General features: G+C 46.9%; 1 protein-coding gene and 1 pseudogene across 2 annotated transcripts; one reads left to right on the top strand and one right to left on the bottom strand.

Moving 5' to 3' along the window:
- Nucleotides 1-13,095: 13,095 nt before the first annotated feature.
- On the top strand, nt 13,096-51,202 carry LOC145341159 (interleukin-1 receptor accessory protein-like). 2 transcript variants are annotated; one of them, XM_080186069.1, is made up of 11 exons: nt 13,096-13,394; nt 24,901-24,977; nt 25,944-26,229; nt 28,780-29,005; nt 30,790-30,958; nt 31,052-31,123; nt 32,202-32,328; nt 37,803-37,951; nt 42,942-43,085; nt 44,437-44,580; nt 48,219-51,202. In XM_080186069.1, exons 2-11 carry the CDS (start codon nt 24,902-24,904, stop codon nt 48,719-48,721), a joined length of 1,896 nt encoding a protein of 631 aa, XP_080042195.1. In that variant the 5' UTR covers nt 13,096-13,394; nt 24,901; the 3' UTR covers nt 48,722-51,202. The 2 variants fall into 2 exon arrangements, with proteins under 2 accessions (XP_080042195.1, XP_080042196.1); XM_080186070.1 differs by lacking the exon at nt 13,096-13,394 and adding an exon at nt 13,656-13,684.
- Nucleotides 51,203-69,214: 18,012 nt separating this feature from the next.
- On the bottom strand, nt 69,215-69,314 carry LOC145341633 (U6 spliceosomal RNA; annotated as a pseudogene).
- Nucleotides 69,315-71,735: the final 2,421 nt, after the last annotated feature.

Here is a 71,735-nt window from a genome sequence, read left to right as displayed (position 1 = left end):
AAGTTCCTCCTCAACTCCGTTCTGAACCGCCCCCCCTTTATCTTGAGGCTGTGCCCCCTAGTCCTACTGTCTTTTTTGAGCGGGAAGAGTCTTTCCACCTCTATCCTATCCATCCCATTCATCATCTTATACGTCTCAATGAGATCTCCCCTCATTCTTCTAAACTCTAACGAGTACAAGCCTAGTTTATTCAGCCTCTCCTCATAGCTCAACCCCCTCAACTCTGGTATCAGCCTAGTAAACCTCCTCTGCACTCCCTCCAGGGCCAAAATATCCTTGCGCAGGTGCGGCGCCCAAAACTGCACACAGTACTACGCTGGGTGAGTGTCCATTTTGTTTAACGGCACGGGATGTTTCATTATTTTAAAGATAATTTAGAAATAGCAGTTGTTGTTTCAGCCTAGCACTGTTTGATCACAAATAACATCACTATCATTGCACTTAATATCTTACTGGCTGCAGAGAAACATCAGGACAACATTAAGGACATTGAGAACGTTATGTGGGTGGAGTTCAGAGTTCGGTCCATGATCTATCTCAGTGGTAGAATAAGTCTGAGGGGCTGAAGGGTCTTTCCCACTTGTTCCTATGGATCTACATAAAGTGGGAATTTTCATTGCTTTAAGGCACATCTATGGATTTTTCCTGGTATCTTCCTCCCTCTGCTGGAAATGAACTGAATTGCATGTGGATTGAACAATTGGAACAGTGAGAGCCATTTGGCCCCTCCAGTCTGTTGCACCATTTCGTACCAGTATGGTTGCGCTGCTGCACCAGTTCCACCCCCCTGCACTATCCCCCTATCCTATTTAATTCCCACAGTGTCCAGAAATTCAACACATGCCCTCTGAATCTCCTCCCTTCTCACCGTCCCAGGCCTCAACCCTTTACTCCGGATGAAGCAGCAATTCATGGTGCCAGGGACTCGGGTTCAATTCCAGCCTGGGGTCACCGTCTGTGTGGAGTTTGCACGTCCGTCCCGGGTCCGCGTGGGTTTCCTCCGGGTGCTCCAGTTCCCTCCTGCAGTCCAAAGATATGCAGGTTAAGTTGATCATCCGTGTTAAATTGTCCCCAGTGCCTCAAAGATGTGTAGTTTGGGGGGGGGGGGGGGATTAGTAGGGTAAATATCTGGGGTTACGGGGATAGGATCTACGGAAGATGTTCTCTCGGAGCCGGTGCTAGGCTCAATGGGCCGAATGGCCTCCTTCTTCACTGTAGGGATTCTATGAAATATGCGGGGTTGATGGATCCTCCTCAGAAGCTACAGTTCAAAGATGCACAATGGGAATGGGCAACTGCATAGCAAGCAGCAGGGGAGTAGCACTGATGAGCAGCCAGTAGCCAGGGTCGGCACAACATTCTCCTACCGTGCTGTTTCATTTGAGACGGTGTGCTGGGAAATGTGAGGGAAAATGTGGGGTGGCACAGTGGTTAGCACCGCTTTCTCACAGCGTCAGGGACCCGGGTTTGATTCTGCTCTCGGGTCACTGTGTGTGCAGAGTTTGCACACTCTCCCCGTGTCTGCGTGGGCTTCCTCCGGGTGCCTCCCACCGTCCAAAGACGTGCAGGTTAGGTTGATTGGCCGTGCTAAATTGTCTCTCGGTGTCCCTTGTCTCTTAGGTTAGGGGAATTAATGGGGTAAACATGTGGGGTTACGGGGGGGTAAGGTGCGCTGTCGGAGAGACGGCGCAGACAAGATGGGTTGAGTGGCCTCGTTCCGCACGGTGGGGATTCTCTGATCCGAATCCTTCCAGGGTGGAGTTAGTGTGTGTGAACACTAGGGGGAGGTGTGTCTTCAGTTAATGGTGGAGTGAGTTTGGGATCTCTGCATGGCGATCTTTGCCAATTAATGCAATCTGATCTCATAGAAAATGTAAATGACTTGGCATCCTTGCAATGAGAATTAGAGTCCACAGGAGATTGAGCTTTATTACCTCCTGCTGTCTCTGTAATCTCTTACAGCCTCACCATTGGACAATTGCTAATCCTTGATATTAATCACTCCACCATTGGCAGCTATCTGGAATCTGTACTCTGGAATTCCCTCCCTAAAACTCTTCACTACCTCTCACTCTCTCCCTCCTTTAGCCCTATCTCTTTGACATTGTTTGGTCACTTGTCCTAATATCTCCTTAGGGTGCAAGCCTGGTTTGACAGAACTCCTGTAACACATCTTGGAATGTTTTGCCAGGTGAAAGGTGCTATATAAATACAGGTTACGTTTGTTAGTATTTCCATCAGTTCCACCTCTTTTTTTTTAAATAGTAATCTCCAGGCAGCAACAAGACAGTGTTTGAGAATGTTAAAAGCAAATTACTGCGGGATGCTGGAATCTGAAACCAAATGAGAAAATGCTGGAAAATCTCAGCAGACCTGGCAGCATCTGTAAGGAGAGCTGATGTTTCGACTCTCTCTATCACTCTCTGTCAAAACTTTGAGACTGTTACCTGTTTTATAGATGAGTTATGACCATCACCAATAAAAGGGAATCCAATCATCTCCCCTTGACATTCCATGGCATTATCATTGCTCAATCTTCCATCATTAATATCCTGGAGGTTACCATTGACCTGAAACTAAACTGAACTAGCCACGTAAAAACAGTGGCTACCAGAGCAGGTCAGAGGCTGGGAATCCTGTAAGTCACCTCCTGATTCCCCAAAGACCACCCACCATTGACGAAGCAACATAAGAAATAGGAGCAGGAGTAGGCTATCTAGCCCTTCAAGCCTGCCCTGCCATTCATAAGATCATGGCTGATCTGAAGTGGATCAGTTCCACTTTCCCGCTTTCTCCCCATAGCCCTTAATTCCCCTGTCTATCAGAAATCTATCTACCCGTGACTTAAATATATTCAGCGAGGTAGCCTCCACCACTTCAACGGGCAGAGAATTCCAGAGATTCACAAGTTCCTCCTCAACTCCGATCTAAACTGCCCCCCGCCCCTTATCTTGAGGCTGTGCCCTCTAGTCCTGCTATCCTTTCTAAGCAGGAAGAATCTCTCTACCTCTACCCTATCCATCCCCTTCATTATCTTATACGTCTCTATAAGATCCCCCCTCAGCCTTCTAAACTCCAACAAGTCAGGAATGTGATGGAACACACCCCACTTGCCTGAATGGGTGCAACTCCAACAACACTCAAGAGGCCAGACACTATCCAGGACAAAGCAGCCCATTTGATTATTACCCTTTGCATAAACATTCAACCCCTCCACCACTGACACACAGTGGCAGCCGTGTGTACGATCGACAAGATACACTGCAGCAACTCACCGAGAGTCCTTCAACAGCACCTCCTAGAACCTGACCTCTAACACCTGGAAGAACAAGTAATACAGTCATGTGAGAACATCATCACCCACCTGGTTCCCCTTCAAGCCACTCACCTTCTGACCTGGAAACATGTTCCTTCACTGTCACTGGGTCAAAATACTGGAGCTCCCTCTCTAACAGCGCTGTGGGTGTACCTGCACCATATGGACTGCAGCGGGTTCAAGAAGGCAGCTCACTCCCACCTTTTAACTAATTAGGGGGGGGGGAGGGTGCGAGGGTAGGTGATGTTAGGAGGTCTACAGTTAAGGATAGGGTACAGGTAAGGGAAGAGGCTGAGGATGTCCCAAGTGGTGGCGTTACGGCAAATAGGGTCCAGAAGAAGGCTGGGATGAAAGCGCTTTATCTGAATGCACGAAGCATTCGGAATAAAGTGGATGAGCTGGTGGCGCAGATCGACACAAATGGATACGATCTGGTGGCCATTACAGAGACGTGGCTGCAAGGTGACAGGGACTGGGAGATGAATGTACAGGGGTATCAAGTGTTTAGGAAGGATAGGCAGGAGGAAAGAGGGGGTGGCGTAGCTCTGCTGATTAAGGACAGCATCAAGGTGGTAGCAAGGGATGATATCGGAGCCAAAGAGCAGAAAGTGGAATCGTTGTGGGTGGAGATTAGGAACAGCAAAGGGAGGAAGACGCTGGTGGGTGTCGTCTATAGGCCCCCGAATAATGATCTGGAGGTGGGGCGGGCTGTTAACGCGCAAATAAGTGCGGCGTGCAGGAATGGGACGGCAGTAGTTATGGGGGATTTCAATCTGCATATTGATTGGTCGACCCATGTTGGATGAGGTGGGCTCGAGGAGGAGTTCTTGGAATGCTGCCGGGATAGTTTCCTGGAACAGTGTGTGTTGGAGCCGACGAGGGAGCGAGCTATCTTGGATCTGGTGCTATGTAATGAGGCGGGTAGAATTAGGGACCTTGCGGTGAAGGATCCTCTTGGAGAGAGTGATCATTGTATGGTGGAGTTTCTGTTGCAGATGGAGGAGGAGAAAGTGGGTTCCCGGACACGCGTCCTTTGTTTGAATAGAGGGGAGTATGGTAGGATGAGAGAAGAATTGGCGAATGTGGACTGGGGGAGCGCGTTGGAAGGTAGGTCTGCTGAGGAGCAGTGGAGGATCTTTAAGGAGATCTTTCTTGGTGCTCAGCAGAAATTTATTCCGATGGTTAAAAAGGACAGTAGGAAGAGAGGTAATAAGCCGTGGATAACGAAGGAGGTGAAGGAAAGTGTTAAATTAAAAGCGGAGGAATTTAGAGTAGCTAAGAGCAGTGGGCGAGAAGAGGATTGGGAAAGGTTTAAATGTCAACAAAGATTGACAAAAAAGTTGATAAAGGAGGGTAGAAGAAGCTATGAAGCTGGGCTAGCGCTTAATATAAAAAAGGATAGCAAGAGTTTATATAAATATATAAAAAGGAAGAGGCTGGCTAGGGTGAACGTTGGTCCCTTAGAGGATGAGAAAGGGGACCTAGTGGTAGGGGATGGGGATATGGCTAAGGTCTTGAATAACTTTTTTGTTTCTGTCTTCACGGAGGAGGACGTGAATAATTTGCCGGGTGTTAGCGATGGAAAGGTGGTAGGACTGGAGGGTCTTAATGACATTACTGTTACTAGAGAGGTGGTGCATGACAGACTGGAGGGGCTGATTGTGGACAAGTCCCCAGGACCGGATGGAATGCATCCGAGGGTTCTGAAAGAAATGGCGGAGGTTATAGTGGATGCCTTGGTGGTTATTTTCCAGACGTCGCTGGATTCCGGGGAAGTGCCAGAAGATTGGAAAACGGCTAATGTTACGCCGTTGTTTAAGAAGGGTGCCAGGCAAAAGGCGGGGAATTATAGGCCGGTTAGTTTAACGTCTGTGGTAGGTAAAATGTTAGAATCTGTCATTAAGGAGGAAATTGCGAGGCATCTTGAAGGGAATTGCTTGATAGGGCAGACGCAACACGGTTTCATTAAAGGGAAGTCGTGTCTGACAAATTTACTGGAGTTCTATGAGGATGTGTCTAGGGCGGTGGATAGAGGAGAGCCGGTGGATGTGGTCTTTCTGGATTTTCAGAAGGCTTTTGATAAGGTACCTCACAAGAGGTTATTGCAGAAGGTCAGAGGACATGGAGTTGGGGGTAGGGTGTTAGCGTGGATAGAGGATTGGTTGTCAAATAGGAGGCAGAGAGTGGGGGTCAATGGGTGCTATTCGGATTGGCGGTTGGTGACTAGTGGGGTGCCCCAGGGGTCGGTGCTGGGGCCTCAGCTATTTACCATTTATATAGATGATCTGGAGGAGGGAACCGAGTGTAGGGTGTCGAAATTTGCTGATGACACCAAGATTGGGGGAAAGGCAAATTGTGCGGAGGGTGTGGAGAGTCTGCAGAAGGATCTAGATAGGCTGGGCGAATGGGCCAGGAAATGGCAAATGGAATTTAATGTTGGCAAGTGTGAGGTGGTCCACTTTGGTAGGAAGAATGGTAGGAAGGACTATTACTTACGTGGCGAAAAACTGCAGCAGGCGACGGTGCAGAGGGACCTCGGGGTCCTTGTGCATGAGTCGCAAAAACCCAGCCTGCAGGTGCAGCAGGTGGTCAGGAAGGCGAATGGGATGCTGGCCTTCATAGCGACGGGGATTGAATATAAAAGTAGGGAGGTCTTGCTGCAGCTGTATAGGGCATTGGTGAGGCCGCAGCTGGAGTACTGTGTGCAGTTTTGGGCGCCGCACCTGCGCAAGGATATTTTGGCCTTGGAGGGAGTGCAGAGGAGGTTTACTAGGCTGATACCGGAGTTGAGGGGGTTGAGCTATGAGGAGAGGCTGAATAAACTAGGCTTGTACTCGTTAGAGTTTAGAAGAATGAGGGGAGATCTCATTGAGACGTATAAGATGGTGAATGGGATGGATAGGATAGAGGTGGAGAGACTCTTCCCGCTCAAAAAAGACAGTAGGACTAGGGGGCACAGCCTCAAGATAAAGGGGGGGCGGTTTAGAACGGAGTTGAGGAGGAACTTCTTCACTCAAAGGGTGGTGAATCTCTGGAATTCTCTGCCCGTTGAAGTGGTGGAGGCTGCCTCGCTAAATATTTTTAAGAAGCGGGTTGATGGGTTTTTGATAAGAGAGGGGATTAAGGGTTATGGGGAGAGGGCGGGAAAGTGGAACTGAGCCACGACAGATCAGCCATGATCTTATTGAATGGCGGGGCAGGCTCGAAGGGCCAGATGGCCTACTCCTGCTCCTATTTCTTATGTTCTTATGTTCTCAAGGGGCAATGAGGAATGTGCAATAAATGCTGGCCTAAACAGTGACATGATGTGGAGATGCCGGCATTGGACTTCTCTATGAACAGTATGCTTTGTCTGTATGGCGCAGAAGGAACAATACTTTTCACTGTATGTTAATACATGTGACAATAATTAATGAAATCACCCGTGTTGCCGTTTTTAGGGAACTGTGGGCCTGTACACCCAGATCCTTCTGTGTATTAATTTTCCTAAGGATTCTCACATTTACAGTATAATTCACACCTAAATTTGATCCTGTAACATGCATCACCTCATAATTGTCCAGATTGAACTCAATAATTTACCTTTAGACTTAACCATTCTAACAGTATCCTCGCTGCCCGCCTCCTTTGCATCCATGGTAAATTTGAACTAATTCGAATCTCTGCTGCCTGTATTCAAATGTGCACCCGTTCACCCATCACTGCGCTGACATACTGAGCTCCCCATTCAAAATTGCCTCCATTTCAGGATTCTCAGTAGTTACCCAAATGTTCGAAGAGGTTTTTTTCTGCAGTAACTACTGGTGTGGCCCCAGTGGAACCGTCCGCAGTTTGTAACTTAAATCGCAATTTTAGATAAGCTTCTTCCCACCTCTGGGCAATTGCCCCGTGAACCCTTACCTGGGACCATCCGAGATGCAACCCCCAGCACATTTTTGGGAACCATCCCCCACCCCGCCCCATCCCCCCTGCAAATCTGACATTGGGCCCCACCAGGAAGTTAAGGCCTTGTTTCTAATTCTTTCATGAGATGTGGGCATCACTAGCCGGGGCAGCATTTACTGCCCATCCCTAATTGCCTTTGAAAGAGTCTCGCTCGGCTATATCAGAGGGCAGTTGAGAGTCAACCATATTGCTGTGACTCTGGAGTCACATGTAGGCCACACCAGGTAAGGACGGCAGATTTCCTTCCCTAAAGGATATTAGTGAACCAGATGGATTTTTCCAACAGTCGACGATAATTTCGCAATCACCGTTACTGAGACTAACCTTCTAATCCGTATTTATGAATTGGATTTAAATTCCACCAGTTGCTGTGGGATTTGAACCTTTGGATTAATTGCCCCGTGACATTATCAATACAGCAGCCTCTTCCCTGTGGAGTTATTTTGAAATATGCTTTACGAATCCAAGTTTTTTTTTATTATAACATAACTCTTGAACCATTGTACCCATTCTCCATACAGAGTGGGGCTTCCAGTATAGAGCTTGCCAGAGGCTGCAAGGTGTGGTGAAACTTGTAGTGGGGGGTGGTGGTCTCCGGTCCTGTTCAACATTATGAAGGGTTGAAGGACAAACAGTCAAACTTCCCCCTGTGATGCAGCAGGGGAGTTTCCAATAGAAACTGGAAGGGTTTGAAGTGTTGTAAGAAAAATACAAAGTTTATCTTCTAATGAGTGAAGTGCACTGAAATACCTGACATTAACCATGTGTGGTTAAAGTGTAACTTTAATCTCTGAGCTAATAAACACAGGGAGGGTTACCCATTACCAACAGAACAGAAAGGTGTCCATAGGCAAAGCCTGTTTTTCATAATGCGTAGGAAAGCTTTGGATTAGGACTTGGAAGATTTGGATTGGGGCTAGCGTAGTGGTTAAAAAAAAGGGGGCAGCATAGACAAGTTGATGCCAAAGTCCATGCTGTAGAACTCTATGACTCTGGGATGTTTAAGAGAAGAAGCTCTGAGGTAAAGAATCATAGAATCCTAAGAGAAGGAGCCCATTCAACCCATCGAGCCTGCATTGACCACTATCCCACCCAGGCCCTATTCCCGTAACCTCACCTATTTACCCTAGCTAGTCCCCCTGACACTAAGGGGCAATTTAGCATGCTCAATCCACCCAACTGCACATCTCTGGGACTCCAACTATTTACATTAATATTCTGTCATCAAATGGTTATTGAACAGGTACGTAATGAGGTCTTATCTATGACAAAGGCTTTGATTAGGGCAAAACAAGAATGTATAAAAGAACGTGGTTTCCAAAGTTCTTCTTGATTGCTTGAAAGATAAAGGAATGGAGAAGCTACTCTCTGGTCTCATTCTGGACATCAATAAACTCTGTCCAGCGCACCACAGCATGTGTCAGCCGCTTACTCATATTGTGTCACTGTGTAATCAGGAAGGAAGTGGGTTGAATGCTGCCAAACAGCAAACCCCTGTGTCTCCTCGGGCTGCCTCTGTCCTACCTCCTGTCCGAAGGCCATGGCTCACAACCAACGCCCCAAATAGAGCTCAATATCGAACAGCCTACCAATCAGATTGAATGTTGAGCAGGACACTGCGGGGGGGCGGGGGGGGGGAGCTCCCCTTCCCTTCTTCGAAAAACTAGCAATGGGATTGTTTACATCCTCCCAGATGTGGCCAGAATTTCGCCCGAAAGACAATCACCAATAACCAAATAAAGGCCAGAATTCTCCAACCTCACCCCTGGCTGGAATTCTCCAATCACGCTGGGGTTCTCCGCTCCCGCTGGGGTTCTCTGCTCCTGCTGGGTGTCTCCGCTCCCGCTGGGTGTCTCCGGTCCCGCTGGGGTGTCTCCGGTCCCGCTGGGTGTCTCCGGTCCCGCTGGGGTGAATGAAGTTTCAGCAGAGCACCAAGTTCTCCATTCTTATTGGTAGCGGTGGCGGGGTTTACAACATTGGAGAATTCCAGCCAATATCTAATTTCCCTGAAGCTGGAATTGAGTGTCTGGGGGACAGGTTCTACAGCGGTTCGAGTGGATCAAAGGGAAAATACCTGCAGGAGGTGACAATTTGCAGGAGAATGGGGAAAGAGCAAAGCAGTGTGGGACTAATCAACATTGGAATTAGAATGAATGCCATCAGTAAGAGATACTCGGAAATCAGATAGAGAATTCAGAGGAAACCTTATCACGTAGAGTAGTGCAAGCGAGGAACCCATGACCACAGGAAGTGTTTAGATGAATAGCAGAGATGCAGTTAAGGGGCAGTTTGGTAAACACACGAGCAAGAAAGGAATACATGATGGATGGGAGTCTCTGATCTTGTTCACCCTGCACCACTGCAGTGGGTCTGGAGAACTTGGCACTTAGCTGAAACTCCATTCACTGCAGTGGGACTGGAGAATCCCGGCCGCGGGGCGGGCTCGGAGAACCCCGGCCACGGGGCGGGCTCGGAGAACCCCGGCCGCGGGGCGGGCTCGGAGAACCCCGGCCGCGGGGCGGGCTCGGAAAATCCTAGCCAGTTATGCTGGGGTTGAATAAGGGAGGAGGCCCTAAAACACTGGGAGGGATTGGTTGTTCTAAAATCAGATCATTTTGAGACAGTACAACAAAGATGGGCTGAATGGCCTCCTTTAGATGACAGTCTGAAAGTGGCAGGCAGTCAGACAGAGTAGGACTGAGGTGGCAGGAGACAGACAGACTGAGAGATTGAGTGAGAGAGAGAGATGGAGACTGAGAAACTGAGGGAGAGAGAGGAGTAGTGACTGAGGGAGAGTGAGCGAAACAGACACTGAGAGAGAGAGAGGGACTGAGGGAGAGAGAGAAATAGGGACTGAGGGAGAGAGAGAAATAGAGACTGAGGGAGAGAGAGAGTCTGAGAGAGGGAGGGATAGAGATTGAGGGAGAAAGAGAGAGACACAGAAACTGAAGGAGAGAGAGAGACAGAGACTGAGGGAGAGACAGGGACAGAGACTGAGTGAGAGACAGGGACAGAGACTGAGGGAGAGACAGGGACAGAGACTGAGGGAGAGACAGGGACAGAGACTGAGGGAGAGAGAGAGAGAGAGTCAGAGACTGAGGAGGAGAGAGAGAGAGAGACAGAGACTGAGGAGGAAAGAGAGAGAGAGACGGACAGAGACTGAGGAGGGGAGAGAGAGAGACAGACAGAGACAGAGACTGAGGAGGAAAGAGAGAGAGAAACAGAGACTGAGGAGGAGAGAGAGACGGACAGAGACTGGGCAACTGAGAAAGTGCTTGGAAACACGAGTCATAGCACAAATCAATTCCAGCCTCCCGGACTAACTGGATCCACTACAGTTTGCCGCAACAGATCCACAGCAGATGCCATCTCCCTGGTCCTACAATCAACCCTGGAACACATAGATAATAAAGACACCTGTGCCAGACTCCTAGTTATTGACTACAGCTCAGCCTCCAACATCGACAAGACTTATCTCCAAACTCCATGGTCTGGGTCTCGGCACCTCCCTCTGCAACTGGATCCTGAACTTCCTAACCCACAGACCACAGTCAGATAGGAAAGGCAACAACACCTCCTCCATGATCATCCTCAACACTGGTGCCCCACAGGGCTGTGTTCTCAGTCCCCTGCTGTACTCCTTATACACCTATGACTGTGCGGCCAAATTCCCTCCAATTCAATTTTCAAGTTTCCTCAAGACCATAGTGGGTCAGATCTCAGACAACGACGAGACAGAGTACAGGAATGAGATAGAGAATCTGGTGAACTGGTGCAGCAACAATAATCTCTCCCGCAATGTCAACAAAATGAAGGGGATGGTCATCAACTTCAGGAAGTGTAAAGAACATGCCTCTGTCCACACCAACGGGACGAAGTAGAAAGGGTCGTGAGCTTCAAGTTTTTAGGTGTCCAGATCACCAATAACCTGTCCTGGTCCCCCCACGGTGACACTATAGTTAAGAAAGCGCCACCAACGCCTCTACTTTCTCAGAAGACTAAGGAAATTTAGCATGTCAGATATGAGTCTCAGCAATTTTTACAAATACACTATAGAAATTATAGCATTCTTAATATATAGCCCTATAGCATTCTTTCTGGTTGTATCACAGCTTAGTATGGTTCCTGCTCTGCCCAAGTCCACAAGAAACTACAAAAGGTTGTGAATGTAGCCCAATCCATCACGCAAACCAGCCTCCCATCCATTGACTCTGTCTACACTTCCTGCTGCCTTGGCAAAGCAGCCATCAGACCTTTGAATAGACCTACCTTGTTGATCTTTCTCTACACCCTAGCTATGACTGTAACACTGCATTCTGTACCATCTCCTTTCCTTCTCTATGAATGGTATGCTTTGTCCGTATAGAATGCAAGAAACAATACTTTTCAATGTATACTAATGAGACAATAATGAATCAAATCAAATCAAACTGAGGGAGAGAGAGACAGAGAGACTGCGAGAGAGAGAAACTGAGGGAGAGAAAGAGACAGAGACTGAGAGAGAGAGGGACAGAGACTGAGGGAGAGAGAGAGAGAGAGACTGAGAAACTCGGGGAAGAAAGAGAGACTGAGGGAGAGAGAGAGACGGAAGCTGGGAAAGAGGCAGAGACAGAGAGAGAGACTGAGGGAGGCACACAGAAAGGGAAAGTGAGGGAGAGAGAAACTGAAGGAAATTCAGAGACAAGGAGAGAGTGAGACTCAGCGACTGACAGAGGGAAACTGTGGAACAGAAAGAACTAGAAAGAGAGAATGAGAAGGACTCAGTGAGACTGAGAGATAAAGAGGAAGACAGAGACTGAGGAACAGAGAATGATAAACTGAGGGAGAAATGTTCAGGAGAGTTACAGAAAAATTGACAGAGGGAGAAAGACGGAGAGAGTGAATCTGAGAGAGATTGACAGAGGGAGAGACTCAAGACAGAGCTCTCTCTCTCCCTCAGTCTCTAGCCCTCTCTGTCTCTCAGTCTCTGTCTCTCTCTCTCCCTCAGTTTCTCTCTCCCGCAGTGTCTCTCTGTTCAAAACATGTTTTGAACCGAAAGTCGGCCTCTTTCTCTCTCCGGAAGAAAGCTCCATTTAAACCGGCTGTAGGGGACTGTGTTCCGATTGGGATTGCTACTAAGTTTCCCCACTCCTGGGCTCTCACAGTAAGCATGATGTGGGTATGCCGGCGTTGGACTGGCGTAAACACAGTAAAAAGTCTGACAACACCAGGTTTTAGTCCAACCTATTTATTTGATAATATACTCACTATATTATCAAATAAATAGGTTGGACTAAAACCTGGTGTTGTCAGACTTTTTACTGTGTCTCACAGTAAGGACAGAGGAAGGGAAACTTTCCTTGCTTGGGCTGCTGCTCCCACAGTAATATTTGTCTGTTTCCACCCTCCCGGGTTAATCCGGGTCAGTTTCAGCAACATGGGAAGGAAGCTGGTCAGTTTCCGCTCAAGGAGCAGTTAGGAAGAGAAAGAGAGGAGAGAGAGAGAAAGAGAGAGCGACTGATTGAGTGAGAGACAGAGAGAGGCTAACTGAGTGAGAGACAGAGAGTCTGAGAGAGCGAGTCTGACTGAGAGAGAGAGAGAGAGAATGTGAGGCGGACAGAGTGGAAATGACAGGCAGTGAGAAACAGTCTGACTGGGAGAGACAGAGAGCGAGGATGACATTGAGAAAGTGAGACAGAGTGAGAGACAAGCCGGCCAACGGGCAGGGAGAGAGAGATAGACCGACAGAGAGAGAAAGCGAAAGGGAGAATGGAAATAACAGAATAAGAGAGATAGACAGGAGGACAGAGAGCAGGGCGGGGGGAGGGTGAGAGAGATAGACAGACAGACAGACTGGGGGTGGAGAGAGGGAATGAGTCAAAGATTGGCAGACTGACGGAAAGACAGAGAGACAATTGTATAGGCACAGAGAGGCTGAGAAACAGATAGAAAGTAAGAGAGATGAGCAGGAAATGGAGGTGACAGTGGAGGAGAGAAAGAGGAACATAGATTTTTGGATCCAGAGAAAGGCTGAGAGGAGGAAGTGACTGAGGGGAGAGGCTGAGGGCTGGGGGAGAGTGGAGCTGGAGCAGCGGAGCGGGAGAAAGTGTTCCCGACACACAGGAGCTGCGATACAACTTGTTACAGAGGACAGGTAGGAGCAGAATGTGTCTGTCAGTAACACATCTTGCTGTCACTGGAGGGGAGGGGACGGGATGTTTGCCTATGCCTTTTTTATTCATTCATCGGATGTGGGCATCACTGCCGAGGCCAGCATTCATTGCCCATCCATAATTGCCCCTTGAGAAGGTGGTGGTGAGCTGCCTTCTTGAACCGCTGCATTCCTGGTGGTGTAGGTACACCCACTGTGCTGTTAGGGATGGCATTCCAGGATGTTGACCCAGTGACAGTGAAGGAATGACGGTATATTTCCAAACCAGGATGGTGAGTGAATCCAAATGATGTTGTTCGCAGGTATCGGTGGAGAGGCAGTAACCTAGTGGTATTATTACTAGATTATTAATCCAGAAACTCAGTTAATGTTCTGGGGACCAGGGTTTGAATCCCACCACGGCAGATGGTGGAATTTGAATTCACTAAAAATATCTGGAATTAAGAATCTACTGATGACCATGAAACCATTGCCGATTGTCGGAAACACTCATCTAGTTTCTTAATGTCCTTTAGGGAAGGAAATCTGCCATCCTTACCTGGTCAGGCCTACATGTGACTCCAGAGCCACAGCAATGTGGTTGACTCTCAACTACCCTCAAGCAACTAGGGATGGGCAATAAATGCTGGCCAGCCAGCGACACCCATGTCCCACAAATGAATTTTTTAAAATCTGCTGCCCTTGGCCTTCTAGATGGTAGTGGCTGTAGGTTTGGAAGGTGCTATCAAAGGAACTCCTGCAGTGTATCTTGTAGATGGTCCACACGACTGCTACTGTGTGTCAGTGGTGGAGGGAGTGGATGGTGAAGGTGGTTGATGAGATGTCAATCAAGCGGGGCTGCTTTGTCCTGGATAATGTTGAGCTTCTTGAGTGTTATTGGAGCTGTACCCATCCAAGCATGTGCAAACAATTCCATCACACTCCTGACTTGTGCCTTGTAGCTGGTGGATAAGGTTTGGGAACTTAGGAAGTAAGTTACTCAGGTTCTGTTTCCAGAAGCTTCACTAGATCCAGCCCTTAGTTTTCTGATCCAAAGTCCGCAACCATCCAGCTTTTAAATATGATGCGTAGAATTCCTACGGTGCAGAAGGAAGCCATTTGGCCCATCGAGTCTGCACCAACCACAATCCCACCCAGGCCCTATTTCCCACAGCCCCACACATTTACCCTGCTAATCCCACTGACATTAGGGTCAATTTAACACAGCCGATCAACCTAACCCGCACATCTTTCGGACTGAGGGAGGAAACTGGAGCATCTGGAGGAAACTCACGCAGACATGGGGAGAATTTGCAAACTCCACACAGACAGTGACCTGAGGCCATAATTGAACCAAGATTCTTAGCGCTGCGAGGCAGCAGTGCTAACCCCGGATTTCCCTGGATTCTCCCAGGATTAGGGATTGATTTGTAGGTCACTGGTCTGACTTGATCATTAAAAAAAATTGTTCTTCTCTTGAAATATTTTTAATCGTTAGCTAGCAGAGATTCTGGGATGAGGTGGAGGGAAAAGCTGTTTGATTGACTGTAGAGAATCAGCCAGTGAGATGAGAGAGTTTGTTTATTTTCCATTTGATGGATGGAGAGGCTGATCATGGGATGAGTGTGTTGGTGGGTAATGACAGAATTGTGGGGGCAGTGATGATTCCTCCATGAATCCCGTAGGCCTGTCTGAATATCCTGGAGCTGGTTTTCATTTTGATTTGCTTTCCAGATTTTGTCAGTTTTGAAACAGCAAAGGTGGCAGCATGGTGGTTAGCACTGCTGCCTCACAGAGCGAGGGACCCAGGTTCAATTCACGGCTTGGGTCACTATCTGTGGGTTTTGCACATTCTCCCCATGCTCGTGTGGGTTTCATCTGGGTGTTCCGGTTTCCTCCCACAGTCTGAAAGACATGCAATTAGATGCATTGGCCATGCTAAATTCTCCCTCAGTGTACCCAATCAGGTGCTGGAGTGTGGCGACTAAAGGATTTTATAGTACCTTCATTGCAATGTTAATGTAAGCCGACTTGTGACACGAATAAGTACTCTATAAACTTTAAGCAAAGTGTATTGTACAGCAACTTTAATGTAGCAAAATGCCCCAAAATGCTTGACAAGAGTGTCAGTAAACAACCCACAACACTGAACCACATAAGAACATAAGAACATAAGAAATAGGAGCAGGAGTAGGCCATCCAGCCCTTCGAGCCTGCCCCGCCATTCAATAAGATCATGGCTGATCTGTCGCTGCTCAGTTCCACTTTCCCGCCCTCTCCCCATAACCCTTAATCCCCTCTCCTATCAAAAACCCATCAACCCGCGTCTTAAAAATATTTAGCGAGGCAGCCTCCACCACTTCAACGGGCAGAGAATTCCAGAGATTCACCACCCTTTGAGTGAAGAAGTTCCTCCTCAAGGAGGAACAGAAATGACCAAAAGCTTAGTCAAAGAGGAGCTGTGTAAAGGTGCAAAGCAAAAAGCTTAAATCAAGAGGCCAGAATTGAAGGAGTGCAGATATCCTGGAAGTTTGTGAGGTTACAGAGATCAGGAAGGGCAAGACCGTGTAGACAAGGATGAGAATTTTAAAATTGAGGTCTTGTTTATCTGGGAACCAATGTATCAGCAATCATGGGGGTGCATGAGGGGGATGGATGAGCTCCTGTTTAAAGAGGGTATCATTTGAGAGGTCACCCAGGAGAGTATTGGAATAGTCTGGTGTTAACAAAACTGAAATAAGGCAGCGTAATATCATGGAGGTAGTCTTAGTGATGACATTGGAAGCTCGTTTCAGGTTCAACTATGACACCAAGGTTATGAACAGTCTGCTTCAGCCTCAGGCAGGTGTCAGAGAGAAGGGTGGACTGAGGGGTAAGGGAGTGGAGTTGTTATTTTTTTGTTGGTGGAATGCTGATGTCCCTGGTAACATCAGCGTTTGTTACCCATTCTTAACTGCCCTTGTGAAGCCACCTTCTTGGACTGCTGTGTGGTACAGATCCAACCAGGAGGGAGTTCCAAGATTGGAGCCCATGACAGTGGAGGAACGCTGATTGTAGTTACAAGTCAGGATGGCGAGTAACTTGGAGAGGAGCTTCCAGGTGGTGGTGTTCTCATGCGCCTGTTGCCCTTGGACTTCGAGGTGGCAGGGATTGTGGATTTGGAAGGTGGTATTGAAGGAATCCTGTAAATGGTATGTACCACTGTCACTGTTCACCAGTGGTGGAGGGATTAAATGTTTAAGGTAATGGATCATGCAGAGACTGAAGAAAACTTTTGGTCTTTCCAATGTTTAATTAGAGGAAATTTCTGCTTATCCAGTATTGTATGTTGGATTAGCAGCCAGATAATTAGCACAGCAGAGTCAAGAGTTGGTGTTAAGGCAGAACAAGGTGTCATCAGTGTACATGTGCAAACTGATCTGTTTTTGGATAGTGTTGCCTGGGGGCAGTGCGTCGCTGAGAAATGGATCACGCAAGTTTGTACTGGTGTTTACACTTCACTGGAGTTTGCGCTCGTTCCATCTCCTGTTACCCCCATGCCAGTATTTCAACATAGCTTTCTATTCCATTTATCAGGTACTTCTCTAGATCCCTTTTGAAAAACCTAAGTTATTTGTCTCAAACACATTGTGTGGTAATGAGTTCCACATTCAGGTGTGAAGCTTTGGGGCTGGTCACGAGGCCAGTTGCAGCATGCCCTCAAACAGCCAATGCACTGAAAAACAATTTTAAACTTAAATGACAGGCTGGGTCAACTTGCTGCATCATAAAATCATACCAGAGAATCCCTACAGTACAGAAGGAGGCCATTTGGCCCATCTAGTCTGCACCGACCCAGGCCCTATTCCTATAACATATTTACCCTGCTAATCTCCTGACACTAAGGTCAATTTATCTTGGCCAGTCAACCTAATCTGCACAGCTTTTGACTGAGGGAGGAAACCAGAGCACCTGGAGGAAACCCACGCAGACACAGGGAGAATGTGCAAACTCTGCATTGACAGTGGCCCAAGGCTGGAATTGAACCCAGGACCCTGGCACTGTGAGGCAGCAGTACTAACCACTGTGCCACCCTAAGTTGAAGATGCTGAAGTTTGAGTGAGAGGGAAAGGTTCCATTGTGTTGAATCTCATTATCTATTAAGTTTGTTTCTACTCTGTAGCTCTCCTATTTGCCCACGTAGTTTCCACTCCGCAACCTTCAGTTCATCTAAAACTCTGTTACCTGTATCCTAAATTGCACCGAACCGTGTTCACCCATCACTTTGTGCCTGCTCACTTATTCTGGCAAAATCTCTAATCCCTCCATGGCCTCCCTGCTTCCTATGTCAGTAACCTCCTTCAGCCCGACAAGATATTCCATCGGGATCTCTATTCTCCTCACATTTTGGCTTTTTGCATATCCGCCTCAATTTTCATTGCTCCACCAATGCCAGCTGTGCCTTCAGCTGTCTGGGCTCGAAGCTCTCTAACTCCCTCCCTACACCTTCCCTATTCCATACCTCTCTCATCTCAAGGGTGGCACAGTTAGCGCTGCTGCCTCACAGTGCCTGGGATCCAGGTTTGATTCCCAGCACTGTCTGTGTGGAGTCTGCACATTCTCCCCGTGTCTGCATGGGGTTTCCTCCGGATGCTCTGGTTTCCTCCCATAGACGTGCTGGTTAAGTGCATTGGCTGTGCTAAATTCTCCCTCAGTGTACCTGAACAGGCACTGAAGTATGGTGCCTAGGGGATTTTCACAGTAACTTCATTGCAGTGTTAATGTAAGCTTGCTTGTGACACTAATAAATAAACTTTCAAAGCTTTATTTTTTATCCTTTGTGATGCATCTTAAAATCTACATCTTAGTCCAAACTTTTGGTTCCTGATGTCATCTGCTTTGGTTCAGTATCAGGTTTTGATTGGTAATGCCCTTGTGAAGTGAGGTTCTATGACATTAAAGGTGCTAGACAAATGCAGACGGTTGTATCCCGGTTCTGCTGCTATCTGGTATATCCTGGACATGCTGAGCAGTCGAGGGACAGTGAGAAGCTCGGTGATGTTGTGGCGGTGAATGTGAATCTGTTTTATGTGTTCCAACATTCCTCCTGTCCAAACAGAATAATCATCTTCATTGCATCAGATTTGTTTCCAGTTTCCCTCACGGCTCAGTGATGAATCAGGATGTTTTTGGCATATGGAATTTACAAGACCAGTGAGTCATAGATTGCAGTTTAAGCTTCGTGTTCCTCTGCTGTTCACAAATATTTGGTCTCTTTTCTCATAGTTTAATATGTCACCCAAACCATTCATTGGATTAATTTTGTGGAAATGTTTCTGCTACAAATGATTTAAATTCAATTTTTTCAAATTCCTCCCTTTGTCCTGATCATGTCTGATGCTGCTCCTTGGAGTCTGGGAGCATAGGGAGCAATCCCACTGGGCCGGGAGCATGGGGAGGCCCCACTGGGCCGGGAGCGTGGGGGGAGGCCCCATTGGGCCAGGAGCGTGGGGAGAGGCCCCACTGGGCCAGGAGCGTGGGGAGAGGCCCCACTGGGCCAGGAGCGTGGGGTGGGGGGGAGGCCCACTGAGCCGGGAGCGTGGGGGAAGGCCCCATGTGGAGTGGAATTGGGAGTATGAGCAATAGAAGTTGATGAGCTGGGGTGTTGACTGAGGCTAGGTAGGAAAAGATCACCAGTGGGGTGTGTCGGTGGGCCAGTGGGTATTGGTGGGAAGGCACGGTGCAGGTAGGGGTGAAAGAGGTCCCAAGGAACAGGACCTGGGTGTGAGTTTTTGGGGTGGGTGAGGCATCTGGGGTTGGGGAAAGACACCAGGAACTGGGATCTGAAATCTGAGACCTCTGGTCACTCACCCTCCTGCCAAAGACAACTTTGTGTCTTTATTTACTCATCAGAATCCTTCCTGACCTGGAAAACCTCTTTCAGATATGCCCTTCATCTTCTTCCCTGGCCCAAGGAGAACAACCCTTGCCTCTCCGACCTCTCCAGAAAACTGATTTCCATTTCTAAAATCTCCAGTTTCTCCTGAGCAAAAGCTCAGTGAATTGTCAGTGAAGGTTTTCTCCAGATTTCGTGCCAGATACTGTTCACTGACTCTGGAAGAAGCTGCTTCCTGTCAGAGTGATTTAGGACTGGTTCCTGATCGATAAGGTACCTTGTGTCAGCAACTCTGGGGATAATTCATTGCTTGGACACCTGAGTGATAACTAAAGTTTTTATTGGCCCCTCTGACATCTCAATCAGTCAGAAGTCCCGTTGTGAAAATAAGATATATTTTTCTTTGAAACTGGAAATGTGACAACGTCCTTGCCAGGGAGAAGCCCAGGAGGATATGATTGATATCTAACCGAATGGGAAATCTATCTGTGGCATCGTTCTCTTCATTCAAGCAAAGAGCTTAGCGCCACCACTAGTTTGGCCTTTAACTCTTAATTGTCATGTTGGGTTAGTGGGTCACATCACCAGCTCAGAGGTTCTGTGTCCAAATCCCAGCTCCGGAGATGTGAACATAAGAACCTGGACTCCTGAGTGCAGCACTGACACACTCCTGCGTTGTTGGAGGGTTGCACTGTCATATGTTAAACTGAGCTGTCTATTTCCATAGAATCATGCTGACAGTACAGAAAAAGGCCATTGGACCCATTGAGTCTGCACTGACAACAATCCCACCCAGACCCTATCCCTGTAATCTCCCGTATTAATCCTGCTAATCCCCCTGACGCTATGGGCAATTTAACTCGGGCAATTCACTGAACCCACACATCTTTGGACAGTTGGAGGAAACCGGAGCAGCTGGAGGAAACCCACATAGACATGGGGAGAATGTGCAAACTCCACATAATCACCCGAGGCCGGAATCAAACTCAGGTCCCTGGAGTTGTGAGGCAGCAGTGCTGAACACTATGCCACCCGATAGATATTACAACATTCTACTGACACCAGGTCAAAAAGGATATAGACGTTCTGATAAATATTTGTCACTTAATCAAATCACTGAGGTAACCAGAGGTAACATGATCATATCTCATTGCATCCTGTGTGAACTCTCTGTATATAAATCAGTTGCCACATTCCGTGAATCATAACAGTCACTGCATTTCTGCAAAGTTCTTAACTGTCTGTAAATAGTTTGCGGATCTGAGAGGCTGGTGAAATGCACTCAATATCGATATAATTCTTCCTTCCATTTCTCCCCATTGTTTGCCTCCTTTTTAATGAAAGAAAAGTCTCTGACGTTTCTCCATAGTGATCCTGCACATCAGACAATTACCCAACTGGTTTTACTGGCTCACAATGCTATTGAGTACAGGTTGGTGCAATTCAACTTTTCTGGAATGAATAATGTTTAGATACACAGTGATACTTTCTCTACTCTGTACCTAACCCTGTGCTGTACCTGTCCTGGGAGTGTTTGATGGGGACAGTGTAGAGGGAGCTTTACTCTGAATCTAACCCCGTGCTGTACCTGTCCTGGGAGTGTTTGTTGGGGACAGTGTAGAGGGAGCTTTACTCTGTATCTAACTCCGTGCTGTACCTGTCCTGGGAGTGTTTGATGGGGACAGTGTAGAGGGAGCTTTACTCTGTATCTAACTCCGTGCTGTACCTGTCCTGGGAGTATTTGATGGGGACAGTGTAGAGGGAGCTTTACACTGCATCTAACTCCGTGCTGTACCTGTCCTGAAAGTGTTTGATGGGGGACAGTGCAGAGGGAGCTTTACTCTGTATCTAACCCCATGCTGTACCTGTCCTGAGAGTGATTGATGGTGCCAGTGTAGAAGGAGCTTTACTCTGTATCTAACCCTGTGCTGTACCTGTCCTGGGAGTGTTTGATGGGGGACAGTGTAGAAGGAGCTTTACTCTGTATCTAACTCTGTGCTGTACCTGTCCTGGATGTGTTTGCTGGAGACAACGTAGAGAAAATTTTACTCTGTATCTCACCCTGTGCTATACCTGTCCTGGGGGTGTTTGATGGCGACAATGTAGAGAGAGCTTTATTCTGTATCTAACCCCATGCTATAAAAGTTAAAGTTTATTTATTAGTCACAAGTAAGGTTTACATTAACATTGTAATGAAGTTACTGTGAAATTATCCTGGTCACCACATCCTGGCGCCTGTTCGGGCCAATGCACCCTATCCAACACGTCTTTCAGACTGTGGGAAGAAACTGGAGCACCCGGAGGAAATCCACGTAGACACAGGGAGAATGTGCAGACTCCACACAGTAACCCAAGCCAGATCCCTGGTACTGTGAGGCAGCAGTGCTAACCACTGTGGCCCCTATACCTATCCTGGGAGTGTTTGATCAGATGTTATGAGGAAAGTTTTCTCTGTAACTGATCTCAGAGTATATAATGGAAAATTCTGACCTAGAACTACATCAGCTTCACTGGGTCAAAAGCCTGGAACTCCTTTCCCAACAGCACAGCAGATTTACCTCCACCACACAATGGCATGGTTTAGCACCTTCTTGAGAGCATTTCAGGGTGGCCAACATGCAGTGATCTTGCCAGTGGTGCCCAGCTGCCAAGCATTCATGTAAAAAGTCCAACCTGCTCTTTATCTCAGGGGAGTGTTTGGGACAGTTTAAAGTGAGCAGTGTTCTGTATCTGTCCTGGGAGGATTTGGTGGGACTGAGCAGAGGGAACATGATTCTGTAACGGACCTGGGATTGCTTGATACCTCGTGGCTGGAATTAAAATGTTCTGTTCCTCGGCACAGACCTGCATTGACTTGATGAGGAGAAAGGTTTGGAAAGTAAGCTGATGGGAGTGAGTGAGGGAGAAGGGATTGCTTCAGAGTTCCACCTTGTTGAGATTTGGTGTGGAGTGAGAGGCCTGAATCGTGCAAGCAAAAACAAAATACTGCAGATTCTGCAGTGGGAAACAAAACCGGAAAATGCTGGATAAACTCAGCGGTTTTGGCTGTGTCTGTGGAGAGACGGTTATCATTGAGTCCAATATGACACTTCTTCCTGTTCCAAAGAAGTCAGGTACGAATCCAGGAATACTGGCGATAGGTCAGCTAGATGTTCTCATCAGAAAGCTGGTTTCTGTTATGAGACCAGAGGATTATTTTCCACTTGTCACAGAAGGTTTCTGCTGGCTTGGCCTATGTGTATTAATAGAGTCCACATTATTGCCTATTCACTACATTGTAATAAGATTGAATTTATTCATATCCATTATCTAGATTTCAAAATCGGGAGACGAAAGATCTGTAGGCAATATTTTGAGACAAGTCTTTTTTATTATTTGTAAATGGGCAGCTGTTAACCAATGGAAAGGTCTCTAATGACTTGTCAAAGATATGTCGAGATAGATTGTTTGCATTTTAATGACTTTGTCAAAACTTGTCCAGATATGAAGATTAACCCACGGGGTCTTGTAGGTCCATGTGTATCGGCAGGAAAGAAAAGGTCACCTGACCTCACAACTCCATTTTGTTTTAAAGTCTATAACGCTGTGAGAATTACAGAAGGATCCAAAGGTTTTTCTCTTTCCAGGCCCTCAGGATTAGCACCAGTTACAGATTCAGGCAGGAGACTATCTTCAGCATGCTTTCTAAGACATGCTGCCTTCAGTCATTCAAGAAGTTCCATTTGATTTATTATTGTCACATGTATTAACATGAAGATAGTCTCCTGCCTGAAACTGTAACTGGTGGAGGCATTAGGTTGACCTTAACCTCTCTACAACCAGACTAGAGTTTCCCTAAATGACTCTGTCTGCACCGTGACTGGAATCGGACAAGACAAATCTGCGTGTGCAAGCAATAAGCGACAGTGAATCCATCGTCCTAAAATCACCAGTGGACTGATAAAAGGCCTCTATTCTTTCAAGATATTACCCTATGGAAAGGCCAATGTGACAAAGAACTCAACCTAAATGCGGGTTACATCTTGTAATCACAATGTTTTTGTGATTGTGTGTATGGGTGTGTGTGTGCCTGTATGAACCTGTGAGCAGGTGTGATTGGTCATATACTCGAGTGTTGAATCATCATCATTTATCTTTAAAACTTATGACAAAGCCAGTCATTTATTTCTTTGTGACGTTTGCAGCTCTGGGAGTTTAGGACACTGTTTTCTTGTCTAAGACATGCTGCCTTCAGTCATTCAAGAAGTTCCATTTGATTTATTATTGTCACGTGTATTAACATATAGTGAAAAGTATTGTTTCTTGCGCAATATACAGACAAAGCATACCATTCATAGAGAAGGAAAAGTGAATAAGAATAAGGAACCTCGGTTCTCGAGGGATGTTGCAACTCTGATAAAGAAGAAGAGAGAGACGTATGATGTATGGACAACAAGGAACAAATAAGATGCTTGAGGAATATGAAAAGTGCAAGAAACTACTTAAGAAGGAAAGCAGGAGGGCTAAAAGAAGATATGAGTTTGCTTTGGCAGAGAAGGCTTACAAGGATGTTGCCGGGATTTGAGAAACTGAGTTACAGAGAAAGGTTGAATAGGTTAGGACTTTATTCCCTGGAGCGTAGAAGAATGAGGAGAGATTTGATAGAGGTGTATGAGATTTTGATGGGTATAGATAGAGTGAATGCAAGCAGGCTTTTCCCACTGAGGCTAGAGGAGAAAAAAACCAGAGGAGATGGGTTAAGGGTGAAGGGGAAAAAGTTTTTAAAAGGAATATTAGGGGGGCTTCTTCACGCAGAGAGTGGTGGGAGTGTGGAATGAGCTACCAGATGAAGAAGTAAATGCGGGTTCACTTTTAACATTTAAGAAAAGCTTGGACAGGTGCATGGGTGGAGGGATATGGTCCAAGTGCAGGTCAGTGGGACTAGGCAGAGAAATGGTTCGGCACAGACAAGAAGGGCCAAAAGGCCTGTTTCTGTGCTGTAATGTTCTATAGTTCTAAGGAAATGAGAGAGTGCAGAATGTAGTGTTACAGTCATAGCTAGGATGTATAGAAGGATCAACTTAATGCAAGGTAGGTCCACTCAAAAGTCTGACAGCAGCAGGGAAGAAGCTGTTCTTGAGTCAGTTGGTACGTGACCTCAGACTTTTGTATCGTTTTCCCGACAGAAGAAGGTGGAAAAGAGAATGGCCGGGGTGGGTGGGGTCCTTAATTATGCTGGCAGCTTTGCTGAGGCAGCGGGAAGTGTAGACAGAATCAATGGATGGGAGGCTAGTTTGTGTGATGGACTGGGCTACATTCACAATCTTTTGTAGTTCCTTGTGGTCTCAGGCAGAGCAGGAACCATACCAAGCTGTGATACAACCAGAAAGAATGCTTTCTATGGTGCGTCTGTAAAAATTGGGTGAGAGTCGTGGTGGACATGCCACATTTCCTTGGTCTTCTGAGAAAGTAGAGGAGTTGATGGGCTTCCATAACTAAAGAAGTGGATGTTCTTCCCATCCCAGACATTCCTCTTCCCTGTCTGTAACAATTCATGCTAACCCCACGCCCCCGCCCCTCTCAGCTTGATGAGCCCCAGATCTGTCTTGGGTGTCAATGAGAAAGATGATGAGGCTTATTTATGTTTTGTTCCAGAATGCCTTGGTCTCTCTCAGCCCTTGTCCTATGGATATTGGCCTATATTGCTGCAACAGAAATACATAATGAATCTGGTGAGTGGATCACAGTGATTTTTTTAAAACTCTGAATGACAAGCTGCATTTACAGTATTCATCCTCCCTTGTGAATTACTTTATTGCAGAATGATTTCACCCTAAAGCCCAAAGGTGGCCATTCAGCCCATCATACTTGTGCTGGCTCTCCTGCTTGTTCTTCAGAACTGGAATCTGAGCCTGAAGCTTGAGCCTATCAATGGGCCTGTTTTGACTGAGGAGCGCTGGTTCTCTGGTTGGAATGTAGTGTTCATTTGGCTCAATTAGTGTGTCCTTGGTCTCCTTGTGTCTGAGAGTCATGGGTTTGAATCCCAGCTCTGGAGCACAGACTCCAAGCTGACACTCCAGTGCAGCAGTCAGTACGCTTATCCAGCTCACGTGGCCCCAACAGATCCCATTTATCCCCCCAGCAGCAGCCACTCAAACAGATGATCTGACTATCATTGTTGTCTGTGGGATCTTGCTGTGCTGTGTTTTCGACACAAGTGTCTCTGCTTCCAGAGGTTTTGAAATGCCTTGAGATGGACATTCCCACGTTGTTGTAAGTCCCTGGAGTTGCATCGGAAGAAAAGGGGGAGGCAACTGTTGCACGGCCAATCCACCCTAACCTGCATATTTTTCGGATTGTGGGAGGAAACCGGAGCACCCGGAGGAAACCCGCGCAGACATGGGGAGAATGTGCAAACTCCACACAGACCCAAGCTGGTAATTGAGCCCAAGTCCCTGGCGCTGTGAGACAGCAGCGCGAACCACTGCGTTACCGTGCTGCCCTCACATGTACGCACAAACTCAACTATCATTAAAGCATCACGTTCATTTCCTCCTTAAAGCTGACTCATGGGTTAAGCTTTTTGTCAGCCGTCCTGGGGTTTCCTTTGACATGTCTTGGGGCATTTATCTATGTCATCAGTTGTCGTCAGCCGCCTTCCTTGTCTTCTCTTTCCATTCTCTTTTTATTTGTCTCAGAGCACTGTGTGGACTGGGGGTTGGACAACACCGACACAGTGAAGGCCCACAACGGGGAGCCAGCGAGGATAAGCTGCCCTCTCTTCCTGACGGATATCAAATTCGACAACAGCACAGTCCCTGGCTCAGGACTGACGCTGGTGTGGTATAGGACCAGGCAAAACAGAGACCTCGAAGAGCCCGTAGACTTTCACCGAGCAGAGAACCGAATCACAAACAAGGAGGGCGTTCTGTGGTTTTGGCCAGTGTTTGCCAATGATTCTGGCCGCTACACCTGCGTGTTGAGGTACTTGTTCAATTTGAAGCTGCCTTTACATAGGTTTGCAATGGAAATGGTGTCTCTTTGGAAAGAGAAGTCTGATTAGTCCCAGTTCCACTGATTCATAGGATCCTGACAGTGCAGAAGGAGGCCATTCAGCCCATCAAGTGTGCACTAACAACAATCCCACCCATGCCCGTAACCCCACATATTTACGCTGCTCATCCTTCTAACCTACGCATCCCAGGACACCACGGGGCAATTTATCATGGCTAATCAACCTAACCCTCATCTAATCCAAAGAGCATTCCACTAAGCCCCTCCCTGCCACTCCATCACCATAAATCCATGCACTCAGCGTGGCCAGTTCGCCTAACCCACACATCTTTGGACTGTAAGAGGAAAGCGGAGTACCCAGAGGAAACCCACACAGACATGGGGAGAATGTGCAGACTCCGCACAGACGGTGACCCAAGCCGGAATCAAATTCAGGTCCCTGGGGTCGTGAGGCAGCTGTGCTAGTCAATCTGCAGAGAGTTGCCATTAATTCTCTTTTGAAAGTCATGACTGAATCTGCTTCCGCCGCCCTTTCGGACAGTGGTGGTTCTCGATCATCAGACCTCTGTGCCCCTTCCTCACTTGTGTATCTTTCACTGATTTCCATGCCTCCCCTGCCGATGGAAACCCTTTCTCTCTATCGATTCTTGTCTCAATCGTGAGGAGTTTGGACAGGAAGTTCTTTAAGATGTGAGTAGGCCACAATGTCAGAGGACTGGAAGTGCGTGCACCCAGCTTTCTGCTGTTTTTGATCACTTCTGATGCAATTCTGTGGTTTGAGACGGTTTGACTTGGGTTTGCATTGCTGATGCTGAACTAGGGCAGAGGGTAGGGCGTGCACTGGCTTGGGAGGAGCAACTTACACAACAGTAAAATTTACCATCTTACTTCAACTGTTCTGTGGCCCTGACATTGAACTGGTGCTGGGCGCAGCGTAGAGACACCCTATCTCCCATCAGGAATCTTACCTTCAGAAGGTATAGGTGGAGAATAAGGCCATTCGGCCCATCTAGTCTGCTCTTCCATTTGATCATGGCTGATCTGCTCCTCAACCCCACTTTCCTACCTTTTCCCATTCACCCTCCAACCCATTACCAATTAAAAATCTGTCTAACTCTTCCTTAAATTTACTCACTGCCCCAGCGCCCATCGCACTTGGGGGAGCGAATTCCACAGATCCACAACCCTTTGGGAGAAGTAGTTCCTCCCCAACTTTGTTTTAAGTTTGCTGCCCCTTATCCTAAGACGTTCTAGAATGCCATTCAAGAAAGTTTTTTAAAACGTTTTATTTATGAATCACAAGTAAGGCTTACATTAACACTGCAATGAAGTTACTGTGAAATTCCCCAAGTTGCCACACTCTGGTGCTTGTTCGGGTCAATGCACCCTAACCAGCACGTCTTTCAGAATGTGGGAGGGAACCAGAGCACCCGGAGGAAACCCACGCAAACACAGGGAAAACATGCAAACTCCTTCACAGACAGTAACCCAAGCCAGGAATCAAACCTGGGCCCCTGGTGCTGTGAGGCAGCAGTGCTAACCAATGTGCCACCATGCCACGCATCTGCTCCACGCCACTTTATTCATACCTTTTATCACCTTGTATACCTCAATTTGATCTCCCCTCATTCTCCTTAGTTCCATTTCGGCCTAAACTGTTCAATCTCTCTTCATACGACAAACCCCTCATCTCTGGAATCAATCTAATGAACCTCCACTGAACTGCCTCCAACGCCAATACATCTTTCCTCAAATAAGGGAACCAAAACTGTGCACAATACTCCAGGTGCGGCCTCACCAATACCTTGTATAGTTGCAACAATACTTCCTTATCTTTATATTCTATTCCTATAGCTCTAAATGCCACATTCTATTCACTTTCCTTATTATCTGCTGTACCCTTATGCTAGAGTTGAATAATGATCAATGTATCTAATTCTGTCTCAAACCCTTTCTGTCTAACTCCAAGTGCAGGGATCCTACTGGTTGAGCCAAGTTGGTATATCTGGAATCACAGAATATAAAGACAGAATCCCGACAGTGCAGAAAAGGCCATTCAGCCCATCAAGTCTGCACCAACATCTCTGACAAAATATTTTACCCAGGCCCTCTGCCCGACCCAATTCCTGTAACCCCACGCACTTCACGTGCCTACTCCACCTAACCCGCACATCTTTGGACTAAGAGAGGTAACCAGAGCACCCAGAAGAAACCCACGCAGACACAGGGAGAATGTGCAAACTCCGCACAGACAGTCACCCAAGGGCAGAATTGAACCTGGATGCCTGGCACTGTAAGACAGGAGTGCTATTGGCTGCGCCACCCTTAAATGGTGAGCAAATCTGAAATAAAAACCAAGGAATTCTGCAAATACACGGCAAGTATGAAGATTAAAGTTGGGTGAATGTTGTGGATGTCATGGTGATAAACCTCCTGTAGAAACGGTTGCAAAATGAGGGGCATAAAAGTAAGTTTTGCCTGGGCAGCATTAAATGGAATGTTACTCTGTGTTTATTCCAGGAACACCACATATTGTCTCAAAGCAGCAATACCTCTACTTGTTGTTGAGAAAGGACTCTATGTTTGTAACAGCAGTAAGGAAATGGTCTTTCCTGTCGAGTTCATTCTTGGAGAAACCAGAAGCTTGAGCTGTCCAAACACTGCTGAGTTCACCAACTCCTCAATCAGTTCCACAGTTGCCTGGTACGTGGCACATTCTGGTGGCCAGAACAAAGCCAGGTGTCAGGTATGGGATGTCTATGCTTTTTACAGATCACCCGGGAGTAAGAGCTGCCACCTTTTCCATGCGTGTTGCGGTCTGGGGCTACGGATAATGTTTTCTTTTAAAGGTTTTAATGTTTATTTATCAGTGTCACAGGAGTTACATTGACACTGCAATGAAGTTACTGTGAAAATCCCCTAGTCACCACACTCCGGCGCCTGCTCGAGTACACTGAGGGAGAACTTAGCGTGGCCAATGCATCTCACCGGCATGCCTTTGGACTGTGGGAGGAAACCGGGGCACCCGAAGAAAACCCACGCGGACACGGGGAGAATGTGCAGACTCTGCACAGACAGTGAACCAAGCTAGAATTGAATCTGGGTCCTTGGTGCTGTGAGGCAGCCGTGCTAACCACCATGCTGCCGTGACAGTCAAGACTCCAATTTCTTTCCATCACATGGTGGTAACACCCTGCTCGACCTCACTGCCAGCTCTCTCAGTCACCTCTATTGATTCCAATTTGCTGCACAAGTTTTGTGATATTCCCATTCTACATGAACAGAAATTTCCTCCAACTAAATATTGGGATGACTGAAATCAGTGTCCTTAGTCCCATTCCCAAACCATTGATTTTGTCCATTTATTTTAACTGGCCTCTAATAAATTTCCATTTTTCTGTTTATTCTAGCAAGCAGTTTCTTGTATTCAGATTCTACCCTTGTTCTTGACCACCTCTTTCAGTTTATGTAGGGCTGAAGCATTCTCTAAAGAATATTATTCACAAGATTTCCTCTAATTTATTTGTGAGTTGTGAGATTTATTGGCAAGGCCATCTTTTATTGCCCATCCTTAATTGGCATTGTGTGGGTCGGTTAGCTCAGTGGGTTTGCGTGTCATGTGGAATGATGCCAATCTTGCAGGTTCAAACCTCCCATTGGTTCTGGTAATCCATGGAGGCCTGTCTCCTTGCCTTGTAAAAAGTCTGACAACACCAGGTTTTAGTCCAACCTATTTATTTGATAATATATTATCAAATATATATTATATATATTGGACTAAAACCTGGTGTTGTCAGACTTTTTACTGTGTTTACGCCAGTCCAACGCCGGCATACCCACATCCTTGCCTTGTCCCATGTTTGATATGGAGCTGTGCCTCTCGAGCTTTGAAGGGATTTGGCAATGATCAAAGGCAGAGTTCAGCGAGTTACCAAGACAAAAACTACCAATCGCCCTTGAGAAGGTGGTGTTGAGCCACCATCTTGAATGGTCACAGTCTGTACGGTGTAGGTACATCCACAGTGCTGTTAGGGATAGAGTTCAGGATTGTGACGCAGCGATAGTGAAGAAGCCAGCAATTATATTTCCAGTTATAGAAGTATAGAAGCAGGAGGAGGCCATTTGGCCCATCGAGCCTGCTCTACCATTCATTACAAATATGGCTGATCATCCAACTCGAGAGTAAATCCTACTTTCTCCCCGTAACCTTTGATCCCATTCGCCCCAAGTGCTTTAACCAGCCACCTCTTGAATACATTTATTCAATACATTCAGGATGGTGCGTCTGACTCGAGGGTGGGAGAGTGGTGGAACTCGGTGGTGGATGTTTCTTTGAGCCTGCTGTCCTTGCCAACCTAGATGGTAGAAGTTCCAAATTAGGTGATTCAAAGAAAGCTGGTTTTGTAGCTAATTTCTGATTCAGTTTTAAGAACATAAGAATATAAGAACATTGCGTTTTGAAGAGTTATAGGTGGAAAGGAATAGATATGTTGCTAATTGCATTGATTTCATTCTTCCTTCTCTACTTAGTGGGGTCGTAGAGTTGGGAGAGACACAGACACATTGAAAGAGAGTGAGGGTAAACTGTTCTTCTACATTGTAAGAGAGTACCACATCGGAGAGTACACCTGCGTCGTAACAATGACACAAAAAGATCGACAATACAATCTGACCAGAACGGTTGCGGTCTCACTTTGTGGTAAAATATTCTTTTGACCTCGTGCATTAATTTCATTTTGGAGCCCAAAGCCCTGGACTGGTTGTCCTGATGTGAGGTTTTGTTTTGCCACAGCTAGCCAGCATGACCCGAAACCGCCAATTTTGGTTCAACCAAAATCTGACCAGCAGATGGAAGTGGCATATGGTGAGTCCGTTTCTGCCTGGCTTTTGCTAAATCTGGTAAAATGAGAGTGTTTAAATAACGTGCCGGTAAATCGACAATGGTCACGTTTGGTGACTTGATTGTGAGATTTCTGGAATGTGCACCACACCTCCCCCGGTGGTTAGAGTCTGTAACTGTATTGTGTATGTGTCGAGATAACATTTCGCAATGGGGTACTGTTAAAAGGAAAGCACAAACAAGAGTGTGTCAATAGGAAGTTATCTTCGTGGAATGAAAGTGACCCATGCAGAACTTTTAATGACACCTGTATCTTCTGATAAATGGGCCACTAAGTAATTTAATGGAAATTGTGACATGATTGACATTGTGGCACAGTGGTTAGCACTGCTGCCTCACAGCGCCAGGGACCTGGGTTCAATTCCAGCCTTGGGTCACTGTCTGTGTGGAGTTTGCACATTCTCCCTGTATCAGCATGGGTTTCCTCCAGGGGCTCCGGTCTCCTCCCACAATCCAAAGATGTGCGATTTAGGTGGATTGAGCATGTTAAATTGCCCCTTAGTGTCTGGAAGATTAGCGAGGTAAATATGTTTATGTTTATTTATTTGTGTCACAGGTAGGTTTACATTAATGCTGCAATGAAGTTATTGTGAAAATCCCCTAGTCGCCACACTCTGGCGCTTGTTTAGGTATATGGTGAATTTGGCATGTCCAACACACCTAACCAGCGCATCTTTCAGACTGTGGAGGAAACTGGAGCACCCGGAGGAAACTCACGCAGACACGAGGAAAAAGTGCAGACTCCACACAGACAGTGACTGAAGCAGAGAATCGAACCCGGGTGCCTGGCACTGTGAGGCAGCAGTGCCCCTACATGGGAGATAGGGTCAGATTATCATCAGTGCAGGCTCGAAGAATACCCTTCTGTACTGTAGGGGTTCTGACATTCTAAGATTTTAAATGTCACATTACAACCAATATTCAAAGATGATCTTTGCTTACAAATGGAGATCACTGGGAAAGTGAAGTTTCTCCCTTTCTTGTTTGATTGGTATGTTTGTCAGATCACGTGTATTAAACTTTATTTTCAATCTCTCTCCAGGTCAGGAAGTCAATTTAACGTGCAGGATGTTTTTCCACTGCGTCCGGGATTCACCCACGATTCTTTGGTGGTTGGTTGATGGAAGGAATGCACAGGAACTGGACCCAGCAATAAAAACCTTTCTGAGGTAATTCAAACCACCGCCTGCCCCAAAGTCGGGCTTCTGAATATTGAGGCTGAGTTTCCGTGGGTTACATTGGCACAATCTGGCAGGATTGGCCCAATCAATGCTGAAGGGTTAGGGAGTTGTAAAACATGACTTGCAGCCAAATGTGTTTTCAATCTTTCCCACGATCTTTCACTCTGTTTCAAAAATCCCCCTTCCCACCTACGTGACCAGCCAGGTTGGAGATGGTAAATTTCCAATGATCTGATGTGGGTGGCTGGAAGAATTATGTTTGCTGATTTTGTGCTGCTCTGATTTCAGTCAATCGCTGCTCTTTGTCACCAAAACTATCTTGTAACTAATCTTTCCAAAGAACAATCTTCAGATCTGGTGCAGACACTATGCATTTAACCAGCATGGCTGCACGGGGCTCTTACGATCGCGCCCAAGGCCAATGGGGAATGCTGTTCTGCCTGCCTCACCCACCCTGGTTTTGGGAGGTCATGCCGGTAAAATCAGAGCCAATGGGTCAAACGACCTCTTTCTGCGGCATAACAATTCTGTGGTCGTGAGCTAGTTAAAACTGCAGTTTTATTGTTTATGAACTTGTCCCTGAAGCATATCAGTTGAAATTTAAGACTTTAAAGACAAGGCCAAGAGAAAAATATTTAGAATTTGTTAGAGAGAGAGAAATGAAATGTCGTGAGGCCACTGGTTTTGATCACTGAAGTTGGGACGAAATTGTGAGAGGGTGAGGGAGTCAATGATGCTGGAGAACTTTCAAAACGGCATCCCAATAGAGGTTCGATCAGTGTGGAAGACTGCAAGCTCTCTAAGATATGGAAAGCGTCAATTTGGCTGATGGGTAAGATCAGGAGGAGGCCATTCGGTCCTTTAAGCCTGCTCTGCCATTCATCACAATCATGGCTGATTGTCCAACTCAATCGCCTAACCCTGCTTTCTTCTCATAACCTTTGATCCCATTCACCCCAACTGCTACATCCAGCCGCCTCTTGAATCCATTCAATGTTTTGGCATCAACTACTTCCTGTGGTAATGAATTCTACAGGATCACCTCTTTGGGTGAAGACATGTCTATGAGATCCCCCTCATTTATCTGAACGCGAGGAAAAACAATCCTAACCTAGACAATCTCTCCTCATACATCAGTTCCACCATCCCTGGAATCAGCCTGGTAAACCTTTGCTGCACTCCCTTGAGATCAAGAACATCCTTCCTCAGAAAAGGAGACCAAAACTGCACACAATATTCTCAGTGTGGCCTCATCAAGGTCCTGTATAATTGCAACAATACATCCCTGCTCCTGTACTCGAAACCTTTGGCAATGAAAGCCAACATATCACTTGCCTTCTTTACCGCTTGCTGTACCTGCATGTTTACCTTCAGTGTCTGGTGCACAAGGACACCCAGGTCCCTCTGCACGCTCCCTTCTCCCAATTTACAGCAATTTTGGTAATAATCTGTCTTTACCACCTTGTTTTTGCAATCACGTGAGCAGTTAGGGACGGCAGATCTCCCTGTAAATCTACAGGGAAGTTGGAGGAATGAAAAAGAGTCTAGTTTTAGGTAAAAGGCAGTTGTTCTAGCCAATAGAAATGAGAACATAGGTGATAGAAGTGGTGTGAAGAAGCCAATATGCTTTAATTACTATAAGAAAGGGCAGCTCCAAGCCCACTGTTGGAAACTGAATGGTAAACTGGTGGCAGTAATGAAAACCCTTCTGAAATCCTCAGGAAAAACAGCGCAAGAAAAGGGAGTGGATGTTTAAACAGTGACACTGGTGCAAGTGACAGGAATTTCCACAGGGAAAGCTGCGCCAGAAAGCAGCACTCGTAGAGAAACCCGTTGCATCAAATGTATTTACAGTAGGAATAGATAAAACTGAAAATGTTTGTAAGGGATTTATATTGGAAGGGGAGATCACTCCAGTTCTGTTGAAGAAAGTGCGCAGAGAGATACTGGTCCAGCTCTGAGTTTTTTGTTGGCAATGCATTGGGAACTTTCTCCGGAGAATTTGCTGAATACGAATGCTTTCCTCCAAAGTATTGTTGGGAAGAGTGTGCCTATTGGCCTAAGCCATTGCCTGAAGTAAATGGAAACTCTGCTGTGACGAAGGGGCCTTGCATATTTCGAATTACAAATGTAGATTTGGGCACTCGGCACATCATAACATTCGAGGCAATGGACCAAGTCTGGTAAATGGAACTAGATGGGAGGTCATAAGAACATAAGAAATAGGATCAGGAGTAGGCCATCTCGCCCTTCGAGCCTGCCCCGCCATTCAATAAGATCATGGCTGATCTGAAGTGGATCAGTTCCACTTTCCCGCTTTCTCCCCATAAGGTCAGGTGTTTCTCGTGTGTCAGTACAGACTTGATGGGCTGAAGGGCCTCTTGTGCACTGTATGATTCTAGATTCTCTATTGGACGATGATATAGCGGGCAGTATAGTGCTTGCACCATCTGGGACGGAAGTGTCACAGTTCCAAAGTTGTTCCTGCGAATACAAATCTCTTACCTAACTGAAATCCAGTTATTGAAGAACAGATCCACGTTACAACACTGGTGTATCCACATCAGTAATGGGTAGTCCAGAAGCGACGCAAGTGCCTACAGAATCACAAACACATTTTCAACAGAAATGACTGAGATTGCAAATTGAATCCAGGAGGGTGAGTGGCAGTGAACATTGAATCCAGGAGGGTGAGTGGCAGTGAACATTGAATCCAGGAGGGTGAGTGGCAGTGAACATTGAATCCAGGGGTGTGAGTGGCAGTGAACACTGAATCCAGGGGTGTGAGTGGCAGTGAACACTGAATCCAGGGGTGTGAGTGGCAGTGAACACTGAATCCAGGGGTGTGAGTGGCAGTGAACACTGAATCCAGGGGTGTGAGTGGCAGTGAACACTGAATCCAGGGGTGTGAGTGGCAGTGAACATTGAATCCAGGAGGGTGAGTGGCAGTGAACATTGAATCCAGGAGGGTGAGTGGCAGTGAACACTGAATCCAGGGGTGTGAGTGGCAGTGAACGTTGAATCCAGGGGTGAGATGTAGGACAGTCCTGCAGCCAGATTCCAGCCAAATGGACAGTTCACAAAAGACTAATTCTAACCCCGAGAGAATTGGGATGGTGTGGTCGGTGAATTGTGTGGAAGGCTTTGTGTGGACCTGTTGGAAAGAAAAATCAAAGCCCAGAATGAGGAAACAGTTGAAGTTACTGAGAAAGAATGAACCGAAACGGGATCAGGAGAAACTGCAGGATCCTAAAACATCCAAAGATCAAACCAAACAGGAATATCGAACCTTTCTGTGTGAGAACATCAGTAAATCTCAATGACATCCTTGAAACACAACAGCTAAAAGAGATTTTCATCAGAGGGGAAATGAGTTGTTGGCGCACAAAGAAATTATTGAATTTTGAGACCTTGTTGTCTCAAACTGACATTTCGCCACACTTGAGTTCAGAAGATGAGTTTAAAAATGGAATCACACCAACAACAAACAAAAAAGATGGCGGTTGGGATGTGGACTTAAAATCATAGAGTCCCTACAGTGCAGAAGGAGGCCATTTGGCCCATTGAGCCTGCACCAACAATCCCACCCAGGCCCTATCCCTATAACCCCATATATTTACCCTGCTAATTCCCCTAACACTGAGAGGAATTTTAGTCAATGCACCTAACCCGCACATCTTTGGACTGTGGAGGAAACTGGAGCACCCGGAGGAAACTCACGCAGACATGGGGAGAATGTGCAAACTCCACACAGACAGTGACTCAAGCCAGGAATCGAATCCAGATCCCTGGCACTGAGGCAGCAGTGCTAACCACTGTGCCATTGCACTGCGCTATAAAAAAAATCTTCTTTGCAAAGTTAAAGGATGGACACATGGGGAAAAATGCAGATTCTGAGTTTTAAATTCATGATTATGCAAATGAGTCATGGTGTTCAGACTGAAAAAAAATAGCTCCGTTTCGAGCACAATTTGAACAAAGTTTACTGAAACTCAAGCACCAAAGCATTGCACCAAGGCCGATTGATTTGATTTATTATTGTCACATGTATTAGCATACAGTGAAAAGTATTGTTTCTTGCGTGCTATACAGACAAAGCATACCATTCATAGAGAAGGAAAGGAGAGGGTGCAGAATGTAGTGTTACAGTCACAGCTAGGGTGTAGAGAAAGGTCAACTTAATGCGAGGTAAATCCATTCAAAAGTCTGACAGCAGCAGAGAAGAAGCTGTTCTTGAGTCGATTGGTACGTGACCTCAGACTTTTGTATCTTTTTCCCGACAGCAAAAGGTGGAATCGCCAAATCAATCCAACTGCAGCTTTGATTGATTTCCAGTTGATTGTGAGAAAGTAACCCATAGTCGAAGCGTGAGGAATTAACAGAACATGCCGTCAATAAGTTCACAATCCGTGCAAAAAAAAAACAAATAGTACAGAGTCCAAAACAATGATGTGTGTCAGAAGGATGTAACTAAGTGCCAGTGTGGCTTATTTGGTAGCACAGTATCCTCTGTATCAGATTAATGTTCCATAAGCACAGAGTAAAGGTTGCCACTTTGAGGGAGGCATGTCACACTGGGGGAGACTTGTTTGAATGAGGTATTAAACCAACGCTGTATCTATTGGTTCAGGTTGATGGCAAGGATTTTGCAGCTTTATTCCAAGGAGATCAGGTGACTGGCCCACTGTCAGAGCTCGAGTTCATCGAATGGGATTAGCACATCTTTAGTGGAAGTTATTGTTGGTGCAGACTTGATGGGCCGAAGGGCCTTCTCTGCGTTGTTTGATTCTGACTCCGTGACTAACACCTAAACAAAACCATTTATCGTACTGTTTGGAGGATCAACAAATCAGCTACCTACAGTGACTGAAGGGAATTTATAGGAAATGGATTTTATCCACAAGAATTTCAGGATGGAATTTCTTGTCTGTGGAGCAGTTTGGGGTGCCTTAATGTTGTGAATGGTGTTGTGAGGGTTCAAGTCCATTTCACCCTCGTATTGTAACGGGTTAATAGAACTGATATAATGCAGATGATGGTGTATCAGTGACGTCAGTCAGTTACATGCTAGACTCGAGACAGAGAGTGTGTACTCAGCTGTGTGGCACCAGCTCTGTAAACTGCTTAGGAATCGTGTGAAGAACGAGCCTAGATCAAGTCTGACCACAGACTGTCGAAGGGATAGTAGGCCACGTGTACCCAAAACTACCCTGAGGTCATGGGGGACTATCAGAGGCTGATTCTTTACCTCATGCCCCATCCCCGTATCTCATGACTCCCTTAGTCTCCAAAATATTAGTGTTCAGAATAATATATTGTGAAGGACTCCTAAGATGTCCCAAAGTACGATGAGGTGAGAGAGAAATATCTACTTCGTGCAGAGAGGGAAGGGACAGGGCAGAGGCCTAGAAAAAGGATTACTTGGCAAATTCTTGCTTGCTTAATTGTTTCCTTCCTTCCAGTGAAGAGTCGTCAAAGCTCAAGGACAAGACAATTACAAATACAATAAGCATCAAAGCTGGGACCCCGAGTGACCTCCAGAGGAACTACACCTGCTTTGGGCAAAACAGGATAGGATTGAGCACCGTCCAAGTGACGTTAATCAAGAAAGGTATCTGATCTTTACTTCGAGATGCTGGGGATCCTGGCTTCCATTGGCTTTAACCTGACTGAGTTTCTGTTGGGTCCAACAATCCATAAATATTTCTACTGCTGCCCTTGACAGCTCCTGCCTGAGTCAGAAGTTCCAAAGGGCAGCACGGTGACACAGTGCTTAGCACTGCTGCCTCACAGCACCAGGGACCCGGGTTCGGTTCCAGCCTTGGGTCACTGTCTGTGTGGAGTTTGCACATTCTCCCTGTGTCTGCGTGGGTTTCCTCCAGGTGCTCCAGTTTCCTTCCACAGTCCAAATGGTTAGGTTAACTTGCCCTTTAGTGTCAGGGTGACTAGCTAGGGGTTATGTGTATAGGGCCTGGTTGGGATTGTGGTCAGTGCAGACTTGATGGGCCAAATGGCCTCCTTCTGCATTGTCAGATTCTATAACTCTGAGTTCTATTCCAGATGACAGTGGCACTGAGGCGTGAGGACTTGAATGCAGAATCTAGGCTGACACATCCAGCCCAACACTGAGGGACTGCTGCATTGCCAGTGATGCTGCTTTACTGATAAGATGTTAAATTGATACGCTGCCTGCCTGCTCAGACAGAGGTAAAAGGTCCAATGGCATGACGTTCAAGAAAAATAGCAGAGTCCTCCCAGTTCCCTACTCAAAATTTGTCCATCAACTGATGTCACTAAAAACAGGCTGTGGGGTCATTTATCACATTGCTGTTAGTGGGATCTCACTGTGCACAAATCAATCCTACATTACAACAGCAACTACATCTCAAACCTGCAGCTTTGAAGAAGACTGATATTGGACTCAAAACATTAACTCTCACTCTCTGTCTCGATCTCCTCTCTCCTGATCTTCTCCCGCTCTCTCTCTCTCTCTCTCTCTCCCTGCTCTCTCTCTGTCCCAATTCCCTCTCTCCCTCCCTCTCTCCCTCTCTCTCTCTCTCTCTCTCTGTCCCGATTTCCTGTCTCTTTCCCTCTCTCCCTCACCTTCTCTCTCTCTTTCCCTCTCTCCCTCACCTTCTCTCTCTCTTTCCCTCTCTCCCTCACCTTCTCTCTCCCCCTCTCTCTCTCTCCCCCCCTCTCTCTCTCTCTCCCCCCCCACCTCTCTCTCTCCCCCCCCACCTCTCTCTCTCCCCCCCACCTCTCTCTCTCCCCCCCCCACCTCTCTCTCTCCCCCCCCCACCTCTCTCTCTCCCCCCCCACCTCTCTCTCTCCCCCCCCACCTCTCTCTCTCCCCCCCCACCTCTCTCTCTCCCCCCCCACCTCTCTCTCTCCCCCCCCACCTCTCTCTCTCCCCCCCCACCTCTCTCTCTCCCCCCCCCACCTCTCTCTCTCCCCCCCCCCACCTCTCTCTCTCCCCCCCCACCTCTCTCTCTCCCCCCCACCTCTCTCTCTCCCCCCACCTCTCCTCTCCCCCCCACCTCTCTCTCTCCCCCCCCACCTCTCTCTCTCCCCCCCACCTCTCTCTCTCCCCCCCCACCTCTCTCTCTCCCCCCCCACCTCTCTCTCTCCCCCCCACCTCTCTCTCTCCCCCCCCACCTCTCTCTCTCCCCCCCACCTCTCTCCCCCCCACCTCTCTCTCTCCCCCCCCCCACCTCTCTCCCCCCCTCTGCCCCCCCCTCTCTCTCTCCCCCCCTCTCTCTCTCTCCCCCTCTCTCTCTCCCCCCCACCTCTCTCTCTCCCCCCCACCTCTCTCTCTCCCCCCCCACCTCTCTCTCTCCCCCCCCACCTCTCTCTCTCCCCCCCCACCTCTCTCTCTCCCCCCCCACCTCTCTCTCTCCCCCCCACCTCTCTCCCCCCCCCACCTCTCTCTCTCCCCCCCCACCCCTCTCTCTCTCCCCCCCCACCTCTCTCTCTCTCCCCCCCCACCCCTCTCTCTCTCCCCCCCCACCTCTCTCTCTCTCCCCCCCCACCTCTCTCTCTCCCCCCCACCTCTCTCTCTCCCCCCCACCTCTCTCTCTCCCCCACCTCTCTCTCTCCCCCCCTCTCTCTCTCCCCCCTCTCCCCCCCCCGCCTCTCTCTCTCTCCCCCCCACCTCTCTCTATCTCCCCCCCTCTCCCCCCTCTCTCTCTCTCCCCCCCTCTCTCTCTCCCCCCCCACCTCTCTCTCTCCCCCCACCTCTCTCTCTCCCCCCCACCTCTCTCTCTCCCCCCCCACCTCTCTCTCTCCCCCCCCCACCTCTCTCTCTCTTCCCCCCCCACCTCTCTCTCTCTCCCCCCCCACCTCTCTCTCTCCCCCCCCACCTCTCTCTCTCCCCCCCCACCTCTCTCTCTCCCCCCCACCTCTCTCTCTCCCCCCCCCACCTCTCTCTCTCCCCCCCCACCTTCTCTCTCTCCCCCCCCACCTCTCTCTCTCTCCCCCCCCACCTCTCTCTCTCTCCCCCCCCACCTCTCTCTCTCTCCCCCCCCACCTCTCTCTCTCTCCCCCCCCACCTCTCTCTCTCTCCCCCCCCACCTCTCTCTCTCTCCCCCCCCACCTCTCTCTCTCTCCCCCCCCACCTCTCTCTCTCTCCCCCCCCACCTCTCTCTCTCTCCCCCCCCACCTCTCTCTCTCTCCCCCCCCACCTCTCTCTCTCTCCCCCCCCCACCTCTCTCTCTCTCCCCCCCCACCTCTCTCTCTCTCCCCCCCCACCTCTCTCTCTCTCCCCCCCCACCTCTCTCTCTCTCCCCCCCCACCTCTCTCTCTCCCCCCCCCCACCTCTCTCTCTCTCCCCCCCCACCTCTCTCTCTCCCCCCCACCTCTCTCTCTCCCCCCCCACCTCTCTCTCTCCCCCCCCCACCTCTCTCTCCCCCCCCACCTCTCTCTCTCTGCCCCCCCCTCTCTCTCCAGATCTGCTGCATTTTCTGTTTTAAGAACATAAGAACATAAGAACATAAGAAATAGGAGCAGGAGTAGGCCATCTGGCCCTTCGAGCCTGCCCCGCCATTCAATAAGATCATGGCTGATCTGTCGTGGCTCAGTTCCACTTTCCCGCCCTCTCCCCATAACCCTTAATCCCCTCTCTTATCAAAAACCCATCAACCCGCTTCTTAAAAATATTTAGCGAGGCAGCCTCCACCACTTCAACGGGCAGAGAATTCCAGAGATTCACCACCCTTTGAGTGAAGAAGTTCCTCCTCAACTCCGTTCTGAACCGCCCCCCCTTTATCTTGAGGCTGTGCCCCCTAGTCCTACTGTCTTTTTTGAGCGGGAAGAGTCTTTCCACCTCTATCCTATCCATCCCATTCATCATCTTATACGTCTCAATGAGATCTCCCCTCATTCTTCTAAACTCTAACGAGTACAAGCCTAGTTTATTCAGCCTCTCCTCATAGCTCAACCCCCTCAACTCCGGTATCAGCCTAGTAAACCTCCTCTGCACTCCCTCCAAGGCCAAAATATCCTTGCGCAGGTGCGGCGCCCAAAACTGCACACAGTACTCCAGCTGCGGCCTCACCAATGCCCTATACAGCTGCAGCAAGACCTCCCTACTTTTATATTCAATCCCCCTCGCTATGAAGGCCAGCATCCCATTCGCCTTCCTGACCACCTGCTGCACCTGCAGGCTGGGTTTTTGCGACTCATGCACAAGGACCCCGAGGTCCCTCTGCACCGTCGCCTGCTGCAGTTTTTCGCCCCGTAAGTAATAGTCCTTCCTACCATTCTTCCTACCAAAGTGGACCACCTCACACTTGCCAACATTAAATTCCATTTGCCATTTCCTGGCCCATTCGCCCAGCCTATCTAGATCCTTCTGCAGACTCTCCACACCCTCCGCACAATTTGCCTTTCCCCCAATCTTGGTGTCATCAGCAAATTTCGACACCCTACACTCGGTTCCCTCCTCCAGATCATCTATATAAATGGTAAATAGCTGAGGCCCCAGCACCGACCCCTGGGGCACCCCACTAGTCACCAACCGCCAATCCGAATAGCACCCATTGACCCCCACTCTCTGCCTCCTATTTGTTTCAAATTTCCACATTTGCAGTATTCTGCTTTTGCTTTGAATATACTTGTTGGCTGTCCTGCTTTCGGGACATCCTGAGATGGTGGAATGCAGTGTGGAAATACGGGATCTTTCTTTCATTAACAAGGTTATCCTTGGCGCCCTCGGCAGTGTGAACCAAAGCAATGAAGGGAAGATCGTCTGGTTCCCATCCATGCTCGCTCAGCTGGAAAATCTCAGCAGGTCTGACAGCATCTGTGGAGAGAGAATAGAGCCAATGTTTTGGGTCTAGATTACTGTTTATCAGATAAATACTGGCCTGGTCAGCAACGCTGACATCCTGCAAGTGCTGGAAATACTCCTTAGGCCAGGCAGCATCTGAGAAGAGAAAGAGTTCACATTTCAGGTCAGATATTCTGATGAATCAGAACGAGATGAACTGGGAGGGTACGGAGGATACTGGAGGAATGTACTTTATAGATCAGAGTTTGGACTATCAGAAAGCTTGATGAGAGATGATGGTGGGATGACGGTGCTGGATATTAATGAAGGCCCTGCCTTCTCGGCCTTGTCCCTCACCTGAGCAGTGATGACCCTCAGGTTAAATCACCAGCGGTCCAGCTGCCCCCCTCAAAGGGGAGAGCAGCCTGCGGTCATCTGGGACGAAGCCGATTTTACCTTTAGTTGCTGGACAATGAGCACAGATTTGTACAAGAACATTTTCCCTTCCTTTTCTCATGTTCATCAAAAGCCACTTTGCCACCCAGTGTCCACCACACAAACCTCCCCAACACAGTTGCCATGGAGATTGTATCTGATCAGTAAGTTGGCTAACAGTACACTGACTTGTCCTAAAGGCTCCAGGCAGTGTCTACCTGCCATAACATCTTTGTAATTATCTCTTAGCAATTTTCCACCTGATGTTTGGCTAACATTTTATTGGGTTCAAAGCTCTTTGGGATGTTCTGGTGATGTTGATGGTGTTTTATGTGCATTAGTTATTTTTGTACTTTACATAATTTTGTTTTCCTTCTAACGAGTGGTTTTTCATTTCCAGCTCCCAGCTTTGCGATTGAACTGGGCTGTGCGTTAGGCGTCACCCTGCTGATATTCGTCACTTCAATCATTGTCTATCATTTCTGGTGGATGGAAATGATATTGCTTTACCGCGTGTACTTTGGAACTGATGAAACAGTTGGAGGTGAGGGAAGCCTGCCATGTAACGGTGGACAATTTGTGTTCTTTGACTTTATTGCACTCATTTTAAAAGCTTAGAATTCCCAAACAGTGGATCCAGGAAGTCAGGGTCCCCAACTCCACATGCCATTTCCATTGTAACAGTGTGGACAAGCTGGAGCTGCTTGGGACCTCCTCAAGTGTCTCTCGTGTTTTTCAATTAATTCATACTCAATTTATTGAACTTCTAATATTAAATTTGAATTCATATTCAAAGTATGGTATCTTCCTTTTCTCTTGGTGAAGGTGCTGACTCCTCACCGCCACTCAACAAAGAAAATTATAGCACAGGAACAGGCCCTTCGGCCCTCCAAACCTGCACCAACCATGCTGCCCGACTGAACTAAAACCCCCTACCCTTCGGGGACCATATCCCTCTATTCCCATCCTATTCATGTATTTGTCAAGATGCCCCTTAAAAGTCACTGTCATATCTGCTTCCACTACCTCCCCTGAAAGCGAGTTCCAGGCAGCCACTACTCTTTGTGTAAAAAATTTGTCTCGTACACCTCCTTTAAACCTTGCCCTTCACACCTTAAACCTGTGCTCCTCATAATTGACTCTTCCACCCTGGGAAAAAGCTTCTGACTATCCACTCCGTCCATGCCTCTCATAATCTTGTAAGCCTCTATCAGGTTACCCTTCAACCTCTGTCATTCCAGTGAGAACACACCAAGTTTCTCCAACCTCTCCTCATAGCTAATGCCCTCCATACCTGGCAACATCCTGGTAAATCTTTTCTGTAGCCTCTCCAAAGCCTCCACATCTTTCTGGTAGTGAGGCAACCAGAATTGAACATGATATTCCAAATGTGGTCTAACTAAGGTTCTATAAGGCTGCAACATGACGTGTTAATTTTTAAACTCAGTGCCATGGCCGATGAAGGCAAGCATGCTGTATGCCTTCTTGACTACCTTCTCCACCTGCTTTGCCACTTCAACTGATTGATGGTTCTTCGCCTGATCATTGGGACTCTGTTGACTGCAGTAACTCGGAGCCTGTCACCATGTGTGCACACTTATCAGTGGGTCCAGTGCACAAGGGTCTAGCTGCGCTTTCTCCTCTTCCTAGCCCAGGATTGTTGAATCCAATCAAAGTGCCTCTCACCACAATCTGGGCTGTAGTACACCACACCCAGTCCCTTTTACAGCATTGAACCATCAGGGAACTCTCTCGCTCTGGGTTAATCATCCACGCCTCAGATTGCTAGTTCAGTAACTTGACCATTCTGTTGTGATATCCCGTGTAAAGGCCCAGGAAGGGAGAGTGACACGAGCCAATCATGCTGAAGCATTTCTTTTTCTTGTGATTTGCAGATGGGAAGGAGTTTGATGTCTACATGTCGTATGCGAGGAATGTCGAAGAGGAAGAGTTTGTCCTCACCACTCTTCGATCTGTTTTGGAGAATGAATACGGATACAAAGTCTGCATCTATGACCGGGACAGTTTGCCTGGTGGAAGTACGTATCGAGTGCAGCTACTTAGCTCTCCTCTTAAAGGTCGGCTTTGGTGTTTCTCCTTGTCTGTACTCCCATACCCCCTTTCCCTCTGTTTCCAATCTCCTGAAGGTGTTGAATTCTACCCAGGAAACTTGCAATGGTGCGACTATCTGAATCACAGTCCGAATTAATAACCCTGTTTGACTCGTTATCCCTACTTCCCGAACCCACATCTGCTGTGACATCCCCTCAATGGTCACCATGCTGAGATGAATTAGTGTGGCGCCGACAGAAACCTCAACATTACACCTTCTGAGGCTCAGCTTTTCCTCATGGGCTGCTCCATTCTCCGCCTCCCACTGCATAAAATCTTCCCACAGATAAGGGGACACCAAATTCCTCCCTTGTCTGTGCTGTACCAGTTACTTGGGTGAAATGGTACGGATGCAATGCAACCCTCAGCATTTGGGAGGTGATGGTTCATCCAAAGCTGTGGGAACGTGGGAGAAAATAGGAACTAGACTAGGCCATTCAGCCCCTTGAGCCTACCCCACCATTCGCGTCAAAGTTTCTGGCCTATGATCTGTTCTTTGCTTTTATTCTCGGTCACTGCTCCTGCTCCCAAGAAGTTGTCAATGATTCTCCGAGAGGATCCTTGTGTCAGGCACTAGTCAGGCCTCACCTGGAGTCCTGCATCCAGTTCTCCTTGGAATACTGGAGGATTGCTTTGAAGAGAGAGTACAGAGGAGATTCACAAGAGTGATTCCAAGGATGAACAACTGTAGTTATGAGGGTAGATTGGAGAGGTTGGGATTGTTTTCCTTGGAGAAAAAAGGGCTGAGAAGAGATTTGATCGAGGAATTCAAGAGGGGTTGGATACGGTAAATCCTGAGAAACTGTTCCGTCTCGAGACAGCACCAAGAACTGAAGGGAACAGATTTGAAATAACTTAGAAAAGAAGTAACATTGATGTGAGGAAATTATTCTTCACCCAGAGGGTAGTTGGAGTCTGGCACGAACTTCCTGACAGAGTGATGGATGCAGGTTCGATCGAAATATTCAAAGGGATATTCAAATGCTGCTTAAGGACCTTTCAAAAGGTCCTTCCAAACCTACAACCACTTCCACCTAGAAGATCAAAGGCAGCAGATACATGGGAACATCACCACCTGCAAGTTCCTTTCAGAGCTACTCACCATCCTGACTTGGAAATGTGTCATTGTTCCTTCATTGCTGCTGGGTCAAAACCTGGATCTCGCTCCCTAACATCACTGTGGGTGTACCTACGCCACATGGACAGCAGCGGCTTAAGAAGGCAGCTCACCTATCACCATAACCCCATACATAGCACTAAGGGACAGTTTAGTATAACCAATCCACCTAGCCTACACATCTTTGGACTGATGGAGGAAATCAGAGTACCCGGAGAAAACCCACACAGAGCTGGGGAGAACGTGCAAACTCTTCCCTTTGTCTATTTTAATACAAGAAGATACGTGTGCTGAAATCAGAAGCCACAAATTCTGTCAATACTTCTGGTGATTCTACATAATAAATTCAAATGTTTATTAACTAAAGAAAAGAAAATTTAAATTCATAAGATTACACTTACACAGTTAAAATGACTGTCACTGAACGTTCCCACACAAAGATATATATGTTTGGTTCAACTCGCAAACACTCCTTTAGTTGACATCTTAGGGTTTATGTTGTTGGATGAAACTCCTCCCACCCCCTTTATCTCAGCCCGTCAGCATATCTTTCCATTCATTTCTCTTGTATTTATCTAGCTTTCTCGCAAATGTAACTCTCACTTTGACCACTCCAGTAGTGAGTTCCACATTGTCGCCCATCTCCTGGGTGAAGATGTTTCTCCTGAATTCCCTATTGGATTTTCAGTGACTGGCATGTATTCATGGTTCTAGTTTGGAGGGAAGCTTTTCTCCCGGGGGCTGAACTTTATTGTCCTCCCGTTGGCCGGTTTGTATCTGACAGGGTTTGAGGGATGTAAAATTCTATGAGTGGCCTTCCCACCACCATCCGCTCGCCATCCACGATGTTACTGGTGGGTGGCAGGGGTCAGGTGAAGCCTGGGGTGGCCTGCCCTTCCGTGCTCCAATTGTGGTCAACCTTGAGGCTGACGGGAGGAGATCTGGAGTCAGGAAGAAGCTCGGCTGGCCATCTTTCTTGGGCCTTGGGCTGGAAGGGAGATGGAGTGTCAGCATCCCTCAAGAATCCCCTTTCCACGTTGGGCATGTCCACCTCTCAAGGTCTGCCTCTCACAGGTGCTTCCGCCTCCCCCACATCTCTCCCCCCCCCAGGCCACAAGTTCCCTCCCTACTGTAAGATTCCTCACACATACCTGTCCAGGATTTGAGGATTTAGAATCTGGACGCTACTTAACCTCCCAGTTCTGTCCATTGCTGCCACTTTTTTACACAGAGGGTAGTGGGTGCTTGGAACTCGTTGCCTGGGGAATTAGTGGAAGCGGATATGGTAGTGATTTGTAAGGGGTATCTTGACAAGTACATGAATAGGATGGGAATAGAGGGATATAGTCCCTGGAAGATTGGGGGTTTTGGTTAAGTCAGGTCACATGGTCAGTGCAGGCTTGAAGGGCTGAAGGGCCTGTTCCTGTGCTGTAATTTTCTTTGTTCTTTGGTAGTGCTGGGATGACAGAGTAAAGGGGAGGTCCTGTCTCCAGCCAATTACTGCTTGGGGATGCGATTCCCTGCCAGCTCCTTCGAGACATAGAGTTTTACAGCACAGAAAGAGGCCCTTTGGCCCATCACATTTGTGCGAGCCATCAAACACCAATCTATTCTAATCACATTTGCCAGCACTTGGTCTGTAGCTGTCTATGCTATCGCATAGGTATTGATCAGGTGGACTCTCAGAGGCTTTTCCCCAGGGCTGAAATGGCTGCTACAAGAGGACAGAGGTTTAAGGTGCTGGGGAGCAGGTACAGAGGAGATGTCAGGGGTAAGTTTTTCACTCAGAGGGTGGTGGGTGAGTGGAATCGGCTGCCGTTGGTGATGGTGGAAACAAATTCAATAGGGTCTTTTCAGAGACTTGTGGATGAGTACATGGGACTTAATAGGATTGAGGGTTATAGGTAAGTCTAGTAGGTAGAGATTAGATTGGTGCAACTTGTGGGCCGAAGGGCCTGTTTCTGCTGTAGTTTTTTCTATGATTCTATTCCAAGTGCTCGTCTAAATCTTTGAGTGGCTGTACAGGGAAGCCAATATCTGAAAAATCCTGCCCCATTTCTACTGTGTCAAATTGCCCTTCATGTTTCCCCTTTCCAGAGAAAGTGCCCCAGCTGATTTGGCCTTTCCTGATAAATACACACTCTTAATTCTAAGATTATCCTCGTGGGTTTGATTTTAAACCTTTTCCCTGGCCTGTATGCTTTTTATAGAACATTACAGCGCAGTACAGGCCCTTTGGCCCTCGAGGTTGTGCCGACCTGTGAAACCAATCTAAAGAGGGGCAATAATATAACTTTTGTAATATGGAGACCAGAACAGTGGTCTAACCGAGGCTTAACACAAGGTAAACAACATGGGGGTGTAGTGTCCGTTTGATGGTGTTTATCGTGAATGTTGACTATTGTTCATCATCTTCCCTTCCTAACGCCTCCATCTTTCATTTCTCAGTCGTTACAGATGAGACGCTGGCCTGCATTTGGAAAAGCAGGAGGCTGCTGGTGGTGCTCAGTCCCAATTACCTGGTCAATGGAACCCAGGCCCTGTTGGAGCTGAAGGCTGGCACTGATAGCATGCTCAGGACTGGGCAGATCAGAGTTATACTGGTGGAGTTCATCCCAGTGAGGAAGGTCGGCCACGTGGCGGAGCTGCGAAGGCTGAAGGCGGTGATGGCCACCATCAAGTGGGAGGGGGAAAGGTCGCAAGACCCGAGGAGCCGATTCTGGAAGCAGCTCCGGATCGCTCTTCCCACAAAAGGAAAAACACAAACGTCCGACGGGAAGAATGGGAGACTGACGTACAGAAACACGCAGGACGGAGACTTGTTCAGTCCTTCTCTGTCTGACTCGATAGCCAGCCAGCCTCTTAATATTCACCAAGAAACAACAATCGATGTGCCTACACTTTCTGACAGATCCACTACAGAAGAAACCAAATCTTCAATACATTGTTGAACATTAACTTTACTTTTTTAAAAAGTATTCTCCCTGTTGAGAAGGCGGCAGACTGGTTAGCACTGGTGCCTCGTAGTGCCAGGGACCCAAGTTCAATTCCAGCCTCAGGTGTGTCTGTATGGAGTTTGCACATTTTCCTCGTGTCTGCGTGGGTTTCCTCCGAGTGCTCCAGTCTCCTCCCCCAGTCCAAAAGATGTGTGGGTTAGCTGGGTTGACTGTGCTAAATTGCCCCTTAGTGTCAGGAGGATTAGTAGGGTAAATACATGGGTTTACAGGGATAGAGGTCTACAGCATGGAAATAGGCCCTTCAGCCCAACCTGTCCATGCCGCCCCTTTTTCTTAACCACCCAATTGCCCGCGTTTGGCCCATGTCCTTCTGTAGCCATCTTACCCTGTAATTGTCTAAACACTTTTTAAAAGACAAAACTGTACCCGCCTCTGGTAGCTTGTAGGGCCTGGGTGGGATTGATGCTGGAACAGGCTTGATGGGCCGAATGTTCTGCTTCTCCACTGTATGTATGGATGCTCCTTTTCACAGATTCTTAGATGGTGCAAGCCAGGGGACAAATAACAGAAGCAAAGTTACAGGCAGACCATCAGCAAGCAATACTTAGACTGGAATTTTAATGCCCCATCCACCCTGGGAATCGGAGCAGGTGACCAGCGCACCTTGGAAAGGTTCATTAATCTCGGGCAGGATTTTACAGCCTTGCTTGTCCCAAATTGCTTGTGTTTGGGGAGTTTGGAGGGATGGGGTGGAACTTGTGATGTGCCTATTCCGTTCCATCTTATCCCATCTCAATGAATGATGTGGAGATCCTGGCCTTGGACTGGGGGAGGCACAGTAAGCAGTCTCGCAACACCATGTTAAAGTCCAACAGGTTTATTTGGTATCACGAGCTTTCGGAGCGCTGCCCCTTCATCAGGTGAATCTGAAAGCTTGTGATACCAAATAAACCTGTTGGACTTTAGCCTGGTGTTGTGAAACTTGTTACTGTCCCCATCTCAATGAAGATCTTATTCTGAAGCTACGTAACACCCCAATCATTACAAAGACAACTGTCCCTTTGCAGTATTGTCCGTTAGGTTTAGCTTCTAAAGGACATTTGATTTCAACCTTTCTGAATTCCCAATACAAAATGCGTTTTTCAATGAGTTCCCACCTCAACCACATTCCAGCTGTTCACCACCCTCTGCGTAAACAAGTGACTTCCTGCTTTCAGGCTAGCATTTGTTTTTCGGCCAATCATATTGTAGAAACTGAACCAGCCCATCAGGTGGCAGAATATTGTCCTTTCAACTTTACTACTGAATAAACCAAATCCCGAAATCGTCTCTGACTATTCACATTCTACCAACTATTGTGCTCACTTCTCCTTGCACCTAAATCCAAACTTTAGCTCAAAAGCCACAGATTGTCCGTAAATCTCCCCATCTTGCTTTCCAACTCCTTTCTTACCCTCTTCCCCCTTCCCACCCTGTCCTGCCACCCACAGCAGCATTGACTCTGGGTGCACCCTGCCAATGTGTCAACGTTGCAGACCTGGAGAATGTCACTTCTGGCTCGATTCAACAGCAGAAAAGAGCAATGGAAAAGGCGTGCCAATTATTCCATCCCAAGCAACCCCCGCCCCCTCGATTTCCTGCCCCTCCCCGTTGTTCCCTGCGGTCTCCTTTCCCCGGTTCAACAAGGTGGATGAGGCACTTGATTGCTGGAAGAAGTCAAGGAGGAGATAGGAGAGTGGGATTGGATCTTGCTCAAGGAGGAAGAGAGGGTAAATGGTAATCTTGGATTGATTACTTGAGTGTCAGTTGTGGTCACACTCCTCGGGTCTCTAACTTGAGACAAGACAAGGTAAATATTTAGAAATGCGGGGGATTTCTTTGGACTTTGGGATTTCCTACTGTTGGTCCACTGAAGCTTTTACCATGGTTATTAGTATTAAAATACTACTGCTGAACTTAGAATTCAAGGGGTGAAATTCACCACAGAGGAATGTATACCAGAGGCAGATGAAACAATGGGGACGAGTTTCAACTCCCTGAGGATTTCCAAACTCATTGAAGTGAAAATGTCTCCATTTAATAGTGAACAGGAGGTGATAGTTTCGAGGGAGCCAAATACATAGGAGTGGTGACTGGCCTGATTAGCAGTTCTGCTGACCATTGCACGAGGAGCTGGGAGAGTATCAGAGGTCAGCCTGATGGTTTCACATTTAGCAAATGGTCAGAAGGAAACTTGGCCAGTTCCTGGTGGAAGATGAAGAGTAAACTGGACCACCTGAAGATACTGCTGCTCTGAAGCAGCACAATTTACTAACTAGGAGAGTGATATTTGAACCAACAACTGGGGGAGCATGGTATGTTTATTAATTTATTTGTTACAAGATGTGATGTGAATGTGAGAGTTGCTATAGATATTACTCTGCTTATTCACTTGGTTGTATTTTATTATCAAATAAACCAGTTACTTGATTTTTACATTCAACCTCATTCACTAAATTGTTCATTCATTCAACTATCAGAGAATTGGAGCATTTCAAGATGTTTAAGATGCAATAAGGTGCTATCAAATTTACAATTCTTTATCTAATTTAGTTCACTTAAGTGAATCACTTTTGAGCTGAATCTTATCCTGACAGCTGGGGAATTTTGATTTAAAAATCTGGAATGAAAAAATGAACGCTGTTATTGCTAACTGTGTAACTCTGGGGTTGTCATGAAGCCCTGTCAGATTTGCTACGTCCTTTAGCCCTCCTTGCCAGCCCAATCTCCATGTGACTCCAGACCACAGCAATTTGGTTGACTTCTAACTGCCCTCTGAATCTGTGGAACTCTTTGCCGCAGAAGGCTGTGGAGGCCAGATCATTGAGTGTCTTTAAGACAGAGATAGATGGGTTCTTGATTAATAAGGGGATCAGGGGTTATGGGGAAAGGCAGGAGAATGGGGATGAGAAAAATATCAGCCATGATTGAATGGTGGAGCAGACTCAATGGGCTGAGTGGCCTAATTCGACTCCAATGTCTTATGGTCTCTGAAAAGGCCCAGCCAGCCACACAGTTGTCAAGAAGATGGCATGCCACCACCTCCAGAGCAGTTAGGAATGGACAATAAGTGCTGACTTTGCCAGTGACAGTACAGTGAGCAGTTTTGATGTGATAAATTGCTCTGCAGTTTCCTTTCAGCCGATATTCAGTTAGAAAGACTTCCTGAGGTGGCTGTTGATGTTATAATATTGCCACTTCCTGTTGTACAGGAAATTAGACGTTCTCTGTTTTCACTCCAATCCTGCCCAGTCTCTGCAGCCGAATTCATGTAGCATGGATTCCAGGGATATGCAATCTGGACTCACCAACATTAGAATTGGCAACTTGGGATTCTTCCTGTGATCTCTGTCTGTTCCTCGCACAACTGTCATTGGTCACTCAACAGGATGTACACAGCCAATTGCAAAGTGAACGACTCTTCATTGGATAGAGTTATAGAGATTTACAACATGGAAACAGGTCCTTCGGCCCAACTGGTCCATGCCGCCTTTTTTTTTAAACCCCTAAGCTAATCCCAATTGCCTACATTTGGCCCATATCCCTCTATACACAACTTAACCATGTAACTATCTAAATGTTTTTTAAAAGACAAAATTGAACCCTCCTCTACTACTGCCTCTGGCAGCTTGTTCCAGACACTTACCAGCCTCTGTGTGAAAAAACTGCCCCTCTGGACACTTTTGTATCTCTCCCCTCTCATCTTAAACCAATGCCCTCTGGTTTTAGACTCCCCTACCTTTGGGAAAAGATATTGACTATCTAACTGATCTGTGCCCCTCATTATTTTATAGACCTCAATAAGATCACCCCTCAGCCTCCTACGCTCCAGAGAAAAAAATCCCAGTCTATCCAGCCTCTCATAACTCAAACCATAAAGTCCCGGTAGCATCCTAGTAAATCTCTTCTGCACTCTTTCTAGTTTAATAATATCCTTTCTATAATAGGGTGACCAGACTGTACACAGTATTCCAAGTGTGGCCTTACCAATATCTTGTACAACTTCAACAAGACGTCCCAACTCCTGTATTCAATGTCCTGACCGATGAAACCAAGCATGCCAAATGCCTTCTTCGCCACTCTGTCCACCTGTGACTCCACTTTCAAGGAGCTATGAACATGGATCCCTAGATCTCTTTGTTCTGCAATTCTCCTCAATGTCCTACCATTAATTGAGTAAGACCTACTCTGGTTCAATCAACAAAATGCATCACCTCGCGTTTATCTAAATTAAACTCCATCTGCCATTTGTCAGCCCATTGGCCCAATTTATCAAGATCCTGTTGCAATCGGAAATAACTTTCTTCATTGTCCACTATGCCACCAATCTTGGTGTCATCTGCAAACTTAGTAACCATGCCTCCCAAATTCTCATCCAAATCATTAATATAAATGACAAATAAGAGTGGACCCAGCACTGATCCCTGAGGTACACTACTGATCACAGGCCTCCAGTTTGGAAAATAACCCTCTACAACCACCCTCTGGCTTCTGTCAAGAAGCCAATTTTGTATCCATTTAGATACCCTGGATACCGTGAGATTTAACCTGATGCACCATGCTGTACCTTGTCAAAGGCCTTGCTAAAGTCCATGTAGACAACATCAACTGCAAGGCCCTCATCTATCTTCTTGGTTACCCCTTCAAAAAACTCAATCAAATTTGTGAACCATGATTTTCCACTCACAAAGCCATGTTGACTGTCCCTAATCAGTCTTTGTGTCTCTAAATGCCTGTAGATTCTGTCTCTCAAAATATCTTCGAACAACTTACGCGCCACAGATGTGAGGCTCACTGGCCTGTAGTTCCCAGGCTTTTCCCCGCAGCCCTTCTTAAACAAAGGCACAACATTTGCCACTTTCCAACCTTCAGGCACCTCACCCGTGACTATCAATGATTCAAATATCTCAGCTAGGGAACCCACAATTTCCTCCCTAGCCTCCCACAGTGTCCTGGGATACATTTCATCAGGTCTAGGGGATTTATCTACCTTGACGCACTTTAACACTTCCAGCACCTCCTTCTCTGTAATATGTACTCTTCTCAAGACATCACTATTTGATGATGATTCTTGCTTGTCAGTCAGGCAATCATAGAAAGTATAGAACATAGAAAAGGTACAGTATAGAGGGGGCATTTACCCTGTCTTGACCATGCCAGTCTGAGGACAACCAGATGCCCTTTCTAATCCTCCCTTCCTGCACCCAACCCACAGCCCTGTATCTTACAGTACTTAAGGTGCAGATCCAGATACTTTTAAAAAGAGTTTATGGTCTCTGTCTCCAACACGAACTTAGGCAGTGAATTTTAGATACCCTTGGCATATAACGTTCTTCCTCATCTCCTCTCTATACCTTCTGCCACTTCTTAACTTGGATCTATGTCCCCTGGTTCTAGAATTCTCCACCAAGGGAAGTAATTCTATCCTGTCCACTCTATCTCTTCCCCTCATAATTTGCTTTATACAATTCCAACATAATATCCTTACTTTTAAATTCTATACCTCTGCCAGTGAAGGAGAGCATTCCACATGCCTTCTTTACAACCTTGTCTACTTGAACTGCTGCCTTTAGAGAACTGGGTACTTGTATGCCAAGATCTCACACTTCATCAACCCCTTTTAGCATATCCCCAATTATCGACCTCCCTAAATGCATGACCTCAGGCTTCTCTGTGTTAATGTCCATCTGCCACTTTACCACCCACTCCACCAACCCATCTATCAAGCAAGCTTTTATCCTGCCCCCTTCCCCAAAACTCCATAACTAATAATTAAAAATTCACATTGAAGAAGGTACAATATGTCTCGAAGTGGAGTGGGCCTTAGCAGACTGTATCCCTCCTTTACACGGACAGTATTCTGACTGATCCATAATGTACAATAACCTCTGGCAAGGCTAGCTGACATGGTGACAGTGTGGTCCTGGAAACTGTAATCCTGAATGGAATAGGTGGACAAAGGAGCTGGGGGGGTTTTGACTCACAGCCAAATATGGTAAACGTAACGCCGTACATCAGTGAGGTCCTCAAAGGTCAAACCAAGCCCTCTGGCTCATTCCAATAGGAATTGTGCTCAGATTATATGAAACTTTAACTCGCATGTGGAATACTGCGCACAGTCCTGATTTCCTCATTATGATTAGGATATGGATGCAATGGAGAATGTTCAAAAAAGATAAACAAAGGGTGACAACAGAACTGAGAAATGTTCACTATCTGGAAGACTAAACTGGTTGGGGCTCCTTACTGCAGAACAGTGAAGGCTGAAGGGTGACATCAGGGTCTTTTGGATTATGAAAGGGTTTGTAGCTCTATAATGGGATTAATAGTTATAGTAATGAGTTAGTGAGAGGTATCATGATGTAACAGTGACACCAGCAGTCATAGGCTCGGACAAAGGGAATAGACTGTGCCCAAGAGAGATGTGTCCACCCACCACCTCATCATGCACATTGTGCAAATGAAGATTTGGAGCCACCTATCTGAGTCTGACCAGCGTTACGATGAGATAGGCCATGAGGCCAACACACCCAACAGAGGCAATAATTCCCTACCTGACTATTCCCTTCAATCAAAGAACAGTACAGCACAGGAACAGGCCCTTCAGCCCTCCAAGTCTGTGCTGACACCTGACTCCTTTCTAAATTAAAGACTGTTAGTTAATAAAACATTGGCATTTGTTGCAAAGATATAGTATTCAAAAGTTACAAAGTCTTGCTAAGCTTGAACAGGAACGGCTTGCTCAGGTCACACTTACAGTATTGTGCACAATTCTGATCTCCGTGATAGAAAAAGGGCATTGGAACACTGGACAAAATACAAAAATAACTTTTCTTAAACGCTCAGCAACTGGAAATAATTTTCGGAGGTGAATCATTCCTGACATCTAGTGGTTACTAAAATAATTGCTTCATTGACATATCAATTTAAGTCAATGATACCAGTACTTAAACCTTGAACAGAAACAGCTTCCTACGTTATTCTTTTACTGATGCAAGGCACACTCAGCATTGCAGTGTGGAGATTCTGCCCTGTTACGAATCTGAAGTATGCAGAGATATTCATTTTCCAAGGCACTCGCTATCCGGAAGCTCAGACTGGCTGATCTGAGAGACAGGGGAAACATCACATTGCTGTGACATTCTGTGGTCCGGGCTGCGATAATTAGAGGGAGTTTTACTCTGTATCTAACCCCGTGCTGTACCTGTCCTGGGAGTGTTTGATGGGGGACAGTGTAGAAGGAGCTTTACTCTGTATCTAACCCCGTGCTGTACCTGTCCTGGGAGTGTTTGATGGGGGACAGTGTAGAAGGAGCTTTACTCTGTATCTAACCCCGTGCTGTACCTGTCCTGGGAGTGTTTGATGGGGACAGTGTAGAGGGAGCTTTACTCTGTATCTAACCCCGTGCTGTACCTGTCCTGGGAATGTTTGATGGGGGACAGTGTAGAGGGAGCTTTACTCTGTATCTAACCCTGTGCTGTACCTGTCCTGGGAGTGTTTGATGGGGGGACAGTGTTGAGGGAGCTTTACTCTGTATCTAACCCCGTGCTGTACCTGTCCTGGGAATGTTTGATGGGGGACAGTGTAGAGGGAGCTTTACTCTGTATCTAACCCTGTGCTGTACCTGTCCTGGGAGTGTTTGATGGGGGGACAGTGTTGAGGGAGCTTTACTCTGTATCTAACCCCATGCTGTACCTGTCCTGGGAGTGTTTGATGGGGACAGTGTAGAGGGAGCTTTACTCTGTATCTAACCCCGTGCTGTACCTGTCCTGGGAGTGTTTGATGGGGACAGTGTAGAGGGAGCTTTACTCTGTATCTAACCCTGTGCTGTACCTGTCCTGGGAGTGTTTAATGGGGACAGTGTAGAGGGAGCTTTACTCTGTATCTAACCCCGTGCTGTACCTGTCCTGGGAGTGTTTGATGGGGGGACAGTATAGAGGGAGCTTTACTCTGTATCTAACCCCGTGCTGTACCTGTCCTGGGAGTGTTTGATGGGGACAGTGTAGAGGGAGCTTTACTCTGTATCTAACCCCGTGCTGTACCTGTCCTGGGAATGTTTGATGGGGACAGTGTAGAGGGAGCTTTACTCTGTATCTAACCCCGTGCTGTACCTGTCCTGGGAATGTTTGATGGGGACAGTGTAGAGGGAGCTTTACTCTGTATCTAACCCCGTGCTGTACCTGTCCTGGGAGTGTTTGATGGGGACAGTGTAAAGGGAGCTTTACTCTGTGTCTAACCCTGTGCTGTACCTGTCCTGGGAGTGTTTGATGGGGGACAGTGTAGAGGGAGCTTTACTCTGTATCTAACCCCGTGCTGTACCTGTCCTGGGAGTGTTTGATGGGGACAGTGTAGAGGGAGCTTTACTCTGTATCTAACCCCGTGCTGTACCTGTCCTGGGAGTGTTTGATGGGGGGACAGTGTAGAGGGAGCTTTACTCTGTATCTAACCCCGTGCTGTACCTGTCCTGGGAGTGTTTGATGGGGACAGTGTAGAGGGAGCTTTACTCTGTATCTAACCCCGTGCTGTTCCTGTCCTGGGAGTGTTTGATGGGGACAGTGTAGAGGGAGCTTTACTCTGTATCTAACCCCGTGCTGTACCTGTCCTGGGAATGTTTTATTAAATATTCTATTTTCTTGCATTAACATTTCTCTCTAAAGTTCCCAAAAAGGAATAACTCATTCCCGATTCAGCATCTGAATGATAAAAAAATTGTCTGCAGTCTGAACCCTATCCAACTCTTCCTATTTTTAAGATTCTAAACTTTTCAATTTTGAATGAAGATTGGGGAGATATGAATCCACTTCATAAACTTCCATTGAGTGATTGGACAAGCGATATGGGGCGGGATTCTCCGGCCTCATTGGTCCCCACACAGTGAGAATGGAGAACCTTCGCTGCACTCACTGAGGTTTCCAAATATATTGGAAGATGTAATTAGGGATGTTATTAGATGCCTTCTGGAAGTTCACATAAACAATCTAGCTAGCCATTGCTCTGTCCATGACTTCAGATATCTCCTCACAAAAACCAGCAGATTCATCACCTACTCCTTCCACATCCAGGCTGCATCTTGTAGAGTCATGGAGGTTTACAGCATGGAAACAGGCCCTTTGGCCCAACTTGTCCAAGGCACCCATCTTTTTAACCACCAAGCTAGTCCAATTGCCCACATTTGGCCCATATCCCTCTATACCCATCTTACCCATGTAACAGTCAAAATGCTTTTTAGAAGATAAAATTGCAGCCCCCTCTACTACTACCTCTGGCAGCTTGTTCCAGACACTCACCACACTCTGTGTGAAAAAATTGCCCCTCTGGACACTTTTGTATCTCTCCCCTCTCAATTTAAACCTATGCCCTTTAGTTTTAGACTCCCTTATCTTTGGGAAAAGATATTGACTATCTAGCTGATCTGTGCCCCTCATTATTTTATAGACCTCTATAAGATCACCCCTCAGCCTCCAACACTCCAGAGAAAAAAGTTCCAGTCTACCCAGCCTCTCCTATAACTCAAACCATCAAGCTGGAGTACTGTGTGCAGTTTTGGGCGCCGCATCTGCGCAAGGATATTTTGGCCCTGGAGGGAGTGCAGAGGAGGTTTACTAGGCTGATACCAGAGTTGAGGGGATTGAGCTATGAGGAGAGGCTGAATAAACTAGGCTTGTACTCGTTAGAGTTTAGAAGAATGAGGGGAGATCTCATTGAAACGTATAAGATGATGAATGGGATGGATAGGATAGAGGTGGAGAGACTCTTCCCGCTCAAAAAAGACAGTAGGACTAGGGGGCACAGCCTCAAGATAAAGGGGAGGCAGTTTAGAACGGAGTTGAGGAGGAACTTCTTCACTCAAAGGGTGGTGAATCTCTGGAATTCTCTGCCCGTTGAAGTGGTGGAGGCTGCCTCGCTAAATATTTTTAAGAAGCGGGTTGATGGGTTCTTGATAAGTGAGGGGATTAAGGGTTATGGGGAGAGGGCGGGAAAGTGGAACTGAGCCACGACAGATCAGCCATGATCTTATTGAATGGCGGGGCAGGCTCGAAGGGCTAGATGGCCTACTCCTGCTCCTATTTCTTAAGTCCAGGTAGCATCCTAGTAAATCTTTTCTCCAGTCTTTCTAGTTTAATAATATCCTTTCTATAACAGGGTGATCAGAACCGTACACAATATTCCAAGTGTGATCTTACCAATGTCTTGTGCAACTTCAACAAGACTTCCTGTACTCCTGTATTCAATATCGTGAAAAGTGACTCAAAGACTGGAAAATAATTTGTCAGGTAGACTCTATATCAGTCGCAAGACAATGAAGACAAGACAAGACTTGTTGATTTGCTGTGGGTCATTTGTTCCTTATTCCACTGCACTGTGTGGATCAGTCCACCTTGGTGGGGGGGCAGTTAAACTTCTGGGTTACTCGCTGCGCACGAACCTCTCCCGCCACCTGGTATACCAAAACTGAGTGGGGGTAGGGGGAGAGATGATGCCCTAAACTGGGCATTGGTTGCCTACATAAGGGGCTTCAATTGGACAGCCCACCTGAAACTGTGCCCCCATCACCTAATTTCCCGCTTACGAGTGACTCGCTAACTTCAGCTCAGCAGCTGATTATTTAATTGGAGGCAATCCCAGCTGACCTTGTACTGGGTACCAGCAGATTTCCACAAATAGCAGTGGTTATGACTGAGGACTAATGAAGGATTTATTTGAGGGAGGGATGTTGGCCGAGGCCAGCCGATCACTTTTTAAGTAGTGCCATTGAGTTATAGCTTAAATCCTCTCTAAGTTACAATAGGCCGATCTTATTGTGCTGCAGCTTAGAGATTCAGCGCTCGCACACTGTAGCTGTACAGGCCACCTCTGTATTCTCCTTTCCATCTGCACTCCCATGTTACACCCACCATAATCTTCAAATGGCACAGTGGTGTAGCGGTTAGCACTGCTACCTCACAGCGCCAGGGACCCAGGTTCAATTCCCCGCTTGGGTCACTGTCTGTGTGGAGTTTGCATGTTCTCCCCGTGTCTGTGTGGGTTTCCTCTGGGTGCTCCAGTTTCCTCCCACAGTCTGAAAGAAGTGCCGGTTAGATAGATTGGCCATGCTAAATTCTCCTTCGGTATACCCGAACAGGTGCTGGAGTGTGGTGACTAGGGGGTTTTCACAGTAACTTCATCGAAACGCTAATGTATGCCGATTTGTGACTAATTAAATAAATAAGCATGTTTTTCCAAAACTCTCGTTATCCATATCTCAACTCGTACCAAATCTTGTTCTCCCATCACTCCTGTGCTCACTGACCTATACTGGCTCCCAGAACAGCAATGCCTTGATTTTAAAGTTCTAATCCTTGTGTCACCCCGCTCCGGTCTGGCCACCTCACCAACTTTGTCGCCAAACCCAATCCAGAATGTCTGCATATCTTCAATTCTGGCCTCATACACACCCTCAATCCTCTTCACTCCATTTACAGCTGCTTCGATCTTCAACTCTGGAATTCCATCCCTCCGAGTCTCCGTCACTATCCCTCCCTTTTCTCCACTGAGACCCGCCTTAAAATCCACCCCTTTGTCCCAACTTCTGGCCACCCATTCAGAAGTTCCGAAGAAGAGTCATCAGCACCTGAAACTTTAATTCTGTTTCTTCCTCCTCAGTCACTGCCAGAACTGCTGAGTTTATCCTGAGTTTTTATCTCAGATTCCCAGCATCTGAGATATTTTGCTTTTACATTAGAATGTCTCCTTCCTGAGTTCGTTGTTAGATATTGTGTAATAATGTGAAGTCTCATGGAATGTTAAGGTGTCATATAAATAATTATGAATTGTTCTTATTTGCCCCTTCTGATTGTCACTACGTTTAGTATAAATATTGTATTTAAAAGCAATATGTCATTTCTAGAGCGTGTAATTGGTGTGTTGTGGGGTGGCATGGTGGCACAGTGGTTAGCACAGCTGCCTCTCAGCTCCAGCGACCCCGGTTTGACTCCTGGCTCGGGTCACTGCCTGTGTGGAGTTTACACATTCTCCCTGTGTCTGCATGGGTTTCCTCCGGTTTCCTCCCACACACCAATGATGTGCAGGTTAGGTGCATTGGCCATGATAAATTGCCCTTTAGTGTCCCGGGATGCATAGGGTAGTGGGATTACAGGGATAGGGCCTGGGTAAGATTGTTGTCGGTGCAGACTCAATAGGCCGAATGGCCTCCGTCTGCATGTAGGGTTTCTATGATTCTATGATGCTGGCCTTCATAGCGAGGGGGATTGAATATAAAAGTAGGGAGGTCTTGCTGCGGCTGTATAGGACATTGGTGCAGCCGCAGCTGGAGTACTGTGTGCAGTTTTGGGCGCCGTACTTACGCAAGGATATTTTGGCCTTGGAGGGAGTTCAGAGGAGGTTTACTAGGCTGATGCCAGAGTTGAAGGGGTTGAGCTATGAGGAGAGGCTAAATAAACTAGGCTTGTACTCGTTAGAGTTTAGAAGAATGAGGGGAGATCTCATTGAAACATATAAGATGATGAATGGGATGGATAGGATAGAGGTGGAGAGACTCTTCCCGCTCAGAAAGGACAGTAGGACTAGGGGGCACAGCCTCAAGATAAAGTGGGGGGCGGTTTAGAATGGAGTTGAGGAAGAACTTCCTCACTCAAAGGGTGGTGAATCTCTGGAATTCTCTGCCGGTTGAAGTGGTGGAGGCTACCTCGCTAAATATTTTTAAGACGCGGGTTGATGGGTTTTTGATAAGAGAGGGGATTAAGGGTTATGGGGAGAGGGCGGGAATGTGGAACTGAGCCACGACAGATCAGCCATGATCTTATTGAATGGCGGGGCAGGCTCAAAGGGCTAGATGGCCTACTCCTGCTCCTATTTCTTATGTTCTTATGATTCTACCAAGTCTCAGAGTGGTGTTTGAATCCACAACCTCCTGCAAAGTAAGGAAGTGACCAACTGAGCAAGGTGACCCAAACAACTGCCCCTGTGCTGATCAGACCTCCCAGCATCTAAAGGTCAGAATATTGTAAACACCATCATACTGCCTTTATTATTCAGAAAAACACAATTTGCTCCAAAACTTACACCTTCTTTGTAAAATCTACTGAAAGTTACCCATGAGCAACGAGGTCCCTAGTTTATTTTTCTGACGCCTTCTGTTCCTCCAGATGTTTCAATTTATCCTCGTGCCATTTGATCTTCGCCTGCAAACGTGTGACTTCCTTCTTGTGAGCAGAAATCTCCTCCTCGTGATGGGACCTCAGCTTATCAATTAACTCCTTTTCCTTTCTCTTGAAGTACATTTCTTCCAGCGCCTCCTCTCGCTTTGCGAATGAGCCACCGCCACTCCGGATTGCTCCATTAGTCCTCACTCTCACTCCCACGCTCACCTGTCGAGACTGACCGACACTGAAGCCCACCCAGACTCTATTTCGAAGGATGCCCCTCAAGTGGCAGCCAAAAAGACCTGTGGCCATCTTGACGTTTGGAGCTGGCCTTGATACCCCTCCCCACAACCCCCCCCCCACTCCCCCACCGATCTCCACAGCCAATCACTCCGTGTGTGCGATTGTGATGTCAAAAGCCCACAAGGTTCTGTTGTCCCTGAGTGGATCGTTACCGTGGTTTCAGAATGAGATTTCAGCCAATGGTTCAAACCGCACTCCCGGGTGATGTGAGTCCAGGCTGGCATCGCAGTGCAGCGCTGAGGCAGTGCCGCACTGTCAGGGATACCATCTTATAGATGAGGCCTTTCAGGTGGGTGTAAATGATCCCTTGGCATTATTGCGCAGTGTTCTCCGAGTCTATGTCCGCCAAAATCACATAATAGATTACCCTGATCATTTATCATATTATTGCTTGTGTGATCTTTCTGTGCACAAAGTACATGACAACAGTGATCGAATGTCAAAACTACTTCAATGGCTGTAAGAACTCAATAGAAAGACAATTGTTTACTTCCTTCTGCTCTCTCTATCTTGAGCTTTTTGTGTCCCTGTTGCGCTTGCCTCTTTTTGCCTCTCCATTTTTATTCCTTTTGTGTTGTTCTGTCTTTCTCTCTGTCTAATCTTGGTGCCTCCAGTTAGATATGTTTCTGTACTTTGAACAGTGTCGCTCTGTCCCTCAATGTGTATCTCTCTATTGCTTTCAGTGTCACTGTGTGTGTGTGTGTGTGTGTGTCTGATGGTGTGACTGGGTGTGTGTATTGATATGTGTGTGCGCATTTATGCAGCTTTATGGGTACGTGTGTTTGGGTGAGTGTGTGGATGGGTGTGAGTGTGCGTGTGTGTGTGTGTTTGTATGGGTGTGTGTGGGTGTGGGTGAGTGTGGGTGATTTAGTGTGTGTGGGTGGATGTGAGGGAGGGTGGGTGTGTGTGTGTGTGTGTGTGTGTGGGTAGGTATGGGGGAGGGAGAGTTTGTGTGTGTGTGTGTGTGTGTGTGTGTGTGTGGATGGGTATGTGGGCGGGTGAGTTCGTGTGTGTGTGGGTGGGTGTGAGGGAGGGTGGGTGTGTGTGCGTGTGTGTGTGTATGTGCGTGTGGGTGGATGAGAGGGTGTGTGTGGGTGGGGGTGTGTGTGTGTGTGGGTGGGTGTGTGTGTGTGGGTGCGAGGGTGTGTGTGGGTGGGTGTGTGTGTGTCGGTGGGTGTGAGGGTACGTGTGTGGGTGGATGTGAGGGAGGGTGGGTGTGTGTGTGTGTATGTGTGTGTGGGTGGGTGTGAGGGTGTGTGTGGGTGGGTGTGTGTGTGGGTTGGTGTGAGGGAGGGTGGATCTTTTGAGTTACTGCCTCAGTCTCACTATTTACTTTCTATTTCTGCCTTTCTCCTTCTTTCTCTCTGCTTGTTTGTCTCAGTTGTGTGTCTCTCTCTCCCTCTCTCTTATTGGTATTGTTAATACTCTGCTCTGGTACTTGCTTGTTGTAACTTTATATCTTCTAGTTTATAATCCTTTGAGCATTTCCCAGCCTAATGACAGCTTTCTCCCTCGGAATCTGTTTAAAGACAGGCTTAATGTAGCCTTTCACAAAAACTTGACCTTTATGTGACCCATTCTGTGAGAGCAGCCATGTTCATCCAGCTATCAAACCTAACTCACCTGTGGATAGGTGTGGTGTCTGCTCACTCAGTGGGTGGGCAGGAGAAGGGGTCACAATCTGTTAATCTTACAACATCAGTCGGATCTTATGCAGAATGTGACTGTCCCAGACTGCACATAGAGTCATAGCGAATACAGCACAGAAGTAGGCCCTTCAGACCAACATAACCTAAGCTGAACTAGTCCCATTTGCCAGCATTTTGCCCATATCTCTTGAGATCTTTCCCATCCTTGTACCTGTCCAAATGTCTTTTAAATATTGAAATTGTACCCGCCTCTACCAGCTCCTCTGGCAGCTCATTCCAGACACACATCACCCCCTGTGTGAAAAAGTTGCCCATCGGGTACTTTTTAAATCTTTCCCCTCTCACCTCAAATCTGTGCCCTCTAGTTTTGGACTCCCCTACCCTGGGGAAAAGTCCTTGGCTGTTCACCTTATCTATGCCCCTGATGATTTTATAGACTTCTATAAAGTCATCCCCTCATCCTCCTATGCTCCAGGGGTAAAAAATCCCAGCCTATCCAGCCTCTCCTTATAATTCAAACCTTCCAGTTCCGGTAACAACCTTGTAAATATTTTTCGCACCCTTTCCAGTTTAATAATATCCTTGATGCTGGAAATGCTGGAAAAACTTGAAGAAATCCATTCCATCCAAGCCCTTAACGCTATGTCTATCCCAATGAATGTGGTGATGGAGGAGGCACCCACCCCCTCTCCAGGCCTGAGCAGAGTCATTCAAGCTTCCCCCTGGTCCTGAACACTCCATGCCAGCCTGATGCTTTGCGGGCAATGGTCCTTTGGTGGCCACTTAAGGACATCAGTTGGTCAAGGGTTAGCAGGTTTCACACATCTCAACATAAAATGGTGGAGAGATCAGAGGCAAGCGGGGACATGGTGGGAAGGTCCTCCGAGAATCCTTGGCATGGAGACGTAAGGGAAATGGGTGATGAGTGCAGGCAGTGGGTTGGCATGAGTTGGCACCATGGAGCAAATTCGGGAGCATGGGTCAGTTTAATGGGTATGAGGAGCCACGAGCGTGGGTAATGTGGCAAAGTGTTGCTCAGTGGGTCAAAGGAACCATAAGAGGTGGGTACAGGGGCATGAGGTGGCATGGGTTGGCATGGATAGGCATAGAACATAGAACGCTACAGCACAAACAGGCCCTTCGGCCCACAAGTTGCGCCGATCATATCCAAACCTACCAGGCCTATCTATAACTCTCAATCCATTAAATCCCATGTACTCATCCAGAAGTCTCTTAAAAGACCCCAACAAGTTCGCCTCCACCACCACCGACGGCACCCGATTCCACTCACTCAACACCCTGTGAGTGAAAAACTTACCCCTGACATCTCCTCTGAACCTACTCCCCAGCACCTTAAACCTGTGTCCTCTCGTAGCGACCATTTCAGCCCTGGGAAATAGCCTCCGAGAATCCACCCTATCTATAACTCTCAACGTTTTATAAACATCCATCAGGTCACCTCTCAACCTTTGTCACTCCAGGGAGAAAAGACCTAACTCCCTCAACCCATATACTTTATTCATAAATCTGTGAAACATTACAAACATTTCAAAATGACCACCACACAAAAAGCAAAAATACTCAGGCTCTTTGTATACGTCATGTAACACTCTGAGATGCTTCAATACAGTAAAGGAAGTTTCAGATATTTCACAATAGTCTTACAAATGTTGCAGTTATTCTTAAGGTCATCTACGTAGAAAAAGTTGCACTCTGAGGTGCTTCAGTACAACTGAGGTACATGTAATATTCACTGTGTCTGTGGCGGCTCTCGAAGGTTTAATGAACGATAAAGGCTATGGTAGAAGCACCTTGTAACAATGGGGCTTTTATCAATGTTCACTCACTGGGGACACGGTGAATCAATGATGAACATGTACCAGGGTAAGAGACACTGTGCGTCAACTCAAAAAATAACAGCAGGTGTTTGACCAGAACATAGCCCTTTGTTTTGGGTGACTGTGCCAGGTGTTTAAATTTATTTGTTAGTCACAAGTAAGCTTACATTAACACTGCAATGAAGTTACTGTGAATATCCCCTCGTTGCCACACTCGGCGCCTGCTTGGGTACATTGAGGGAGAATTTAGCACGGCCAATTCACCTAACCGATATGTTGACTTGTTGTGTTTTATTCCTTTGATTAGACTCCCAGTGTCTGCTGATGTGTGAACCTTAGTTTAATTGAACCTCCTTACATTGGGAACTGTGAACTGTTACTTTACCTGGGGAGGGGAGAGAGGAATTTACCATCATCTACCAAAGACCAGATTAGAGCACAGTAAAAAGTCAGGCATAAATCTCCCTCACCCTGGAGGGCGCATTCATCGAGATATTTGTAACAGAATTTAATACATTAGTTATCAAGAGGAAATCATCTCTGGTAGAGGCGAGAGGGTGGGGGGAAAGGGGAGGAGTTGGGAGGTTTGGCGGGTAGGGGGGGTGGCTCCACAATGAGGAAGTGTGACTTTAAATGAGAGGTATGTAACTCAGGAGTGAGAGCTAGTGTTAATCACATCAAGAAAAGTGCAAAACCTGGAAGCATCTGATCAAGAGGAGGTGGGGGCTGGTGGAGAGGGGGTGGCAGCTCAACTAAAGCTTCCAAGACTAAGGGAGCAATTTTCCACCCTTGTCTTTGGGGTTGGGGGAAGAAACACCCCTCTTATTAAATAGACTAATTGGAGTAACTTATAAAACCTCTTCTTGGGATTTTTACAACAAGTATAGGTGATGGATAGGGGACCTCATTTTAATGCGTTATCCAAAAGGTAGTGGTTCCAAACTACTGTTACATTGGGAGTGTTGGCCAATAAAGGGAAAGGTAATGTCATCATAGTCCCAGATGGCAGCTTGTTGTATGTGCTCAAGTCATTGAGGTATATATACAACTAGCTCAGAAAAAGGCCCTTCAGCCCACTATGTCTGCATCAGACCTGTACCCATGACATTCTGAGTGAGGTGAGAATGCCAACTACTGAGCCATGGCCCACACAGCAGGGTTGGAGTTTTACACAGGAGGCTAGAACTCGAGGAGTGCAGATATCTGTGAGGGTTGTGGGACTGGTGGAGGTTTAGTGATGGGAGAGGGCGGAGAAAGGATTTGAAAATAAGGATGAGAAGTTTAAAACTGAGGCAATGCCAATGTGACAGCCAGTGTGGGTCAGTGAGCACAAGGGGGGGTGAAGGGTAAACTGGATGTGGTGTGAGTTCGGTTACGAGTGACAGGCTAACTCAAGGTTCCTGTTAACCAAAGACAGGAAAAGATTGATTCCTGTTTCATTTTTACACATCTACACCAAATACTGATAGAGGTTTATAAACCTGATAGAGGTTTATAAAATGTTGAGAGGAATAGATAGGGTGGATTCTTGGAGGCTATTTCCCAGGGCTGAAATAGTCGCTACGAGAGGGCACCGGTTTGAGGTGCTGGGAAGCAAGTAGAGGAGATGTTAGGGGTAAGTTTTTCACTCAGAGGGTGGTGAGTGAGTGGAATCGGTTGTCATCGGTGGTGGTAGAGGCGAACTCACTGGGGTCTTTTAAAAGACTTCTGGATGAGTACATGGGATTTAATGGGATTGGGAGTTGCTGATAGTTCTATGGCCTGGTAGTTATGGATGTGATCGGTGCAACTTGTGGGCCGAAGGGCCTGTTTGTGCTGTAGTGTTCTATGTTCTATGTTCTCTAAATAATAATAATAGGTGTACAGAAAATTGTCCAAACTAAGTACTCACATTGGTCCAATATCAAAGAGACAATTGTGTAGCTTACTCAGTAAAAAGTGTGACAACACCAGGTTTAAGTCCAACTGATTTATCTAATAGCGCTACACTTAAACCTGGTGTTGTCAGACTTTTTACTGTGTTTACCCCAGTCCAACGCTGGCATATCCACATCACAGCTTACACAGGCCAGGAAACTTTAACACATCACAGCATTTAATTTAATTCCCAAAACTGGTGCAGTTCCTCACCGACGCCCAACATGTGATTATTAAATCAAATGCCTCTGACAGCACAGCTTGGTGACAGCTCCTTCCCTGGAATTACAGCTGTTGGATTTCCTTCAGTCTCACCTTTCAAAGCTGGCACAGAAACAAAATACTGTGATGCTGGAAATCTGAAATAAAAGCAGACGATTCTGGAAAAGCTCAACCAGTCTGGCAAAATCGGTGGACAGAGGAACAGGGTTAACATCTCGAGTCCATGTGGCTCAGAGCTGAGGAGAGGTCACCCAACCCCAACCTAACTCACTCTCCAATACGGAAGAAGATTCATGCTAATTCAAAATGTTAACTCTGTTTCTGTCCTTACAGACTTCGCTGGAGCTCTTCCAGCATTTTCTGATTTCTTCTTTCAAAGTTACTGGAAGACTTGATAAAGACTGAGGACGCAAGACTGATCCCCACATCAGTTTTTTTTAACGTGTTTGTGGGATGTGGGCAACACAGACAAGGCCAGCATTTATTGCCCATTGTTTAATGGCCTTGAGGAGCTGATCCACACCCACAGTGCTGTTAGGGAGGGAGTTCCAGGATTTTGACCCGGCAACAGTGAAGGAACGGCCAATATATTTCCAAGTCAGGACGGTGAGTGATTTGGAGAGGAACTTCCAGGTGGTGGTGTTCCCCTGTGTCTGATGCCAGGGGGCTGAATCATTGGGCCAGTGTGAGTGCTTTGCTTGGACTTTGTGATAATTTTCTTACATCTATTAGAACAAAGGACAAAGAAAATTATAGCACAGGAACAGGCCATTTGGCCCTGCACCAACCATGCTGCCCTAAACTAAAACCCCCTACCCTTCCAGGGACCATATCCCTCCATTCCCATCCTATTCATGTATTTGTCAAGATGCCCCTTAAAAGTCATTACCATATCTGCTTTCACTACCTCCCCTGGCAGCAAGTTCCAGGCACCCACCATTCTCTGTGTAAAAAACTTGCATTATTATCATTAGCATTACCATTAGCCTTCTTAACATTTTATTTGATGTGGATGCATAAAAACTAATATGCCTCTGGCAGAAGCAGGAATCAATCTTTTCCTCCCTTCAGTTAACAGGAATCTAACTCACACCATGTCCATTCACCCATCAATCTGCTGTCTGCACCTAAGGGCCTCAATTAGGGCAAAAACAGGTGGCAATGCCAAGGCGTTGCCAAGACAGTGCTGCACTACATCCGCCTACACTTCCTGCTGCCTTGAGAAAAGCAGCCAGCATAACCTAAGGACCCCATGTACCCTGGACATACTTTCTTCCACCTTCTTCCATCTGGAAAAAGATACAAAAGTCTGAACATACGTATCAAACAACTCAAGAACATCTCCTTCCCTGCTGCCATCAGACTGTTGAATGGACCTGTCATATGGAACCCTTCACGAATTTGCATGTCATCCTTGAGCAGGGGTCATACTAATCTTCTCTGTATCATTCCAACTTTAGTATACGTGCTGTCATACATTAAGCTGATCTTTCTCTTCACCCTTTCTGTAACTGCCACACTGTATTCTGCACCTTCTCCTTTTCTTTCTCCCCTATGTAGTTTATAAACGATATGCTTTGGCTGTATAGCGCACAAGGAACAATACCTTTCACTGTATAGAACATAGAACATAGAACATAGAACATTACAGCGCAGAACAGGCCCTTCGGCCCACGATGTTGCGCCGACCAGTTACAAAAACAATGACCCACTAGCCTATACCAATCCCTTTTCGTCCATAAACCTATCCAGAGATCTCTTAAACGCCCCCAAACTAGACGCATTTACAACTGCAGCAGGCAGGGCATTCCAATCCCTCACCACCCGCTGGGTAAAGAACCTACCCCTGACATCCGTCCTGTAGCTACCCCCCCTTAATTTAAAGCCATGCCCCCTCGTGCTAGCTTTCTCCATCCGAGGAAAAAGGCTATCACTATCCACCCTATCTAAACCTCTAATCATCTTATATGTTTCAATAAGATCCCCTCTTAGCCGCCTTCTTTCCAACGAAAACAACCCTAAATCCCTCAGTCTCTCCTCATAGGACCTCCCCACCATACCAGGCAACATCCTAGTAAACCTCCTCTGCACCCTCTCCAACGCCTCCACATCCTTCTTGTAATGCGGGGACCAGAACTGCACACAGTACTCCAAGTGCGGCCGCACTAGAGTAGTGTACAGTTGCAACATTACACTGCGACTCCTAAATTCAATCCCCCTACCAATAAACGCCAAGACACCGTACGCCTTCTTAACAACCTTATCTACTTGATTCCCAACTTTCAGGGATCTATGTACACACACACCTAGATCCCTCTGTTCATCCACACTATTCAAAGTCCTCCCGTTAGCCCTATACTCGACACATCTGTTGCTCCTACCAAAGTGAATTACCTCACACTTCTCCGCATTAAATTCCATCCGCCACCTCTCGGCCCAGCTCTGCAACCTATCTAAGTCTCCCTGCAGACTATGACACCCTTCCTCACAATCTACCACACCTCCAACTTACATGTATCCCAATACATGTAACAATAATAAACCAATACAATCAAATCAAATCAAATGTTCAAGGCAGAGGGAGACAGATTTTTAATCAATAAGGGAATCGAGGGTTATGGGGATAAGGCGGGAAAGTGGAGTTGAGGATTATCACATCAGATCAGTCATAATCTCACTGAATAGTGCAGCACTTTTTCATACTCAGGGACTCGCATTTCCAAAAATCAATGCATGCTGGGGTCAACTGGAGCTTCAAAGGTGAGCATTTATTGCCTGTCCCTAATTGCCCTTGGAGGGCAGTTGAAAGTCAATCACGTTGCTATGACTCTGGAGTCACTCTCAGTCAGACCAGCAGATTTCCTTCCCTAAAGGACATTAGTGAACCAGATGGGTTTTTTTTTTAACAACAATCCACAAAGGTTTCATGGTCATCAATGCATTCTTAATTCCAGATTTATTTTATTGAATTCAAATTCCAGCATCCGCTGTAGTGGGATTTGAACCCAGATGCCCAGAGTTTCTGGATTAATAGTCTAGTGACAATACCACTAGGCCATCACCTGCCTGTTGCTTGTTGAAGAAGGGATATGGAGCAAAGGTTCAATGAAATTGGGGTGTAGACTGGTTGTGAGCAAGGGTGAATGACAGAGCAGGTTCAAGGGTTGGTATGTTTACCTTATGCTCCAAATGATCTTGGGCTGGATTTACTGGCTGCGTGTTTCGTGTTGGCAAGAGATGGCCCGCCATTGGCTAACAAGATCCTGCTGTTGTCAAGGGGGTTTCTTGGTGAATGTACCCCTTGCCGCTAGGAAACCCGCACTGGGGGTACACCATCAGCGGGACCAGAAGATCCAGCTGGCATGAGTGGCCACCTCAAGGTACATCACGAGAATCCGATCAGCTCATCAGCTATCTGTGGGATCCTGCTGTGTAAAAACACCTGCTGCCACATTGTGTAAATAGCAACAGGAACTGTCCTTCACAGTAAATCATTTACTATGTGGAGCACTTCAGGAATGTTTCCAGCAGCCCATGATAATGCTTTGTATGAGTGAAAGTCTTTACCTTGACACTGTTCTCCTCAAGTGTGGAAAGGGCAGCTGAAGACTTGCCAGGGTGGCAATGAGCTGCTGTGGATGGAGGAACAGTGAAAGGAGAGAGAGGTACAGACAATATATGGAAGTTGTGCAGCAGTGCCAAGCAGCATCCCCTACAGAGAGACTGATGACAGGAAGTGTTGAGGTGAAGGAATGCGAGGAGTGTTAATGTGTAAACCCTGTTCCTTGACTGGAAGAGTTCAGGATAGAAAGAGATTCCATTTCTATCTCACCTTTCAACAACAACAGCATAAACCTAAATACAAATATTCCTACGAATTAGGAGCAGGAGTCGGCCA

This window comes from Carcharhinus amblyrhynchos, chromosome 3 (genome assembly GCF_965287045.1).
Source record: "Carcharhinus amblyrhynchos chromosome 3, sCarAmb.v2.hapA, whole genome shotgun sequence".
In the NCBI taxonomy this organism is placed as follows: Eukaryota; Metazoa; Chordata; class Chondrichthyes; order Carcharhiniformes; family Carcharhinidae; genus Carcharhinus; species Carcharhinus amblyrhynchos.
The sequence above is the reverse complement of the archived record's forward strand: the minus strand, read 5'-3'. Positions and strand labels throughout refer to the sequence as shown.

What these genes read in the sequence shown, in the direction of transcription:
- LOC145341159 (XM_080186069.1), top strand. Translation starts at nt 24,902, where the DNA reads ATGCCTTGGTCTCTCTCAGCCCTTGTCCTATGGATATTGGCCTATATT. An exon ending in AGAACAAAGCCAGGTGTCAG is followed by an intron (nt 29,006 to 30,789) that starts GTATGGGATGTC and finishes TTCTCTACTTAG; the next exon opens with TGGGGTCGTAGAGTTGGGAG. An exon ending in GCAATAAAAACCTTTCTGAG is followed by an intron (nt 32,329 to 37,802) that starts GTAATTCAAACC and finishes CCTTCCTTCCAG; the next exon opens with TGAAGAGTCGTCAAAGCTCA.